The sequence below is a fragment of the Xenopus laevis genome, chromosome 5S (genome assembly GCF_017654675.1).
Source record: "Xenopus laevis strain J_2021 chromosome 5S, Xenopus_laevis_v10.1, whole genome shotgun sequence".
NCBI lineage: Eukaryota > Metazoa > Chordata > Amphibia > Anura > Pipidae > Xenopus > Xenopus laevis.
The window spans coordinates 31327917-31400005 of record NC_054380.1 but is presented as its reverse complement, the minus strand read 5'-3'; the positions used below and the strand labels follow the sequence as shown (position 1 = coordinate 31400005).

At 40.1% G+C, this 72089-nt stretch overlaps 3 protein-coding genes across 3 annotated transcripts in view; all 3 read right to left on the bottom strand.

The window, feature by feature from the left end:
- dstn.S (destrin, actin depolymerizing factor S homeolog) overlaps positions 1-4314 on the bottom strand; it is an 18537-nt gene extending 14223 nt beyond the window's left edge. The window contains 1 exon segment of the mRNA NM_001086126.1: positions 4237-4314. Within this exon segment, the coding sequence (NP_001079595.1) occupies positions 4237-4239 (3 nt within the window). The 5' untranslated portion in view covers positions 4240-4314.
- A 31601-nt stretch (positions 4315-35915) lies between these two features.
- LOC108717540 (cystatin) lies at positions 35916-41857 on the bottom strand. Its single transcript, XM_018264770.2, has 4 exons — positions 41755-41857; positions 39222-39442; positions 37237-37350; positions 35916-36242 (listed from the first exon to the last, which is right to left on the bottom strand). The coding sequence occupies exons 2-4, from the start codon at positions 39432-39434 to the stop codon at positions 36159-36161; spliced, it is 411 nt and encodes a 136-aa protein (XP_018120259.1). The 5' UTR covers positions 39435-39442; positions 41755-41857; the 3' UTR covers positions 35916-36158.
- A 7397-nt stretch (positions 41858-49254) lies between these two features.
- Positions 49255-53215, bottom strand: LOC108717539 (cystatin-C). The gene is made up of 3 exons (XM_018264769.2): positions 53004-53215; positions 50398-50511; positions 49255-49369 (listed from the first exon to the last, which is right to left on the bottom strand). Exons 1-3 carry the CDS (start codon positions 53211-53213, stop codon positions 49289-49291), a joined length of 405 nt encoding a protein of 134 aa, XP_018120258.1. The 5' UTR covers positions 53214-53215; the 3' UTR covers positions 49255-49288.
- Between the last annotated feature and the right edge of the window lie 18874 nt (positions 53216-72089).

Below are 72089 nucleotides of genomic sequence, written 5' to 3'. Positions count from 1 at the left end.
AAAAGCATTAAATAGCACTTTGCAAACTTCCCTCAAAGCTGCATTACATTCATTTTTTTTACTTTTTTGTAATATGCAGACTCTGTCCAATTTGTATTTCTAAAAGCAAGCTGTGGTAGGGTTGTATACAGAATATAATGCCCTAGGCCTTTTTAGGAAGTAACGCACATAGCATATATATATATATATATATATATATATATATATATATATATATATATATATATATATATACATTGAGAAAGGTCCCAGAGTGGACACATTGGCTGTAACTGCACATATCAAATACAATGTTTTATATATATATATATATTCTGCCCATTTTAGCCCTCAAGATATCTCCTGTTGCAGCCCCTCCCTGAATCGGTACCATTGCACTGAATAAGGTTTGCACATACAGAAAGAAAGGGCTGATACACTTGCTTTTATATATTTTTTGTTTCTTCCTTATTGATTACAACCATAATTTTTGCCAACCAGGCTGGTAATCTATGCCCAGGTAAAAAATTCAAACCAAAAACTGTGTTCAGTGTCAGACTGGAGCATTGGGGACTCTAAAGGCCCCCATGGCAGTCACCAGGGGCCCCCTCCCGATTTCCAAATGCAGACCCAAACCTCACTGATCAGGGGAGTAGGCCCAGTCCGACCCAGACTGTGTTAGATTCACTGACACTGTCTAAAATTTTGGAAAAAACAGTGAAAACCATATATATATATATATATATATTTTTTTTTTTTTAAATTAAATACAACTCCAATGGACAATGAAAATAAAAGGTGAGATATCCTGGATGTTCTAAAAAATCAAGTGGGTTTAATGGCAGGTAATGACATGATATAGCCAGTCATATTTCTGTGAAGAAAGATTCACTCTTATCATGTACTTAATTATAAATCACTGATTTTTGTTTCAAACTAAATTCTGAAAATGTGTTTGTCACAGGAGACATTTTTAAAGAAAAAATATGTGTCTACATCCTCTGGAGGCACAATTGTTTTCTTAGCCTTGCGAGACTGAACTGACATCTGAAGGGTTGTTTGTCTTTCTTCTATTCCACTCTTCCAACTTCTATTTCACTCCTATTCTACCCTTTCTCCTGTTCCACTTAATGGGTGTTTTGGAAAGTTGGAACTGGATGGGCTTGTGCCCTTTTCAGCCTCACTTACAGTATTTACGAATGAATTGCCAATAAGTTATGAATCATGTATCACTTTGCCAAATGAAATACCCTTGCTTCTTGTGTGAGTGTGAGCCGAACTGCATCCGAACCCTAAGGATTCAGCTGAATCCAAATACTGCAAAATCTGATTCCTGATTCCTACATCGTTATGTTAGAGTGGAGCTGTTGATGTTGCTTACAGTCTTGCTGGAGACATGTTTGCTTTGAACATTAAACCTAGTAGAGGACAAGGTAAGATTCTGACAATCAGCCAGATTCCCCAGCAGTATGAAACAGAGCTGACTTGTTTGTTCAGCTTTGCCCTAGGGATGGTTAGAAGTGTAGGTGTGCTGTATTAAATAGCATGATCCGATTGCCCAACCCTAAACTGTAATTTCCAGACAGCACACTTTCTTAATATAAAATGTGAAAAGAAGCAAGATTTGAGTTTATATAAAATTACCACACCCTCTTTAGAGTCTTACTTTTAATATTGTGCTATATGCAATTCTTGTTCAACACATGAGGGTGAGGGTATCCCTTGCAGGCAAATGCTATCTACATTTGTTTTGTGTAAGTTGATGAAGCCAGCTTATTAGTGGTATCTGGTGCGCATAGAGTCATAGACAAACCCTTTCCCCCTATTGCCACAAATAATTACCCCCACAGCCATGAATAATGCGTAGTGTGTATTGTATATGCCACCAAAGTCTGTGTTTGTATAAATATTATATGCCCCATGTAGGCTATAAACATAGGCTTGAATTGCCTGCTGCAGATGTATTTATTTTATGCATTCATCGTAGCTGTATAACCACCCCCTATCCCAAATAATGGTGTTAAGCATTGAAATAATAAGTCTGAGAAACTGCATGCCAAATCATATCATCAATGAAATAGTAAAAAATTGCTGTGGTATGGCAGACAAAAATAAAAATGTTATGAAATATGGACAGTGCTGTACAGCTCATTGGGATTTCCCCTTAAAAGGAGACTTTATCCCCCCCAAATAAAAATGTAATTTTTTTTTTATAATCAAATGAAATGCAATTCTATGCTAATTTCTAATATACATTAACCAACATGTTCTAATAAATGTACATTTTAATGTAACTGCAACTGAAACCAGTAAAATGTTGGAGAAGTCAGAGTTCCTCTAACTAAGACTCCAATTCCCAAAATGCCTTGCATGTGCTGCGATTACCAACAGACCTGTGAAAACGTGCGCAAGGCATTGTGGGAACTGGAGTCTCGACTGGAGGAGAGCTGGCATCATTTTTCAACAGTCAGAAGAAGCCTTGAAGAGCCAGACTGATACTGATTTAAAACAGCAACAAATAAACTGCAAATGCATTAATGCATATTGGAAAGATGCTTAGAAAAATGTTCATTATGCAGAATGTATTTATTTTAATTTTTTGGATGGAGTTCACCTTTTATAAAGGAATATTTAACAGAGTTGAAAGTATATATACAGTATATGCAGCAAAAGAATAAAATGACACAAATAAGAATCAGTCTTGAACCACACCCAGAACAAGACGTAGGTGCTGCACCCATGTTCTGTGTGTATGGACCATAGCACCAATATTTTGGAACTTAATAGTAAACCCCAAAGTGAATTGCAATAAATATATAATAAGCAAGATATACCCTTATCAAAGTAAAAAAACGGCAAAGGATAGAGGTTCCCCAAAAAGTTTACAGAATATTGCAGACCCCACCCTTTGTCAGGACCAACACTTTTTATTGTGACAATTTTCCGAGCGCACATCTTATTACAACTTCAACCCGATAACTTGCTTTACTTGATGCAAAAATATACTGTCAAACCATGATTCCACATTACCTCGTTTTCCTGGATTTTATGTTTTTTTCCCCATTTTTTACAGTCCCTATATGTTCTAACATGCTGGAAACAATTGTTGCATTTCAGCAATTTAAAACAACTTCTGGTGCGGTAACACTGAGAGAAATTCTAAATTCTGCTTTTAAGTGGCGTCCCATCCCATTTTCCCCTATAATGGTGTCTTTTAAACAATATGCTGCAAAGCGTTTCCGAGCACAAGATGGAGCGATCACATATGGCAGGCTAACATGTTCCTGAACATGCACCTTCATTTGCAAACGTGCCATAATCATAATGGGGACAATAAATCCCAATATTTCCCTTATATGCATGGGATCTGTTTCATAAAACGCCTTTGTCTGATTTCTGCGCTAAGCATGCACTGCTGCATAGTTTTTATCATTTACTATTTCCGTGTTTAAATACAGTAGATTGCTTACCCTCATATCTGAGCTTGGTTAGTTTATAAATACAGTATAAAAGAAATATGCAACCTGTTTGTCATGTTTGGTCCGTATTTAATAGAATATTGCACACATTTATATGCTTCAATGGAAAATCCATTGATACAGTCGCATTAGGGTGAATGCAAACAGCAGCAGCATTGTTAATATTTCACGTATGTCTGAGTGCAGCTTGCTATCAAGTTCAAATATTTATAACCCTTTAATGTCTCCTTGGTTTCTAAAAGTCCTTGGACTCAAATTTTCATAATTATTATGCCCCCCCACACAAAGTCACTTTGTGTGCTGCATTTTTGGCCCTTTTTAAACTCTACTACGTGGTCTTGAAAATCTGCCAGTTAAGCCCTTTCTGCTTTCATGGCAAAGATACTTCTGCATTTCTGAATATTCAACATACAGACTTTAAGGATACAGATGGATACTAAATGATTTTGATATAGTAGTTATATTGTCAAAGTTTTAGGGCTTAATTTAAAGAAAATGTTTAAAGATGTTTCTTGGGATAAGCATTCAGAAGACCCCATATTATATTCAACTACTGAAATAAAAATAAACCCTACATTAGCATGTCTACTAATGCAGGAGAACCTGAGAGCTCATTTGGAACAACCAGGCAAGGGCTACCTAATCGTTCTAATGTTCTTATAGTTCTAATGTGACTAAGCTTAAAAGATTAAGGTTATAATTATATACTAGTTTTCAAAGATATTTGAAGAGCATGAATAGGACTTTTTTCATTTCTGCCCTCATATGCATGACTTACCATTGTTGATGTTCACCTGTTTAAATCGAAGAGAAGAAGAGAGAAGTATCCAATAGCGGCAGTCAAACAAGTACTTGCTGTTCGGCTGCTTCCTCTAAAAGCACTCAAATGTCTTTTGACTGTCCTGTAGGCTTGAAGGGGGAGTGCTCTGCTGTGGCACAAATTTTAATGATCTCAGCCTTTCCGTATACCTGTTTCTCATGCTGTGCTGGCACTGGCTTACAGGCTATGACAAAGGAGGGGGCAGGATAATATAACTAACACAGACTCGCTTTGTACTTATTTGCAGTGGAAATTTTTTTTTATTTTCTTGCTATTGAAGACAGTAGGGAGGCCTGAGGCTGCACAAGCACCTGATGCCTTGGTCTCTAAGTAATTCTATCTATAGACACTAGGGGTTTTAGGTATTTGGCATTATTGTCTTCTGTTGCCTTGGCGAAGTTATTATGGCTTTGTGAACCATTAAATAATGTAGGATATACAGTACAGTATGTATTATCATTACAGGCCACTAATCCAGCATTTTTCAGTTTCCTCTTGTAGCTTACATTTAATAAAGGATGATAAACCTAAATGCCCAATACACAATGAAACTTTGTACTGAATCATTCGTATATTTGAGTTATATTAACCAATGATCGAAGTCATTGGGTTGCGTGAATAGATATCTCTAAAAGAGTAGCATCTGAACTTGAGCCATGTTTGCTTTCTTTTCAGTAGCGTAGGGATATTATATATATGCTATTAATTTGTTGGAGAATTTGACCTGATGGTCTCGCCACCCTGATACTGATAATTGCAATTACATGAAATAATATATCATTTATCAGTATATGAATTCTGTTTGAAAAGCTATGAACTTGCCTTCTCCTATACTATGTACCTATAGTATTATGCCTCTACTGTTGCTAGTAGTGGCATAACTAAGTGGCCAGACCCCCCCAAAAAAATCTTTAGAAGAGCCTGGAGCACACGGTTAATCCTACCCAGACCCACGCCTGTGCCCTACTTGTATTTTGTGTCCCCAGCTCCCTCCCTGCCATCAAGTATGAGAATGGCTAGGGAGGGGGAATTTTTATACTATAGAGCCCTGGCCCCCACCTGCTTATATGTATAGTGTAGTTATGCCACTGGTTGCCGACACAAACCCTAAACGTAAGGGTGAGAATCTCTTAGAGTTTTCTTGTAGAGATAGCTTAGCTCTCCTTCAGTCTATACAAATTAGCAAAAAATTGAGTTCTTGTGTAATTGTTGCTCTTGCAATGTGTAGGTAAAGAAAAAATTTAAAAAAAAAAAGACATTTTTTGCAGTTTTTCACATTGTCTTTCTCCTTTACCAAACCTCTGCAGGTCCCTGCTACTGCCCAAGTTTATACATTTCTGCATGCTTATAATGGTGCTGTATTCATAAAGGGTGGGAGAAGCTGCAATCATGAAATGGAAAAGAAGCAGGAACAGGCAGACTCGCTGCTTAGTGTTTTTATTAGCACAACATGTTTCGAGCACAAGGCTCTTTATCAAGTGTGGGAGAAGCATTTAGGCATTATTCAGACATGCAAGTTAGGGAGAAGCAGTGATTACTTGCAGGCCACAACGGGGGCCCTGCACTTAGATCCTGCCATTGGGCAAAAAAAAAGTACTACATGCAATGAACATTTACAGTGAAATAATAATAATATGACATTTTAAAGTACACACTTTTATTTTGAGAATTGTGAATTTTTATCACATTTGGAATTTTCTATTAAAAGCATAATTTCATTCTTTTTCTGCTGAAACACTTGCTGTTTCAGCTGCAACTTCTTCCTCCTTGCTGCCACTTCCCAAAGTGCCACCCGCTAATCAGGCTTAACTATAGAGGAAGCAGAACCAGCAGTCGCGGGGGGCCTGGGGAAAAGGGGGGCCTGGACTGCGGGGTCTTCTTCCTCTGTAGTCTATATTGCTAACAAGAACTCCCCTTCCCCAGCTGCTCTCTTACCTGTGGCAGGGAAGCAGAGCACATCGGCACAGGGTGGGGAGTGGGCGGAGTCTGGGTGGGGAGTGGGCAGGGTCTTTGTGGGGAGCGGGTTGAGTCAGGGTGGGAGAGGGCAGAGGTGGGCAGGAGGATGGGGATCGGAGTGTGCTGGGCCCCTCTGAAGATTTTTTTGCACTCTAGTTACGCCCCTGCCACTAATTCTCATGCACCAAATTTTTTCCCCTTCCTTGACCATGCAGAATACAAGTTAAAAAGAAAAAGAACGGGAAAATTCTTGGCTTGGAGATGCAATGCCTCGGGGCCGGTAGGATTAGTTAACAAACAGAAATGAGGAAACTTCAAACAAATGCTGAAGTCCCAAGAAGCTGGGTGATTGCAGACAAACTGAGAAGGCCAAAGCAGCTGTAAAGATGGTGAAGACTAAACCTGATGTCACACACATCATGTCCTCATTTTGAATATGCCTTCTCCTTTTAAAGTGTTACTGTAACTAACACTTTTAGTTTGGTTTCTGTCTCCTTTATTCACTGATTATGTAGCTGCAACCTTCTATAATTCTACTGTAGCATTATAAGCAGATGAATGTGTTTTGAGTGAGCTTGTTCCAGGGATATCTTTGGCAGCATTTAAACATTTTTCTTAGGTAAACACCTTATCTACTGTTTTGGGCCAAACTAATGGGGGTCAGTCCCCACTATTTGAGAGCCACTGCCTTAAAGGTACGCTTCCCCCTACTTTATATACAGTAATTCAGCATAATTGATAGCAGTGTTAATCAAATCTTGAGGCCAGCCTCAGATGACTTCTTGTACATGGCAATAGCTGTCTTTGCTTTAAAGGACGTCAACCGAAAAAAAAGATTTTTTGCCTAATAAAAGAAAACAAAATTCAAACCAACTTTGCGATATACATTCATTACAAATGTTGTATGGTTTTTAAGTTATTTGTATATGTATTGCTGTTGAAAGCAGTGTTTGTTCCTTTTCTATTCTCTGCCCTGGTGGCTCAGACTGTTGATACAATGTAACATAAGCCAATGGATTCACAGGACTGTCTTGCTGGCGGAGACTGGCTTTTGTAACACAGTTTCAAAAGTAACAACCAGGAGTAAAGCAAATGCTGCATTCAATAGCCATTACTTTACAAATAACTTTTAAAGCACGAACAATTTTTAATAAATTCAAGTTGCTTATAATTGTGTTTTCTTTTATTAGGCAAACATTTATTTTTGGGTTGCCATGTCCTTTAACATAAGAGTATATGAAAAGAAACACATTTTGCTGTTCCAGCAACATATACTACATTAATGTTAATCACGATACTGATGTTTCAGTGAGTGAAGCTTGAGTAAGAATAGGCATGGGAAGCCTACTGTATATAGTATGAAATAATGTTGACAATGATCTGGATTTCTTATCTACTCTTGGCTGCAGAAGCTTTCCTATGTGACAGACTTTTTTAAATTTCAGTTTGACTTGGCTGAGTGGTAGAATCCCTTAGGGCAGCAGTTTCAACTAAAGTAGATGTCTGTGTTCTAGAGATACAACAGATAAGAAAAGGAAGCATTGCCACAGTCTCAGTTCTCCATCTCAGAGTTGCCTAATTCCTTAAATGCAATCAATTTACAGTTTACAATTTAAGGTATGCAGTTTCAGACTTGTATCAGTTTGGTATATGAAAGCTAAGAAAGTTATGTAAGCATACAGTATAATGCTTCTTATTCTATCATTTATAGGCAAATACAGGCAGGTTCAGACAATACACACCCAGTGCTCCAGAAAAATGCTAGTGCTACTTCATTTCATGTATAAAATCTTCCAAAAACCTGTCTAACACCTTTTATTGCCAGCTTGATATCAGTATTAAAGGGCCTGGATACTTCTCTCCCTTTGCATTTTCCCATAGAGATGAACGTACAATTAATCTTTTTGATGAGATATGATTATTTCTTTAAAGGGGATTGTGGTTCTGCATTTGAGGAAATACCTACTGTCCCTTTTATGGTCTCCAGTGTATAAGCACCCGTGTAACAACCTGCTTGGAATTGAACCAGGGACCTGGTGTTTCTGTTTTGTCTGCCTTTTGCTGAGCTATGTGAGCAGACAGCTAAGGCCTTGGTTCACTCCTATTGCCTTCCATGTAATTACAAGTAGGCTTGGCTTGTTTCACCCATTGTTAATCTGGCCACAGGTGATCTGTGTAAGTCATTAAGCTGCCCATAAAACCCCCTACACTGCACTGACTCATTGCCCAACATAGGTCTATGTTCTATAGTTCCTGGGTGTGAGTCTTGATTTTCTGTCCCTGAACCTGCCTTGCCTGTTGCCTGAACTGACCCTTGCCTGTTTGACCATTCTTCTGGATCCTGACTTTGTGCCATGTTACTGATTGGTTTTGACTCCAGCCTGTTTATAAGGACTATGCTCCTGGCTCCTAATTCTGGACTGCACTGATCAGTGCACTGATTAGTACTGTCCCTGCCTGTTCCACGTCTGCACGTCAACTTTACGGTTCCCTTGTCTGCCCAGAACTTCCCCCTCACTTTAAGACCCAGTGGAGGGTTCCTCCCAAAGCAAAAAGGTGGTTGTTAGAGGCAGAAGCGTGAGCCAAGACCTTGTAGTTTGTTCCGGGTTCTGGGATACCATACGTGTCATTACCTTGAGCCAGACATGAATGTTGAAGGAGCAGCTGCTTCCCCTGCTAGCAAGAAAACAACCCTGGCAAATGTCCTCCAGCGTCTCGGGGGAACAAGAATCCCAGCAGGAGCAAGTTGTCCAATTCTCCAGCAATTGTCTGCAAGGCTGGGTGTTCTTCAGCAGCTACTGGCTGCTCCCACTCCCCGCCAGGCAGACCACTACCTGAATCCCTAGGTAATTATGCTGTGGAACCTAAGATTCCATTCCCTGAAAAGTTCACAGGGGATCGTAGCAAAGTTTTCACCTTTCAGGAGGCATGTAAACTACATTTTGGGTTCAATGCCCTGCTCCTTTCCCACTGAGGAGTCTAAGGGTTATTTTGTAATTACTCTGCTGATTCAGCCTGTCTCTCTCTAGACTCCTTTTTCAAGGCCATGGCTATTATCTATGACGACCCTGACCGTTCTGCCTTTGTAGATTCTGCTATCTGTAACCTTAGGCAGGGCAAACGGTGGGTTGAGGAGTATTGTACTGAATGCGCCGCAGGGTGGTAGAGACAGGCTGGAATGATACTGCCTTATACAGTAAATTTAGTGGGGCTCTTAGATGCTATCAAATATAGCCCAATTAACTTTCCTGCTCTGTCCTCCATTGATTCCCAAATGCACCTCACTATTCAAATTAATAGGAGGAATACGGAGAGGCACCAGGAGAGAACACGCTTTTCCTCCCCTCAAGATATCCCCTTGGAATTAGCACCCAAATCTGAGTCTCAGCCCATAGGACTTCAGAGGAGCCCATGAAACTGGGCTCTACCCATTTGTTCTCTGTAGAAAAGGGATAAAGGGCATTTTTGTGATACCTGTCTCTAGATGCCGGGAACATGGCAAAATCTAATCAGTTCTGGGGAGTTCTGTCTAGGTCATGCTGGTTCTACTTCCCAACAAATTTCCTCCAAAGCACTCTTCAAGGTCGTCTTAGAGTGGGATAAGGGTAACATATGCTGGGGCAGCAGGAAACTTTCTAGATTTTAATTTTTCTCAGAAACACAGCATACCCACACTACCCATCAGTCAAAGTATTGGGTATTGATGGAAGCTCCATAGGATATGGGTTAGTATCTTTCAAATCTAATATCTTACTATGTCCCTGGGTTTTAATCACTCAGAACAAATTTTCTTTTTCATTATTGATTGATACTCCTGTGATCCTAGGCCTTCCCTGGTTACAGAAATACAATCCCCAAATGGATTGGGTTACTAACAAGATACTTCAATGGGGAATCAGTTGTGAGGCTTCTTGTCTAAAACCTTCATCTGTAGAAGGGTTATCCTCCCCCTGGTTACCAAAACACAACCCTAAGGATCTAAAGTCACATGATTTTAAGGGTTCTGATCCAGTTTGGCCAGGCACTTGGATTTGTCCGAATCTGAATCCTGCCAAAAAAGGCTAGGCCTACTGCCATTGTCATCCAGATCTGAAACTTCATCATAATGTGAGTATATTTCTATTTCTACAATTTTAAAACAAAATGTCCTAGGTAGATAAAAAAAAAATTTCAAATGTATCTTAATATGCAGCATAATTTAATATATGTTCATATAGTCATTTTTTTATAGTAGAGTACCCATCAGTCCCCATTTCCCAGGGACAGGCCCCATTTCAGATTTTTGTATTCTGACCCAGCCTGTGACCTTGAGCCTTGACTACTCTCCCGTCCTTCTGTTATTGTGCTGCTCTGCCTGTATGTTGTTTTGACCTGTCCTGTGACCCCGACTACTCTCCTGTTATTGTACTGCTCTGCCCGTTTAGTGTTTTGACCCGGCCAGTGACTCCAACTAATCTCCTTGTCCTCCGTTCCTGTACGACGTGCTGTTCCCTTGCCTGCCCAGAACTCTTCCCCTGGTCCTCTCTCACTAAGACCTGGCGTCACCCGAGTAGCGGAGGGCTCCTCCCGAAGCAAAAGGTGGCTGGTAAAGTCAGAAGACTCAGCCTTGATCGGGACCTTGGGGTTTGTTCTGGGTTTGGAATACCAATCATAACAGGTATAATCTTTGCAGTGTGAAGATTAGCCATCACAAATCATGAAACTATACTACTTAGTAGGACCTTCATCAGCTGAATAGTCCACTGTTTGCCTGGCATACTAGGGCAGTAGGCTCTGACAAAATGGGGCCCAAACAATATGACTGCATATATAACAGGCCTGAACACGCCATCCAATAATTCCAGATGATGCCCCATAACAACCAATTGCACACACAATCCACTCAAACCAGTTGCATCTCCTGTACAAGCTCCACTCTTTTTTTGTTTTGCAAATCAGACTGTTGCAACTGTCTGGGCCACCTATTGACCTGATGCATGTTCCCCTATGATGACCCAACTGGTATGTCTCAAATTTGAAGCAGGGTTTCTTCACAGTGTAACATATCTGTGATAGTAGGAGCTCTGGCAAATGTTCTTCTGAGTTGTCAAGATCCTTATCCTATATAATAAAGTTAAAGTGTCTCTGCGTCCAGTCCCTGTGTCCATGGGATTGCGCTACTGAGAATGTGCCCCACGGACCGTCTCTGGAGAATAAAGTTGAAGTGTCTCTGCGTCCAGTCCCTGTGTCCGTGGGATTGCGCTACTGCGCATGTGCCCCACGGACCGTCTCTGGCGAATTTTTTTTAGACTAGAACAATTCTGTTTTTATAAATGTTTGACTACATATGTTCTAGCACCCGTTAATTTAACGGGCTTAATGTCTAGTGAATTATAAGTAGTAACAGAACTACGGAGAGGGCTACAAGTGTGATTGCATGAAGGCCAGTGCCCCATGGTGCGAGCCATGGATATCAAATGTTGTGCCCTGGCATGTAGGGCTATAGGTACTTTGCTGAATGTAAAGAAGTAACTGTGAACCTGTAGCAATTTCATTTCTACCTGTACCTGACAAAGCAAGACCTGCTGATGGGGAAGGTGCACGTCAGCTATCCATGGTGACTAACCTAATAGATCCTTCCGGATGAATAAAAAATGTTTGTTGATTTAACTTTAATAAATCTCAAACTATTCAAAGCTATTGCTTTCATAGGACATGTAGGAAGATAAAAAATGACTGGTCTGAAAGTCTTGTTTAAATATTTATTCCCTTCATAAAAGCACGGTTACGATAACTCTGCGACTAATCAAATGAACTTATTTGGGTGTGATTTGCAAATCTTGTAGGGGATTGAGAACTGTAGCTTGCTGCGCAGGACTGTAATGAAGAGAACATGTAAAGTGCACATCTGGATTATGGATGCACCCAATCCAGGATTCGGTTTGGTATTTGGCCAGGATTCAGATTCAGCCGAATCCTCAGGTCTGGCTGAACCCAAGCTTTAAAATCAAGTGACTTTTTGTCACAAGAATAGTGGTTCTCCTTTTCCCTTCCCATCCCAATTTGCATATGCAAATAAATATTTATACAGGGGCATTCTGTGGTACTTATATGATGGGTCGTGGGTCAGTTCAGGTAATGAGTCCAAGTCGCAAATCTGCAGTTTTCGGTCCTGGTTTGGTCATCCCAAGTAGATTTACAAAGGTCACCATCTGTGAGTAAATTCAATACTGTGCTTGGTAACATTTCTCTCTATGCTTTTGTGTCTTGAACTCTCTGTGGATGCCAATCTGTGTCTGTGTGCATCTCTGTATCTCTCACACTCTATTTACCCTTTTCTCCATCTCACTCTTTGTGTGCTCCTCTGTCTGTCCGTCTCCTTTTTCAGATTTCTGATTACCAGAGAACATTCACCCTGGGCCCACTCCCATAGCGATTCATTATCACGATTCCAAGTGCATCACGTCACCCGAAAGTGCCCCTGGGGTCCCATAAAAAATGTTTTACACTAACAACTGAGTTATTATATTGTTATTATCCTGTTATCTTATTGTTAATACAAAAACTGAGTTATCTTGTCATATAGGAATATCTGTAATAAGAAAACATTCCAGATAACGGATCTCTACAAAGTGGACTTTGCAGAAGTTTTAGGGACCAGAAGTTCAAGGTCCCTGTAATGCAAGACTAACTCCATTGTTTCAGTTTGCAATTTAACCTTTAATTTTCTAAAGGAGAGCTGAACATAAAGTACAGTTAATAGTAGGTATTTGAGTTCACAAAGCTGTTGTTTTTATTAGAGAAACAGACTTTTTCATAACCTTTAGTAAATGTTATCAGAAAGCATCACCAGTTTGTTTAGTTGACTGCAAGCCTTGATTATTTTGCAGTGCCTCTTATAAAGTGCTAAATTATCTGCTTCTGACTGGAGGGTGGGTGATTCAGCATCCTCTGCTCCCACGGCCTACCACCTTAGCACGCTCAGTTCCATTCTCTACCTGGTATATCATGGGTGCTAATCACTTTTGTAGTAAATGGGCTAATTATTACTTTAGGGAACACACCACTGATACAGGGAACGGGAGACTTGTAGTTGGATACTTAAAAGAGAATAAACTGGAAGTACACATGATCTTGCAGATGAACACAGTAACATGTCTCACAATCACTAGCACAGCTGCTCCAGTCTTAGTCCTTGACACAATTCCCAATAGTAATATAAATATAGAACAAGGATTCCCAGGCCACTTGGCCCTCGCCTGCAGCCTACCTTCCTGGTTCTCTTTCTCCAGACCAGGTATCTCTATGGTTTCCTGGTTTCTGACACAGACTACAGCTTGCAGAAGGGCTGACTTCAATGTAACAACATCACCTGTCAAGTCCTTGTTCCCTGTCTAGACCTGTGCATAAATTCATAGGTTTCGGGTCTGTAGGGGATCCACCCAAGATCCTGGCAAAAGGAAGGGGGTGTACTTCGTCTCAAAAGTAGTAAATACAGTACAGTACAGTAAAACGGAAACTAACAAGGCAGCTTAGACAATGTGGATGCAAGTGAAACAGGCTGCAGGCTGCAAATATAAACACCTGAGTACATTTTTGTTTTGCCATAGTGAAACCAGATTTGCTAAGCAAATACACAATCTGATAGGAAACAGGCAAGTGCAAATAGCATTGTGGCTATTATTGGTTTTGAGCTGCCCTGCTCCATGCTTCATGATCCAACCTATGCTGCCCCTGTTTATTGCCAATAGGTTAGCCACAACAGTGCAAGCTTGGAAGCCATTTTTATTCTTTAGAATGCTTTTCCATACCTGAGTAAACAGCTCTAGACACTGTCTCTGTTTGTTTAGGATAGAAGCTGCCATATCAGCTTGCTGTGACATCACTTCCGGCCTGAGTCTCTCCTTGCTCACTCATAGCTCTGAGCTCATATTACAGCAGGGAAGGGAGGAGGGAGGGGGAGAGGAGCAAACTGAGCATGCTCAAGCCCAAGCCCTGGAGGTTTAAGCTGAAAACAAGAAGTCTGATACAGAAGCCCATGTGTACACAATAGAAGGAAAGAAATGTGGTGTTTCTTTTGACAGAGGACTCAGAGCAGCATTACTATTGTATTCATATATAGACCTTTCTGATAAAGCTTACTTAGTTTTAACCTTTCCTTCTCCTTTAAACCCAGCCCTAGATCATTTCATTTGTTTCATTAACCCAGTTTACACTCTAGGGAGTCAAGCTGTTATTGTTCCTAGGTATAATTGTTCTTTCTCTTTCCAACAGTATTGCGAGGCCTGCCTCTACCAAGAGCTCCACACCCGTATCAAACAAGTTGCATGCTAATCTTAAAACTTCTGTTGCTCCAATCACTACTGAATTAGGAACATCGTAATCTCTGAAAAGCAAGGTTGCCTCCAACCTGCTTCACATATCAGATGGTTTATCACAGACACAGAGGAGTAATAATGATTTCCAAAGATATCCAAATCAACAGGGGCACTGGTCCCACCTGGGATGCCCATTCTGCTGGCAGCCCATATCCCACAGGTCAGAGAACAATGTTATGGAGCTGGGGGGCTGTCAAGTGACGGGAAAAAATAAGGGTGGGACAAGGTAGGGCTATCTAAACAGCTAGCCTTTTAAGATAAGAAAGATTGACCTGTTAAATAAAAGCCTGTGATCCTCCTAAACGTTGTCTTTAGTGATGGGCGAATTTATTCGCCAGGCGCGAATTCGCGGCAAATTTGCGCGATTCGCTGCCAGCGAATAAATTCGCGAAACGCCCGCGAAAATTTGCGGCAAAAATTCTCCGGCGTCAAAAAAATGTTTTTTGAAAAAACGGACGCCATCGCCAAAAACGGGTGCCGGCGTCAAAAACGGGCGCCGGCGTCGAAAAAACGGGCGCCGGCGTCAAAAACGAGACGCCGGTGCGATTTCGCGAATTTTTCGAAACGGCGCAAATTCGCCCATCACTAGTTGTCTTTGAGTCTTGTTTTAAATTGCATGGGCATACTCTGGGAGTAGGGGGAGATCCACCACCTAAAACAGTTATGCCAAACTACATTAGCAGGCTATACTGTTTACTTTAATTTGATATCATGTTGCTGTTTCAGTTAGGGTTGCCCGGTATTGATATCTGAACATTCTAGTGGTTGGCTACAGCTTCCGCACAGATAAATCTGATATTGTAATTTTCCATGTTCCACCATCAAAAATGTTCTTGGCCTCTAAATATCAGAAGGAAGTAAAAAAAAGTAATGTACAGTCTCAAAAGGGTATAACAACTGCTATGTTGGTTAAAAGACCTTAACCGAACCCATTTGAAGGCTCTGTAAAAAAACATGTTTCTTTTGGTTGCAATATTCTGCATGACAGTTACATGGCTGGGCCTTTGCACACTTGATGAAATTGCAGGGATATTACTACATATACAGGGGAATGTAATAAAAAACTATTCACAATGCAAAAAGAAATTTTGCTTTGCTCGAATTTAATATAGCTTTTGCGAACCCGGAAACTGTTTAGCGACCACTTCCGACAGTGGAAGACCATTATAGTTTGCGCCAATTCGCAGTCAATGTAATAAAACTTTTTACTGAAAAAGTCGTTATGTTTGCTCCAAAAGATTATGACACCTTCAAGCACTTCTAAAGAGTGCGCAATTAAAATTTGCGATGTAATGATAGTTTAAGGAACAATATTGCATTGCGAGATGTGGATTTTTATTCTTATTGGTGTGAATTGTTTTGCTCTTTGCGACTTTTATTACATTCCCCCGATAATCTTTAAAGATTTGAAGGTGATGACTATTCGAAATATGCTGCTTGGGTTACAGGCTTGTTTTGTGAATGTGTTACTAGGGATGACTAAGTTAGGCTTTTGTATTAAATATTTCATGTGCCATCGGAGAACGCGTTCATTCAGGTCAGTATAATAGTTTGTTGCCGAACCCAGAGAAAAGAGAACACAGATGTGCACAATGCACACAAAGAAAACACTTAAAAATTTACTTTTTTTGCCAAAACAACATGCCATTGACTACATATTCCTTATTTATCCTTTGATTAAATTTGTTTACGTCTCCACTCAGTGATCTGAGCACATCATAAATTCACTTCCTCAACTAATGGCTGATATATAAAAATACTTCAATGTAATTCATTTACTTCACAGACACTCACACACAAATGCACACGTACACTCTCACTCACCTGCTGTATAAATAAAGTTGTTGTAACTTCCCTTGTTTGTGTGTAAGATTTTATTCCAGTTTAATTTTGATCATGTTGAGATTCTTATTTGATCTGATCTTCTACTCTAAATGGCTCTGGACTCTCAGGGGGTTATTTATTAAAGTCCAGATACTAAAAACTCAAAAAATTCGAGATTTATTATACTCAGAGGCTGCAAAAAGTCAGAATCCAAAAAAGACCTGCCGAGGTTGTATATAAGTCAATGGGAGAGGTCCCTATCCTATTTGGAAGTTGTCTGTGGTCTTCACTGGAATTAACCAGAAAATCAGACTATTTTGGGCTTTCGCCGGGCGACTAATCTCCCTGAATTGCGGCGTGTGTCTCTGCCCTTAAAGGGCCAATAGGGTAGTGCATTCATTCCTAGTCAGTAGTTCCTAGTCAGATAGTGTCCTAGACATTGCCTTCATATATAGATCTAACAATAAATTGCCTTGTATGTTGTGTAATGTAAAATAATTTAGTATATTAAAAACAGAGGAGTCAGACTTGGAGGCACCATAAACTGAGGAGTCAAAGTCAGTGAAGGATTTATGTACCCACAGTGGTCTCAAAAGCTGAGCCAATAAATGCAGCTGTACCTGTTGGAATTAATATTCTAGAATCTACTGTACATGGGTTCTAGTATAGAAGGTATGGTGCCTGGTTTACTGTCCCAAAACAACCACTGAGCAGTTATCTTTTGCTGGCCTCATGCAATAAATAAAAGTAAATATTCAAAGAATGGCACACATTATTTATAACATTCCAAGTATTGCCCACTTACGTCCATGATTGACTATAGCTAGGAAGGGGTTGGGAGATCAAATGGGAGAAACAGAAATGCTTTTTATTTTTACCCAAAAAAAACCCACCTGGCTAAAGTACTGTCTAAAGCAGGGGTCCCCAACCTTTTTTAATCCCGTGAGCCACATTCAAATGCAAAAAGAGTTGGGGAGCAACACAAGCATAAAAAAAGTTCATGTAGATGACAAAAAGGGCTGTGATTGGTTATTTGGTAGCCCCTATGTGGACTGGCAGCCTATGAGAGGCTCTGTTTGGCAGTACACCTGTTTTTTATGCAACCAAAACTTGCCTAAAAACCAGGTATTCAAAAATAAACACCTGCTTTGAGGCCACTGAGAGCAACATCCAAGGAGTTCGGGATCACTGGCCTAAAGTAATGTTCTCAACTTAACAGATTCACGTTTGTACAACTTGCAGGGGGGCAGAAAATATTTTTTATGAAATATGAAAATAACATTTAGTTACAACAGATAGTAGCAAATGAATCATATGTCACCCAGAAAGGCAATCTTCCTTTTTTTGCCATCCATGAACACATCAAACCTCATTATATTCTGTGATCTAATATTTTATCCCTGCTGTACACATCATATAAGCATTAAAGCATAAAAAGAATACCAGCTTCCCTATATAGGTATCAAACCTGGTATTGAGAATTCTTGGGACTTGGGACATTCCAGATAAGGTATCTTTCTGTAATCTAGATCTCCATACCTTAAGTCTACTAAAAAGAATTTCCTTATTAATTAAATCCAATATGTTTGTCTCCAATAAGGATTAATGTAAAGTACAAAGTGCTGTTTTAATATAACAGGAAACTAAGGAAATCATTTAAAAAAATTTAATTATTTGATTAAAATGTAGTCTATGGGGGATTAATTTCCCGTAATTCGGAGCTATCTGGATAATTGATCCCATATCTGTAAAGGCTTAAGTAACCTTTACTGACTGTAAAAGTCTGCTCGAGTCCAGGGAACTGTTCTTGTCGTCAAATTCCTCTTTGGCTGTTTATCAGGCTATCCATTCATTCAGTTAGGGATTACTTCCTGAAGATCACAAAAAAGATACCATTCCATATGTTGAGGGAGGATTGGATGACACCCGAGGGTGGGGATGTCTAACTATGACAGGCATAAATAATACAGCACAGTGATGCTGAACAGGTGCTATAATAGATAGCCTCCAGGGAACTAACTAACATGTAGGGATGCAAAGGAAGGATTTACTGCATGCATATACTAGACTATACTTATAGGGGATGGATATTTGCCCACTAAGCTCTGTATTTAAAGAACCACAAACGTGTAACTGGTAAGTTGTGCTTAGTAGAGAGGAATACCAACACTGTAGTCATATTTCATATGAGGGCTGATTTATGAACAAAGTTGCTGACTTGCCTATAACAACCAATCAGGTCTATGCTTTATTTTTCCAGCTTGCAGTAGACTGTTCTAAGCTTATTTCTGATCGGTTGATATTGGCAAATGCACGTGCGCAATTAAGCACTCATGCTTTTAAATCTGCTCCTGTCTGTATCTTGTATCTTTTCTGCACTTTGCATAAATCTTTATTTATTATGTAAATCATTTTGAGTTATTTGTGATGAATACTACAGTTTCACGGTGACCCAATATTACACGTGCTGATGTGACAACTTGCTTCAACTAGTGGTTACCAAATGGTGGCCCAAAACTGTGTCTGACGGTTACATTGATGCAGTTCAGCAAGTTAAAAAAAAGAGTTAAAAGGTTGGACTTGATGGACATGTGTCTTTTTTTTTTTTTTTCAACTTTCTGTTTATTTAAGTTAACACAAAACACAGATTGCAATATTACGTTTTGCTCATACATACAACAATGAAGGTCTTTACTGAAATACAATCTCGTCAATCTCATTATATCACGTGTATAAACCTTTTTGTGTGTTAACCATTTTTTTCTTTATTGTATAAAAGGGGAAAAAGAGGGGGGAAAGGGTGGGGGGGAGGGACTTACTATGTTATTATGTTCTGGGGCAATAGAGGTGCTACTGCCACCTAAGGCAGTGAACCCAATGTGCATATCCTTCCCCCCATAATTACTCTCTTGTCTGTGTTGTACTCATACTGGGGCAAAAAGGGGGAAGCAGTGGCATAGTAGATATTACTGGGCCCCACAGAAAATAATTTTTCAGGCCCCCAAAATGTTTAGAGGTTGACTTGTTTAACCAATATTTATTGAAACCACATATGAATTGGGGCCTCATGGGCCCCTATACCTCCTGGGCTCCTTATATTCCAAGAAACATTGTACCAAAGTGAGTAATGTGAATTAATGTTTTCATTCTTACATTACCAACACCTGCACTACTAAGAGCAGCTATTGTTGACTCTTCTAGTATTACACTTGAATTGACTGTGGTCGGTGTTCCTTAGTTGAAATATTTATGCACATTGACTGCCACAATACAATCTATTGTACATGAAATAGCCACACAACAAAGCAGTACATTTTGGGCTTAAATTTTCAGGGGGAGTTTGAAAAAATGTTTTGAAATAATAAAAATGTATATATGTATATTTTTATTTATACATTGCTACTTGAGAGCGAAGCACTCTACAGCAGAACAATCAATTAGTAGAACAAACAGGGGGTCATTACAACAATAAATATAAATAAGTACAACGTATATTTACAGTATGGAATAACAGATTAAGTCAAGGAGACAAGAGAATGGAGGTCCCTGCCCTATAGAGTTTACAATCTACAGGTTTACACCTGTACGACTAACAAACAAGTGAAATATGCAACAAGGACAAGGAAGAAGCATTTCTGTTAAAAAGTTATCCCATTAATTATCAGTAATAACTACAGTGTTATTTTTGGCATTTTCGTGAAATAAATAATTCATATTTTCACTCAAGGGATACAAAAAACCTGGGACATTGTGTGCTTATAGCTGCAGAGAGGAATGGTGTATGGGGAGACTTTTCACTAGGTCTTGAAATGGGGCTTGATGGGAGCCCTAATCCATGGCAACCAATCCTATTTTTGCTTTCACTGTTCTGCCTGCAGTTAGCTGATCAAAAAAAATATGAAATATTGGTTGCTATGGGTTACTGCCTAGGTGCAAATTTGCCCAGTATTCATAATTGCGTTTAAAGATCCTGCATTTTTCCAAGTATGATATGGGATCTGTTACCAGGAAACCTATTCAAGGAATTGCCAGCACTTCCAATTATAATATAAAACCGCCTTTATTCTTTCATATATGGCAGCAGCAATGTTTCGGACCTACAATGGTCCTTTTTCAAGCTGACAAAGCACAATGATTATTATTAACAACTTCCTAATATGTAGCAAAAATACAATGACCTCTAGTGGTCATAACATATTATTTAAAATACATATTTCAGGGTTACATCAAAGCTTATATAAATACCATAATCATTTTACATTTCTTGAGCATGTATATATATTAAGATGGAGCTCACTTAGCTCTTTAGCTTATAAGCTCCACTTGCTGATTCTTGATCACCACTGAGAATTAAAAACAAACAAAGGCATTCATTAAAACCAGTTAAAAACAATTATTTTCATACACAGATATCATACAGTTATATCAGGGAAATTAACTCATATTCCTTATTTAAACCTCCCAGTGTTAGAGTTCCCAGCCTTTTAAACCATCCTGCTCCACATCTAAGGAGCTGTTTCACTCTATCTCCACCTCTGGATAACCTATGGATATGTTGCAAAATTTGGAATCTTAGTTGTGCCACCTTATGACCCAAATCCACAAAGTGACTTGCCACTGGATTTTGTCTCACATTTCTTTTGATATCTGATTTATGTTCCCCAATTCTGTCTTTTATTTGCCTGGTCGTCTGGCCTACATACATCAGCCCACAGGGGCTTTCTGATAAGAAAAGGAATCACTGAGGAGCTGGGCCAACAAAGAAATTGTATGCTACCAGGAAACCTATTATCAAGAAAGCTGCAAATTATGGGAAGTCCATCTCCCATAGACACCATTGTAACCAAATAATTCAATTTTTTTTCAATTGTTTTCCTTTTTTCCTGTAATGATAAAATAGTGCCTTGTACTTGATCCCAACTAAGCACAATCCTGTTGGGTTTCATGAATGTTTAAATAATTTATAGAAGGCTTGAAGCTCCAAATTACAGAAAGATCCCTTATCTAAAAAAAACCCTGTGCCGAACATTCTGAATAATAGATCCCATATCTGTATACCTTTCTGGGAAAGTTGGAGGGAATTGATTAAATGAGCTTCACGTTTTTGTCTTTTCAAAGCTTGTGTCAGTAGTTTCATTGCACAACGACATCAGGGGAAGTGACCAGACATAAATGCCAAACCCAACATTGCTGGTTGCGGATGAATTTTGTGTAGTTCGCTCATTTGAACTGTTTAGTAAAATGACTGTTATCTGTCCTTTATACTATGAATATGATTGGTGGAACTTCATGATGAATATACCCTCTATATTTTTAAGATGACAATTTCTGTATATCTCTTTCAATAAAGCAAATGTTCCTGTTTTAGATACTATATAGAAAGCACTTTTGATTTTCCTTGGTTCAGTGATGTCAGTGACTAATGAATATTATTATATTGCTGTGTATTATAGGGGCCAAATAAGAAAGAAATATTGCCCAACATTACCACCCCTTCACTTCTGTTGCATGGAAAACACACAGGGGCAGATTTACTAAAGGGTGAAGTGACAAACGCTGGCGCCAATTCACCAGCATTACGCCCACAGGGACTTCACAAATTTACTAACGGGCGCAGGCACTAATTCGCTAGCGAAAGAGATAGGCGCTAGCGCTCATTCGCACTTTATCGGACGTAAATTCACTAAAATGTGGCTTTTACTGAACGTTACCTGTTTCACCAGACTTGCCTTTGCCAGCTCAGACCAGGCAAAGTGCATTTTAGTGAATTAGCATTGTTTGAGTGAATTTTCGCCTGGCGAAGTGTGGCAATGGGTGCGAATCGGTCACTGGCACCTTGTCTGTTGTACAGTTGCCAGCGACCTCCCCTGTCTCTCCCTCGCCCAATTGTGGCAAAAGTAAGTATAAGGAAAGTGCGTTCACAGTAGGGAAGGACTAGCAGGTGGTGAAAGGACAGGTGTTGGGGCCCCAGAGAGGGTGTGGGGCCCCTGGGATTGGCAGCCCCCGGTGGGCCATGCACAACCCAAGCTGACCCTGGAAACGCATTACAGCTGGCGATCCCTGGTCATCACATGAAAATACAGAAAAGAAGCATTTTTTGGCAATTCCCTGGCATTGTAGCATGCAATATGTTTTTCATGCAGAGATTCAAATGTAAATGAAGTAGCAGGTGTGGTTGTGCCCATTAATCGCCTATGGGAGAGGAGATTTCCCGCCAGGTAATGAAGCACCCTAGGGGTATTCAAGACTTTACTGATTTTACCTGGCTACATCATACATCCTAAACCTAATACAGTATTCTTGACTAGAAAATGAAGATTATCTGCCCATTGCCCAATTTTCTGCCCATTGCATGCAGTCATGCCCCTAGTCCACTACCAAACTTGACCTGTTTTATATTCATGTAACATTTAAAATCTATCCATCAAGCATTCACAATTAAAACTGAACTGGTCCGTCGCATAATAACACTAACTTTAGGTGTTTAATAAAAAGGAACCATTTGTGTGAAATGTCAGAGTGTTTTTCGCAATCACCTTCAAAACATTTATATTCAGAGATCATTTCCTCTTTTCAGTGAGAACAAAGAGCTTTTTCATAACTAGAATAACTGACATATTTGATATGCAACTCCCCATGTTCTCTATTGTGTAATGTAGTGAAGGTTTAGGATTGTGGGGAGGTACATGCAGGCCCCTTAAAACTAATTTACCTCTCATACTACTGCAATAGCTCAGCCCTAACCTTATAACCCCTCCATGGGTGGTGGCTCAGTAAATAAAGAATGAAGACCAAAGTGGGGGAGGAACGCCAGCTTCCTGAATCTTGCCCAAAGTGAACATAAAAGACCAGCTTACTCTATAGTTACGGCCCTGCATTATAGCTTTAGCTGCTGGATATCCAACTCTTTTCCCATTTATGGACACAGTGGACCCAGGTTTATACATCTCTTGTCTATCCCAGGATCCCACTAACAACTAAAGTGTTTGAAGTTAGAACTATCCAGGTTTAACAGAAAGATTCTAAGGGAGCAGTACAACACCCTACCCCTACCCTACATAGACCCCCTCCCTGCTCCCCGCAGCCTAGGTGGTACCTTTAGTAAATGCCCCTAACTCTTTACTTACCCCTCGGTGCAGATTCAGGGCATCGGAGTTCACGGGCGCCATTTTAATCTCTTCAGTAATCTTCGGGTCTTCTTCCGGCACTTTGGCAATTTCCTTGACTTTCGGCACATGCGCAGTTGTCGCGAAACAGAAGATTGCTCCAACTGCGCATGCGCCATTACACCGCTCTATTCCCAAAGATGGCAGGGGGGTAGCAGGGAGAGGGGACTATGTAGGGTAGGGGGGTAGGATTTTTTTATTAGCAAGGGTTTGGTTCTCCTTTGAGTTAAGTTGCCACACCACCAGCAATGTGTAACTACAGAGGAAGCAGACCCTGTGGTTGCAAGGGGGGTCAGTAAGGCCCAAATTAATGAGCTATTTCAAAATAACATAGTAGAATAGGTCAACTTACCAATGTTTTGGGGCCTACATTCATTTTGTTGTGGAGCCCTGTCTAGTTACAGCTCTGCTGATGTGACATATTGAATTTAACAATTTTTCTTAGAATTCTAGGGTCATTGCCCCCACCACAATCAGGCACAACATGCTATGCTGAATGCACAAAGAAACAGAACAGAAGTCTTGTTTGCAGTAGGTGCATTTGGTGAAAATTTGTGAAAATATCTCCGGTGTGTTGTACTGCTTCCTTAGAATCTTTCTGTTAAGCTGGGATAGTTTCTAACTTCAAACACTTTAGTTACCTGGTTCCACTGTGTCCATAAACAAGAATTGGAAACTTCCTGACCCATGCAGCCAGAGCAGCCATTGTATGCGTGAAATCAGGGTGCCCAGATGTCCAAGTCCTCCTTTAACTGTTTTGTTAATGAGATGAAATGGCTACTTCTCTTGTGGTTTAGTGAAGGGGTGTAACTACAGAGTAAGCAGACCTTGCAGATACATGGGGGCACAGGAGGTATAGGGCCCTAATTCATATACAATTCTAATAACTATTGGAATAAATTAAACAGGTCAACCTCTAGACATTTTGGGGACCTGATAAATAATTTGCTGTGGGGCCCAGCAAAATCTTTTTACACCACTGCTATATTGTAGCCGAGTAGTGGTACCCTATTCCGTGGCAATAGATGGCATTGCTCTTCTCCCTGTTTTGTAGCACAAGAAGACTGTTTTGCTGTGGAACCGAGATGTCTGGCCCTTCTATTTAAACATCTACCTTCAAAGAACCTGCAGAGAACAAGAATAAGCCGCATGTCAGTGATTAAGAGCAGCCCTTTATTTCTGTCCAGTGCTGCCCTAGGCACCAGACCAGACCACTGATTGCTGACCCCTTTGAACACCAATATATGCATAGGGCAGTTTATATACACCGCATGTGTCAATTTGCGTAAAAAAGAGGTGGTGGCATAATTTATAGCCTTTTCCTTTTTATTCATAGGCTGACCCTGTCTATATATAAACACAGCTCTGATTAAAAGGCAGTTGATATGGCAGGAATCTCCCCCAGTCTGGGGCACCCTTTTGCCTGTTAGGGTAGAACTCCACCGGCGATTTTGTCTCGATCCGACGCGCTGCGCAAAACCGCAGGCGTCAAGTTGGATGCGACAGAAATACGGTGAGAGATGGAAATGTCAGATGAAGTCACATCATTCATCCGGCGCGATACGACTGTCGGATGCAGACACAGCGTGCAGCGTGTGCATCCGACAGTCGTGTCGCGACAGACGAATACTGCAACACCATCCGACGTTCCTGTTGCTAACCTTATTTGCGTCGAATCCGACTTGACACCTGCATTTTTGTGCAGCACGTCAGATCACCCGTGGAGTTCCTCCCTTATTACTTCTGGTTCTGCTACCTTGTTCCAAATGTAATGCTCTGATATTTTGGGTTTTGTAGTCACAAAATCATTCACAAGCTTTGATATGCCAAGACTTGCTGAGTGAAAATTATTCTTAGGCTGTGAACTGCTGAAATGTAAGAAAAGGAATGATTCACAAGCTCTGTAACGCTGAAACCAGCCAAATCTTATGCTCCGCTCTAGGGTATAGGTATCCAGCCATCTAGTCCCAACCTACTGCCTCTAAAAGGAGTAACTTGCAATGACTTGAATAGCATGAAACTCATGATGCACCAGCCTTGCTAGAGTTAATCACCCCCCCCTTTTTTCCACTTCTTATATAGCTATAAAAGAAAAGACCTGATCATATCAAACTGCATGCTACTGCAAGTTCTTAGGGCATGTTAGCCCTTTAAAAAGTAAAGAGATTAGTGATATATTAAAAAAAAAAAACATTATTTGTTGGCTAGGTAACAGTAACCTGCTGCCCACTATGCCTTCGGGATGCACCGAATCCAGGCTTTTTTTTGGGGGATTCAGCCAGGATTCAGCCTTTTTCAGCAGGATTCGGATTCGGTCAAATCCATCTGACCGTGCGAACCAAATCCGAAACAAATGCATATGCAAATTAGGGGTGGAGAGGGAAATGCCGTGACTTTTTGTCACAAAACAAGGAAGTAAAAAACATTTTCTCCTTCCCATCCCTAATTTGCATATGCAAATTAGGATTTGGTTTGGTTCGGTATTCGGCCGAATCTTTCGTGAAGGATTCGGGGGTTCGGCTGAATCCAAAATTGTGGATTCGGTGCATCCCTACTATGCCTACATACATTAAATATTTAACCCACATGTACTTGGCTGGTCGATTGCACAACCTGGTTCTTTCCTAGAAATAAATGATGATGATTCATTTTAAAATAGTACAGTAGGAAACTCATTTACAATCAGCAAATGCAAAACCCTAAATGGAAGTGTAGTGTAAAGTGCAAAGGACATGAGGGTCTGTTTACAAGCACAAGTGCAGTGTGCAAAGTGACATTTCAGACTGTAACAAAGTGAAATTTCAGACTCTAATTGCTAAGTATTTTAGCCCAGTGCAGTGGTTTTCCCTATAAGTCTAGTCTCAGTACATCTGCCAAAAGGAGTTGCATTTGATGCTTTTGATGCATTAAAACTAGAGCCTTTTGCTTGCACATCAAAATCAGGTCTGTACGTCTGTATTCATCTGAAGGTGGCAGTAGCTGCAGGGTTCCCAACATCAATAGGCACACTTTGTGAATTATCTGAACAGACTTAGGGGGGGGGCGCATTGGTGGGCAAACATGCAAACTCAAAGAGCAGCTTGTCAGTTTATACAACGACTGCACAACTGAAACTACCCTTGTGGGTCGTAATAAGAACCATGGCATTTGGGTCCATTGCACCACTTTGCAAATTGTCCTCTTTTTTTTGCTGAGGCCTAGGATGTCAAATGAACTATTGACAATGCACTATTATCATCCAGATAAACAAGCAATTAACGGCGATGACCAGAGTGGTAGAACTTTGCTAAATGAATATTTTTCTAAATATAAGCATTAAAAAAAATGGCTCCTTTGTAATTTAAAATTTAGTTCTTACCCAATTCCGGGTTGAGCTAAAACACAGAGATTGGCACTATGCACTACCGATGAGAGCTAATTGGCACTAGAGTCCTGTATGTCTGGCATAATGCAGTACCTGGGCACTCTGCTGTATCTACTGGCACAATACTTTACCCAGACACCCTGCTGTCTCTTCTGGAACAATGCAGTACCTGAGTACTCTTTTTACAGTATTTCACTGACTGCTATGTAATTATATGATTAATGTCTGAACATGTTGCTGCATTCTTGGCAATAGCAAATAGACCACATTGCCACTGTAAAATTTCTTCCTTTTATGGATGTAGTGCCTTCTTATGAATTGTCTCTGAGCTTGATGGGTGTCAGGACTGCGCCCTTTAGTGACATAAATAAATATTGCAAGCAAGACTATATTTGTGGATAGCAAACGGCGCAGTTCTTTGGTTTCTACATCATTGATAATGTGTGTAGAACTTGCTTTGTATATGATTAAGACAATTTGATTGCAGCGTCACCCATAGGAACTAGACAGATTATAAAATGCATAACTAGAATTACAGCAAAATGTTTTGGGCCTCTGTTTTGCTTACATGGAGTATATTGCAATTTACTTAGGGCCCTGGGGCTGATATTGTCAGGGCCTATTTTCTGCAATCTCAACATCTGCTCTTTCTGCCTAGGACCTAATGCAGCTGACCAGTTGGTGTATCAAAGTAAAATAATGATAGTTTTGTGTTTTACACCCGCCCTGCTTTTGGTAAGGTTTAAGGCAGAAACCTGTGGCAGGTTGGTTACCCACGGAATACCCGCAAAGCAGTCACGTTTTGGGTAGAAATCACCCGATTCACAGGTGGTCAGTCCACAGGTACACTGACTGGGTATCCAGTTCAGCTACAGGTCTTTGTCCTCCCTCCCACCTTTGTCAATTTAGGAATTTTTTGTCCATTATCTGGTTGATCTGCCTCTGCGGTGACATCACTGCCAGTCCGAGATGACGGCACTTCCGATCTTAAGGATCCCGGGTCGGGTGTTGTGTAAACTCTTGTGGGTGTAGGTAGGGTAGCAGGTCTGAATTGGGGGTATAGTGGGGTGGTGGGTGTGGGTCAGGTTGCAGGTCAGTGGGTCCAGGTCTGCCCAACCGAACCCATCCAGTACTCTAGGTTAAGGTACCACAAAGCGTAAACTGAATAAAAACTGGATAAAAATGGTAACATATTCTATTAAAAAACTTTCATAGCAGCAGTTAAATATTAAAATTCATTACAAAGTATCAATGCAACCCAAAATAAAATGGGTCATAGTTCCTTACAACCTACCTCACCATACAAGAGAATGGGTGCTCCTGCCATCAGGGCCGGATTTGCATAGTAGAGTCTCTAGGCCTGCAGTCGTTCATCGCTCCCCATCCCCTCCCTTTTGTTCATTCAAATTTTCATCATCGGGACTGGAACAATGGGGATTAGCACACAGGAAATTAAAAAAATGATTGTATCTCCTAGTGTTTCTGAACCCTAGGCCCAGGCCTTGGTGGCCTCTCCACAAATCCGGGCCTGTCTGCCATGAGACAGACCTGCCCTGCGGTTTATTAGTGGCACAATAATTTAAACCTGGTAACTTTATGTGCCAATATTCAGCTTTTAAAGGGCATGTAAAGGCAAAAAAATAAATTCCCATTTTCACTTTCTTTAATGAAAAAGAAACCTATATGCAATATACTTTAATTAAAATTCTCCCTTCATTTACTGCTGTGGATAGGAATTGTCAGGCGGTCCCTAACTGCTCTGCAGGGAAACAATCATACTTATGAACAGCAGGGGGAGCCCCTGCCTTACTTCCCAGCCATGTAGAACTGAAGCATCTTTGTTTGTTTCCCTGTAGAGCAGTAGGCAACTGTGTAGAGATTTGCATTGGATTTTATTTTGGCTTTACATCCCCTTTACTGTTTCCCAGTGCAGTCTGTATATTGCGTCTTGCTGTATTTGCTTCTGGCAGATATTATTTGTGCTGTTTTGATAATTTATGATGATCCCTAATCAGCCCAGACCACACTGAGCATGTACACAGTCTTGGTCTTGCAAACATGTTTCTTCTCCTCTACAAATGGTAATGGCAAAACAAGTTGCAAAACATGGAACTATGACTTATTTTATACTGGGCCACATTACATTTATGAGGCTTGAAACTTTTGGAAAGTGTTCTTATTTTGCCACTAGTGCATCAATCTTTATTCAGGGAAATTATTCACTTGAGAAAGGGCACGTAAGGCCCGAAACATGTTGTGTGAATTGTAGTCCACAATTAAAATCTAACCACAGCAGTATTGCTTTGAGTGCTCTCCTTAAATCACTATATTAAATTTATGAGGCTTTTGCCCCTGTAAACTGGAACTTGTTTTATTTCAAACCAGTTTGTTATTGGTTTTTACTTTATTCTTGTTGGTAAAATAAATATATTTGTATCATTTGTTATTATTTTCTCCTTTGGAGTATTTGCAGTAAATAATGCAGACCCTAGCAGCCAGGGGTTGTGAATTATTTGAAGGTTTTGGGAAAGGGGGTGAAAAATATATTAATTCAAATATCAAGTAAAGCCTGCACGATCAAGTGGACAGGCACATGCAACATATTGAGTTAGGTGATTGTGATTTTTCACTTTGATACGGAGTGCTGGCTTCTCTACACAGTGGATTTTTTATTATCGTAGGCTACACGCCATAGTTTGTTGCTCGATGCTGCAACATGTGGTCACCCCTTCACTGCTCCCTGGCTTTGAATAAATACATCTACATCTACTTCAGCTTCTGCCAACAGAATCATTTGCACAGAAGGAGTGCCCAGCTCCTTGTACTCCCGCTCCCCTCCCTGCCCCGCTTATGCCAGCTGTTCCCTGCGGGGTCCATTAACCAGCGTCACAGCCCCAGGGAGTTTTAATGTGATTAAATGAAGATACAGAACTGAAATGCTTTGTACAAAGAACAGCAACACATGCCTTAGAATTCTGAATGAATTAAACAAATGGAATCAGCAATGACTGATAATGTACAGCAGTAGAACTACATTACAGTCAATAGAAAACCAATCCCAACAGGGGTCATTCACTTTGGGGTCATACTGTGCAGCACCAAGTACAATAAACGTTTACATACATTTAACACTAGAACAGGGACCTATTATCCGGAAAACTTTCGACTTCAGGCTTCTGAATTGCACTGCCCCCAACATGGATTTATGTCGTTTAGATACAATCAGGTCCAAGGTACTAGAGGTAATTTACAACACCCCTGGGTGCAAGAGCACTAACCAGCAAAAGAGCACGCTCCTAAGTGTTCACTTGTGCCCAGGGGTCGCTTGCTCTCTGCAGTGAAAAATCCAGGGGCAGGAGGCGGAGCCAAGCCCAGTACCTCCCACCTGCCTTGGCCCTGCTGCAGGCTGCACCTACTACCACTCCCTACCCTGCACCTCTGATTGACATGCTAGATAGGGAGCAGAAGAGGGAATACCTACGTGCCAACCCATGCCCACCACTGGGAACACAAAGGCCTGTTGTGTTCTGCAAACCTCTCCTAATAGCAGAAGCTTTTGAGAGAATCAGTTACCCATTCCGATTAGAAGAAAGTGTCTGCGACACTCACAGGCTCAGTGGGCTCTGAGCAGCTCTTGAGAAGCTAAGCTTAGGGCTCGTCACTAATTATCAAACTAGAAAATGAGGTTGGCCTGTAATATAAGCTGATGCTACAGGGCTAATTATTAAATTCTGATGTTAATTGAACAGGTTTCTCTGCTGTCATGTAGTAATTATCTGTATTAATTACAGCCTTAATCAGCCTTATATTGTGACATTTCTATTCTATGTGTACTGTATATTGTGAGTGGGTCCCTAAGCTCAGTAAGCGACAGCAGCACAGAGCATGTGCAGTGAATCAGCAGAAAAGAAGATGGGGAGCTACTGGGGCATCTTTGGAGACACATATCTTCCCTGCTAAAGGGCTGTGGTTACCTTGGGCTGGTACAGAAGCCCAAAACATAATGTACAACATTTGTAGCTACTTCTGTAGTTAAGCTTTGGTTCTCCTTTAATAAGGGGTTGGATGGCGTTTTAGCAACGAGGGAATATAGAGTTATGGAAGATAACTCATAGTACAAGATGATCCAGGGACTAGTCCGATTCGAGTCAGGAAGGAATTTTCCCGTCTCTGAGGTAAATTGGAGAGGTTTCAAATGGGGTTTTTGCCTTCTTCTTGAACAACTAGCAGTTAGGCAGGTTATATATAGATTTAAAAGATTGAACTTGATGAACCTGTGTCTTTTTTCAGCCTAATTTACTATGTTACTATGTTTTGTGCTCCAAAACGCTTAATCCTACATTAGAGACAGCTGGTAAACTGGGCAGCCAGAAGTCCCAGCAAGGAATGTTGGTGTATATGGAGGCCCACTGGAAGGGGACCCAGTGACCCGTAGCACAGCGTAGGGAAGCTTGATAGGCATAGAAGGGCACCCCTCCCCATTACTATATTTGTGGGGGCTTGGGGTTGGCAAGTTTAAATTACCCAGGCATTGTCTAGGGGGGAAGGGTTGTTCGGGGTGATGGGGGCCTACCTGTTTAGTCGGTGATTGACAGCGAGAGGAACAGCAGTTCACAGTGACCCAGTCTCACTCCATATGAGACGGGGGGGGGGGGTTTGTTATCACAGTTGATGGAGGGCACCTTTACTGGGAGCCCCAGGGGAAGTTTAATGGGGTATTTGACGAGAAGTGCAAGTAGCTTGACAGGCCTGGGGTCCTGACGGGAAGGTAGGCAGCCCACTTTGGGGTTCGGGAGAAAGGAGGCAGGAACCAGGCGTTACATGTGGAAGCAGGTTCTGTCCTCTAGGGGCGACTAAGTTGGTTATGGAAAATGTTTGTTATACAAATGGTTTGGTTACAGTTTGCTAATGTTATACATGTTAATTTATGTTTAGTGTTATGGTTTAAAAATAAACAACTGTGGCCTTCTCTTCCTAATTAATGTGTCATGGAGTTTTTATTGGGTTGGATAAGGTGGTACGGTGTTGGGTCAAATGGGGAGGAAGAAGGATGTAGTCTTGAAGCTGCTTCTGTCATGGACCTGAGAGTTAGGTGCAGGGTTAGTGAGAAGTCTCCTGGTGGTACAGTTGATCTCTCTCAGACTGGCTATTTCTGTTACAGGCCATTTATTTGTTGGCAAGTTTATAACACCACCTGCTCATCTCTTTTGTGCTACTGTCCTTCACTCTCTGCTCCTACTCCAGGTTCCCAAGGTGTGTTGTTACACTTCCACCATTATTCAGTCAAGTACAGCTGCCAGGGGAAGATAAAATCAATGGGTCTCTCCTGAATGAAATCAGAAACCTCTATTTAACTGCTTTATAGCTTTCAGCCCATGTACAGCTGTGCCCCCCTGCTTATTGCACTGCAGCAGTGACCACAGGATGTCAAATTTTAGGCTCATGGCACACAAAATATATTCTCTGCATTTATTTTTTGAGTTTTTCATGTAGAGAAAATCATGAACATGAAGGTGCAGTCAGTCATTATGATATATGTCTGACATTAGTGGTGATAGCAGTTTCATTTGTAATGCACCAGCCACCTGAGGCAGCCCCTGCAATATGGGTTGGGGGGGACATCTACAGTATAGTGCAGAGTGCAGATCGCAATTGTACTCTTCTGCACTAGAATGGCGAATTCCCTTTTTAAAAACCGGAAAGGCGTCTCTTATTGGTATCAGGAGCGGCTTTTTTTGCCACCCATGGTACTTTGCTCAGCGACCCTCGGTGACATACTCAATGCTTAAAATACTTAAATGCCCATTTCTGCCCATAATTCACCTATTACTGTTTGGACTTTGTGCCAAGGGCCTAGGGGCATACCTCCCAACTGTCCCGTTTTTCCCAGGACATTACCGATTTTGACAGCTCGACCTGCAGTCCCCGCTTGTTACTGAAATGTCCTGACTTTCTATTTAAACTCCTGCACTGAACAGCAAAAGACACAAGTTTCTACCTTAATTGGCTTTTGGCAGAGAGCCCAGAATAGATACTTAGATACTTGTAACAATTTAAGATAAGCAGGTCTCTTGGGGAAACTGTGACTTGCATCTTAAAGGGCAATTCACCTTCATTAGCAAAACTGTAATAACACATAAATGTGTTTAAACTTTCATAACCTGCCAAATTTATAAAACTGTAATTAGGGGGTGTGGCCACAAAAAATGGGCATGGTCAAAAAAATTTTGCCCTGCTGGGCGCAACAAATCTTTTTGTCCCTTGTTCTACTTCCAAAATGTTGGGAGGTATGCCTAAGGGATGCATATCATTGTTCATCCTATTTCTTTGATAGTGTCACTTGCCCTATCCTAGCTAACATACTGATATCCAATGATGTATATTTATCTCCAGTACAAAGACTCTTTACCTCTGGCTCATACTCTGCTCTTATATCTCCTAATATATAGCACTATGTTGTGCTCTATAAATATATTCATGCAATGATAATGTGGGTATCCAAAAATTCATAAATTAAAAATTGCAGCCTGGGAGACACACTTGCATAGTTGCATAGTAGAAGATTCACACACTCAGTCAGACATACTGTCAGGGTCAGACTGGGCTGGCGAAAAAGCCCCAAACTATGCTCTGCTCCCTTACCTCCCCCACCCTGAGAGCTAAGAAAGTACTCACTGAGAGATGAGACAGAGGGGAGGGAGGGTGAAAGATGGAGAGGAGGGATGGGGAGGGAGGGGAGAGCAATGGAGGGAGGGGTGAGTGATGGAGGGAAGGGACAGTACCGGAGGGGAGGGTGACAGGCGGGAGGGGAGAACGATAGAGGGTGGGTGACAGAGGAAAGGAAGGGGCATAAGGTAGCTGCCCACCCCCTATCATTGCACGCTCCTATCATTGCACCCTGAAATCATTGTACTCTCTTATCTTTGCACCCAAGCAGCTGCCTCTTCTGCCTACCCCTAGTTCCAGCCCTGCCAGAAGATTATTGTTTGTTTTCACAGTTGCTACAGTTTAAGGCAAAATTTGACATTTGAAATGAATAGAAAACTTGATAATTACTATGTTTTTTACAGAGGGGATGCAATGTGTGGTGTATTTGACCACAGAATTCTAACACTGTTTGATAAATAGTTCCCACTGTGTACAATTTCTATCTTCTGTTATGAAAATAATAATGAATGGTAATTGGAGACTCATTAGAAGAAGTGTTGAGACTTCACCAGCAGAGGGAGTGTTAGCTACTTGATTAGCTAAACATGATTAAATAAGTTTAAAGCAACTGCACTTGCTGAGTAATCTTGAAAGCTTTCCACCTCTCATTTAATCAGAAGAATTCACTTGGATGAGCAGCGAGATGACTTTACGATCACTCATAAAGCCAGATTTGTCATTATTAAACCATGGTTAATACTCATTATTTTGATGCTTTGTTTTTACACAGCATGCAGGGACGACCATGGGTGCGCCTTGCAAAAATAAAACCATTTGCAATATATGATTAAACTGTGGGGTGTGAAGAGGTTTCCTTTGAACTGATAATTTTACTTTTTTCCCCAGATGATTCCTGCTGTTGTGTTTTTCTGCAGGATATCAACAGAATGCAAAACATTTCACACATTTCCTAAAGAACATATTTTTTTTCCCCACAAATGTTTTTATTTAAAGTCCATCATATCCATAAAATATTTGTTACAGTCATTTTGTAGTTATATGTAACACATTTGTACAGAAAGAAATATCAAATAAAGGCATTCTGAATAATAAAAACTTGAATGTGCCGGTTTCCAACATGTCTAATATTTAAACAAAGTTAACATGGTGTGGATTGAATGAGATCTGAAGTCATTTGAGAAATGATAGCAGCATTCACATTTTCAAATTAGCCGCTATATCTGAACGAGATAGTAATGAGGGACTTTTTCTATTCCAAACAAAAACAAAACAAAAACATCAAAACATTCAAATAATCCAAATGAGGTTAAATAGGTGTTTGAAATATCCCTTGCTCCCTATATATTTAGTGAACTCTGGGAGTTAGCTGATTACGAGGTATATCTAAATGTGGAGACTGTAAGTTGTCAGGGGCAAGACTTAAGATGTAGGTGGTCCATGTGTCAAAAAACTTAGTCTGGATAGTCTTGTTTAAGGATGCCTCTAGCCAGTCCATGTGGGATAAAAAGTGTAATTTATTTTTTACTAGGTTCATAGTTGGTGGGTTGGGAGAGATAAAGAACATATTTAACAGTGTTACATGTCATTTTTCCATGGCTGCTACAAAGCAAAATCTGTATGGTTGCAATGTATGTCTGCTATGCTACATGTTCAGATGTTACTATACCAGAGACAATGCGAGAGCTAGTTAAATGGGCAGTATACAGTGGCCTAACTACCGGGGGAGCAGGGGGTGCGGTTGGGCCAGGGCCCCCTGGCAGTTCACGCGCCGCTTATTCTGGCCAGTTCTGGCCGTACGGAGAGGGGCAGGGGCCCCGGCTGCGCGTCCTGCGCCAGGGCCCGCCCCCCTCTAGTTACGTTGCTGGCATTATAGCACCTTTTGTTCAAAATAAGTGCAAGGTAATTTTGCCCGGTCATGTGCTTTTAGAAAGAGAAAACACTTTAGGATGGAACATCTTTCAGGCAGGCTATTGTTTCTCCTACTCAATGTAACTGAGGGAGTTGCAGTGGGACATGGATTTTTACTATTGAGTGTTGTTCTTATATTTACCAGGGAGCTGTTATCTGGTTACCTTTCCATTGTTCTGCTCATGGGCTGCTGGGGGGGGAGAAGAGAGGGGATGATACCACTCCAATTTGCAGTGCAGCAGTAAAGAGTGACTTAAGTTCATCAGAGCACAAGTCATATGACTGTGGGCACCTGAGAAACTGACAATATGTCTAGCCCCATGTCAGATTTCAAAATTAAATATAAAAAAAAAAATCAGTTTGCTCTTTTGAAAAACTGATTTTGGTGAAAAAGCTGATGGAGCAGCACTAACAACTGATGCATTTGGGAAAAAACATGTTTTCCCATGACAGTATCCCTTTAATAAGGCATGCAACCACTGTACTGGAATGTGTCCACGTCAGTTCTACTACATATTGGTCCTAGTGTGATGTCTAAAGTAAAGTGTTATTACAGTGCAGTTTAATGAATACAATCCAATTCTACAGATAAGCATGGAATATTTTGTTCATAGTTTCTGTGCAGTTGTTTGGTTTTTACGCTGCCACGCAGTCACTGTGCGAAAGAGACATAATATTTTCCCATGCCACCACATAAACTATAAATGTGCAGATCAGCATCTGTAATAGTACAATAAAACGAAGTGACTGTTAATATAATGATTTCTACATAAAATGTATATTTAATCCCTGATGGTATAATGCTTAAAAAATAACATGAGAGTTGGTCTGGCTGCTCACACTGGTAACTCCTATGGAACCCTTGCACTGATTAGGACTAGGGAAACTGCCTTATGATTATTTTCAGATTTGTAACATAAAAACCAGGTCAACTAAACTACTGTCAGTTTGCACAATTATTGGAACTTATTTTTGAGTATCATATATATAAAAATGCTATCATTAATTATCAAATCATGAGAACTTAGCAAATGGCAAAGAAAAATAATAAAGAAAATGAAGTGCAGCAGTTCATGTACAGTTTAAAAGATTGGGGGCCCTCGTGCGCATGGGTCTGGAGATAAGCACCCCCCACTTCAACTATGGCGAGGGGTTGGAATGCATAAAGCCAAGGGCACATGGAGCGTTGGCACTGCTGCTCTCAGCCTGCATATTTTATTCAGCTGAGAGAAGTGGATCTGCAACATGCTCTAGGTCCATACAACTGAACTACTCTTGTCTGCAGTCTTATGAAAGCAGAAGCAGTTCAGATGAATGGAGATAATAATATTTGGTGAGAAAATAATATTTGGTGAGCTCAACACGTTTCGACCCTTAAGGTCGAAACGCGTTGGGCTCACCAAATATTATTTTGTAATTTTTGTTATATATTTTTCCCTTTTTATTTGTGATACATTAATTTTTTTCTAACTGGGTGTGCTATCCGTTTTTGATTATATTATGGTTTAGCCACCACTGGTAACTTGAAGAGCTAAATTTCTGGGGGGGTCCAACTGTATATGTGTTTCTTTTGTTATGACAGGAATAATATCACCCTCTACAGTAGTGACAGTAAGGACAAAAGTCCCCCTGCAAATATTGCACATTGTTTTCGGACACAAGCACTTTTTATCAAGTTTTAGGTAATCAAGTAAAAGTTTCACCAGTTTTGTACCTCTGCATAATCTCCTCGAGCCAGCTCACAGGCCTCTAGGTTAGGTTTAGCATTTTTCCGGCAAGTTGTTACACCAATTTTCATTGTCAAAAAGTAGTAAATTCCAGCAACAACCTGCAAATGAGTTATATTCCTTAATAAATGAGTAGATAAAGATGCTAAATGAAGTATTTAATGTAAACATACATAGGTGCCAAATTATAGTCACAGTTAATCCATCTGATGTGTGGTAAATTGATATTTGTGCTTCTTAAGCTTTGATCACAAACATCAAGCAGCAGATTAAGGTTAGAAGTAATGGATCTTGGTCTGCAGTTAAATGCATGTAATAGGGTAAAATGTCAATGGTTTAATATAAATGTTTAAAGGAACAGTAACACCAAAAATGCAAGTGTTTTAAAATAGTGACAATATAACGTACTGTTGCACGCCACTGACAGAACTGGTGTGTTTGTTTCAGAAACTTTATTATAGTTTTTATAAACAAGCTGCTGTGTAGCCATGGGGAGCAGTTATTCAAGCACAGGATACACAGTAGATAGATAAATTCTGCAGAATCTCATTGTACACTACAGAGCTTATCTGTTATGTACCCTGTGCCTTTTCTCCTATTTAGACTGAATGGCTGCAACCATGGCTACACAACAGCTTGCTTATATAATCTACAATGGAGTTTCTGAAGCAAATACGAAAGTTTTACCAGTGCAGCGCAACAGTACATTATATTTTTATTGCATTAAACCACTTTAATTTTTAGCTGTTCCTGTTCCTTTAATTAATGGTTAATACATATGTTTAGATGTGCCACTAGGGGGAGCTAGAGGATAACAGTTGTAAGGGAAAGGACCCCAGTGGGTGGAGAATAGGAGGTTATATAAGGGAAGGTTTCAGGAAGTGATTTTGAGAGATGTGTCATGGGACGCAAGAAGAGCAGCGGACACTGCAGCCGTAGAGTGATCTCCTGGAAGAGCTACTGATCCTAGGTAGTGTGAGACTTAGTGGTGAAATAGTATGCTCTAGAAAGTTCAAGAGAGCAAGGTAACTAGCATAGGCAGCTGTGGCACCAACTAGGAGTTAGTGGGCACAGTGTTCCCAGTGGGAATCCCACCAGCCAGGGCTCAAGAGAAAGGGCTAGGACTGATTAGTGAGCTGGCCAGGACTCAAGAGGGGTGCCTGCCAGGGTGTGTCCCCCCAGGCAGTGTGCAGTTATGGGAAGTGTTAAATGTGGAAAGCTTGGAGATTGTGCCATGTGAATGTGCTGCTGAAGGCTGTGACAATAAAGAATAAGTGTTTGAACTGCAAATCTCTGCCACGTGTGCTTTACTGGAGGTTATATCCCACATGGAAAGTTGGTTATCCCTTTTATACACACGTCGAGAATCTGCTCCTACGCTTCTTGTTGTGTCTGTACCAGGATACGTTGCTTAGGGACAGGTGCAGACACATGCAACAGATTTCTGCGCCAAAATGCAAACTTTCATATTTTGGCGACAACATTTACATAGTGTACATAATTTACACGGTGCCTGACTCAATGTATCTTGGTACAGCACATAGGAGTGTTTTCTGCTTCTTCTGAAATTAGACTTGGCACAAAGGACATTTAGGTTACCCCAGTCCATTTAGGCAAAGCCACCTCGGATGGACTGGGGGACCCAGAGCCCATTATGACTTCTGTCTCAGGGGCCCCTGCTGCAAAGCTCCTTCTGGACCAGTCAGTGAGTGGGTCAGGGCCAGTCTGACCCTGAAAGCCACAATAATCAATGTGCTTTAATCCCTTGACTTGAATTTAAAATGTGCGCTCTTTATTTTAATTTATATTTATTTTAATATCTTAATCTTCAATATCTTACAGTAGGGAGTTCATTATTCCCTATATTATGTTGAAACAACAGAACACATACGGTACATAAAATCATTACATTTCTAAAACACACAGCATCAACACCATTCTGAAAGACCTATAGATCACCTTTGACAATTACCTGGCTTTTAACTGATATCATTTTTATTAGTTTGTAGGGTCGTGCATCATTTGACCTGCGATTAAATTCTTTCAGGGCAAAGTTGGTAGCATTCCGAACCTCGTCTGTATTAGGATAAGTAGTTACTGGAGCACCCACCAACATTGAACTGGTTACCACTGTTACCAACAATGCAAATGAGAGCACAAGGCCAAGGTACAAACTTGAAGCCATGATGCAACCTATATAACAAGAATAGGGAGAAATATATTAAAGGAGATATCTACTTCTTGTTGTTATTTTAAACTTTAACATATTTGTCATTAACCCCATAAAGTGTTAGTGGTTTGGTAGCTGTACAGCTCTAATTTGCCCATGATATTCAAACATTTACATCAATGTGTTTGCTCTGACTGTTGCCTGAGTACATTCATCATATTATAAAAGTACTGAAATTAAAAATAATTTATATTCAAAAACAGGCTACAGGAGCAGGAGCTAAAACTACAGTTGCACTTAATAGGGGTCAAACCAGATTGAAAAGGGTTTAGCCATTTACAAAATAATCTTGTTTTTTTTACTATAAAATCCAAATTTTTACTGGAAAAAAAAAGAATCGAAAAAGTCATAATCCGAAAATCAAGAATCTCAGACCTGCCAAGGTTGCATATAAGTCAATGGAAGAAGTCCCAAAGATATTTTGATCTGCAGTGGGTTTTGTGTAATAATACGAAGATTTCGTGGTTTTCAGGAGTTTTTGGGTGGATAATCCGAAAAATTTGTACGATTCATTTTTTTAACAATTTATACGGGTTTTTTCTAGCAATTTTTTTTTTGGGGAAAGTGTATTAAGATATAAAGAGAAAAAAACCTGTGCAGATTTGGTCTGAGTTGTTTTCAGAAAATACAGATTTAAATACAGACTTTGATAAATGTAGCTCTTCATTTGGACGTTTTGTCACCTAACAATCCAGTATCTCCTATAATCTACATTCCAATCAATTTTTTTAGTAAAGTTAAGGTATGGAGATCCAAATTATGGAAATAACCCTTATTGAGAAAACCCCAGGTCCCAAGAATTTTGGATAACAGGTCCCAAACCTGTATTACATTTTCATTTTAGTTGCCTTTAAGTTTCCTGTTCGACATGTTGCCATTACAGTGGAAGTTGGCTTTTCTGTTGCCCCAACAATTTAGGATGAGTATGTCATATTGTTTAGTAATGATTAAATTATTTGTTTTCAGTACAAATACTTCAGTAAGCTGGCATTTCTCCATTATGGAATGGTCATTTTTTTCTGCAGCTGTTGTGCCTGCAGATGCTGGTGCCTGTTCTTCATCCGATTTCCTTTGCATTTGGAAATAAAAATTAGTGATGGGCGAATTTGTGCCGAAAAATTTGCGAATATCCCGCAAAATTCGTGAAACGGCGAAAAATTCATGAAACGGCAACGGCCTGTTGCGGCACTTACTCATAGGCTATGAGTAAGTGCCCCAACAGGCACGAAACGCGTTAGGTCTTATCATGTCCTAATAAAAAAAATTCAATTTTTTTAACTGATCGTTTCTTACTATTGGAGGTCCTCACATCTCTCTTTTGAAATATTGTTCTGGACTTGCACCTTGGGACTGAGGTGAACTGTGAGTAAAACCTCTTAGGTTTATTCAATATTTGATTATCAACCTTTTTTGATTTTTGATTTATTTTTGAGTTGTACCGTATATATGCTTTTGTATGGCATTGGCACAAACCCTGCCATTGCCAGTGCTACGCAATACGTTGGCGCTATAGAAATACATGTCAATAATAATAATAATAATTACACATAGAGTACTAAAGGACATAAAATTGGGAGTTTTCCTTCAGCAAGGACTTGCACTTGACACTTCTCAATGGATTTAAAAGCCTGAAAAATAACATGCATGTTAGGAGGTGGGATGGGGAACACTTGCATGCTTCCCCTACCCCCCCCCCCATGAATACAAAGCTGCTGAACACAAGCAGAGCTGTATTCATGGTGGATATGCAAGAACTTTTGCTTCATTGAAGACCGCAAACACCTATGCTTTTGGCGCTCACCCTTGGTGTACGGTGATTGTTCCAATTTTGTGTTCTTTTAGCTTTGGGATAAAGACACCTTAAATGTTTTTTTCCTACAGTAGAATCAACTGCTCTCACCTGTGCAGACTGCTATTGACTTGAGGCAGCCACCTGACACTGTGAGTATGGGCAATAAAAGTCAAAATCACGCTGCACAGGTACTTTCAGCATATTTCTGTCAGCATATAAAACACATATGCAGTAATCCAATCCGAATAATTTGCTTCTGTTTGAGAATGTTGTCTGCCAGTGCCCTTAGTGGCATTGAGATCACTGTATATCAGGAAGCAGCAGCAAAATACATCTGCCTCAGATGATCAGATCTAGAAGCCAGACCTGGTACATTCATGGGCACCGCTCTGCAAAGGCTGCTCTCTCCCTCCCAAGCTCACGGCACAAGCTCCATTCTAAGCTCAAAGCTCTATAGGAAGTAAAAAAAAAAAGTAAAATTACCTGGATCAGCTGAATTCCCCCACTTGCTCTGATCAAAACAATGTTTCTCAATACCTGGGAAATTGACTAAACTTGTGATCCGGCTGAACTGGGAGTTTTAAGAGATAAAACAGGTTACAGCACCGCCTAGTCCTTCCCACAAAACAATTTTACCCTTTAGCAATCACTAACACAAATAAGGATGCTAGTAGGAAAAGAAGTGCAGTTTTGCCTAAAGGGCAAGTCAACCACAAAATAAAAAATTGCCTAATAAAAGAAAACATAATTCTAAGCAACTTTCCAATATCCATTTATTAAAACATTTTCAGTGCATTTAAAATTATTTGTAAACACAATTGAAAGCAGCATTTGCTTAACTAGTGGTTGTTACTTATTAAACCAAATGTTGCAAACGTTTGAATGTATATTGCAAAGTTGCTTAGAATTGTGTTTTCCTTTAGTAGGTAAAATATTATTTTTTTGGTTGACGTTCCCTTTAACAAACACAATATATTTCACCACGGGCATAACTATAGAGGAAGCAGACTGTGTGGCTGCAGGGGGGCCCAGAAGGTATAGGGGGCCCCATGAGACCCTAATAAATGAGCATTTTAAATATATACTGGTAATACAGGACAACCTCTAGATATGTTGGGAACCCTAAAATTTATTTGCTGTGAGGCCCAGTAACATATAGTTACACCACTGTATTTCATGCAGTGCAAGACTGGCCTTAAAGGGAAATGTATGTGCTTTTTATGTAGCATTTATTGTAAAAGTTTTTTTTTCTGTTTAGAAACACTCAATAATATGGCACGTATTATTGAGTAGAGCTTTTTTCAGTTCATTTGCGTTTGTAATGATTGGAAATAGGCATACAGTATGTTTTAAACACGTAAACAATGCTGCGAGGCTCCGTTCTTTGTACAAAAATCATAGTTAAAAATTGAAAAAGAAAAAAGGAAATAAGTTATATGGTAGTCTCTCCCCAGGAAAACTCCCAGACCATGGGTTGTCAATTGTTTTGTAGAGTATACAGAAAGGGAAATCAATAGCCCGAGTATCAATACAGTTAAAAATACTTTATTAGGACAAATATAAGCCTAACGCGTTTTGTACCTAAGTGAGCACTTACTCATAGGCTGTTGGTCTCGGGACAATCCCTTGGGACAATCTTTTTATAGAGGTATTGACCAATAAAATTTACATACATTACATGACACAGAGCCTTAGCCAATCAGTGATAAGCTCATCACAGAGTCATAGACCAATATAAATATATAACACAAATTCCCATGAACCAAATCCAAATTCATTATAAAAATCTAATTTTTTAAACTCTGGTGAATAGGATCGACCGGAAAACTTGAATCAATTTCGAAACGAATTTGATTCAAATTTTAAGAACTCGATTTGAGGTTTTTTTTCTCAATACCTGGGAAATTGAGGGCTCCACCCTGCAGTAACATAGTAACATAGTAAGTAAGGTTGAAAAATAACACATGTCCATCAAGTTCAACCTTTTTTTTTTTTTTTTATATCTGCCTCACTGCCAGTTGATCCAGAGGAAGGCAAAAAAAACCCCATCTGAAGCCTTACCAATTTGCCTCAGAGGGGGAAAAAATTCCTTCCTGACTCCAAAATGGCAATCGGACTAGTCCCTTGATCAACTTGTACTATGAGCTATTTCCCATAACCCTGTATTCCCTCACTTGCTAAAAAGCCATCCAACCCCTTCTTAAAGCTATCTAATGTATCAGCCTGTACAACTGATTCAGGGAGAGAATTCCACATCTTCACAGCTCTCACTGTAAAAAACCCCTTCCCAATATTTAGGCGGAACCTCTTTTTCTTGACCAGACCGTCACTATAGGGAGTCGGGACACAAGGGGTTGAGCTCAGGGACACAGTGAGTGAAATTCATAGAGATTCAATAGACCACAGTGGGGATTGGTATTAAGGCGGGCACTGCCTCCTCCAGAGGGTATCACATATAAGTGTGAGTCCAACTGAGTGAGTTACCACTGACTAAGAAGTTACTTTATTCTTTATTGTGATAATTTGTCATATGAGCAATTAATGCTATCTCCAGAAGAAACATGCCTGGAGTTCTAAATAAATCCATGTTGCTCAAATTATTTACAGCATGTGCTGGGTAACCTATACGCAAGGTTGTAGATTCCCTTTCTAGTGGTGTGGTAATCATTCACCTGAATGCTTCGCTGGGCGTTGTCCCCTAACTACTGGTTTCAGAAGGCACACTGTAAGCAGTACACACTTCTATCGCACACCCATGGATGGGCTACAAGTGATTAGAAAATAAATATATTGTAGCAGGAAGTGCGGAAAGATAGAATAGTCTGATAGGATAGGGCTGAATGGCACAGCTATCCTTATGGCAGCTACTTAAGATTGCTTCACTCTTGCATGAATTACTGCAATCAGCTATGTAACTACGGAGGAAGCAGACTGTGGGTTAAGGCAGGGGAAACTGGGGGTACAGGCTGTCTGGCGAGGGGGGTAGCTGTCACCCCCAATTTTGCTCTCCTTGCAGGTCACTCAAGTTATTGTGCAGGGGTAGTTGGATTTATTTTTTTCGCACAGGTCACATGAAGTTATGCACCTGACTGCATTGCTTTTTACATGTGTTAACAGGGCAATTGCAAATGCAACATCAGATTGATGTGTAGATCTACATGTGTGTCCTGTGTTTTAAATGGTTTTGGCTTTGTAGGTCTATGGAAAGGTGCAATTTTAGAGGAGGATTAAGTCCACAATTTTAAGGTTAATAGCATATATATATATATATATATATATATATATATATATATATATATATATATATATATATATATATATATATCACGTGCTGTAATTTGACCTGTTAAGCAAGGGTTTCAAAGTAATAAAATGTCTGCTACTTATTTAATATTTAGAATACACCCAGTCTGTGCTTCTTATAGTTACAACCTACAGGTTTCCCAGGTCAAAAGACACTCGTCTAAAAAAGTTATATTCTTATAAAGGCAAACTGATTTGTAAGCGTGTTGGGCAAAATGGTGGATTATGGGAAAAACAGTACTTTACACAAATATGCAGAATGTCATTTCATAATACTGTAATGCTAACTTGGGCATAGGACTGGCCAGATATGGGATGACTTTGACGTAGTTGGCCAGCTTAAATATATTGCAATATATGGACAAACAATCCCTGTTTTGTTTAAAGGGTAAGGCATTTTTCAGTAGCAGTATGCACAAAATGTCTCAATGTCTTAAATATATTGATAATGGGTTGAGTGCAGAGGAATCTTGTATTTGACTATATGTATTTTGTGGTCACAGCCTCATTGCACCCCCACCTAATGGTTTTAAAAATTAGTGGTGAGCACAACTTTCCCTTGTTTGTTATAGTTATACAGGAGCAGTGACCAGCTCCATGTTGTAGCTCCCACCCTTCCCAACTATAGTCAGGTGATCCCACTGGTGTCTAATAAAAGGGCAGCCAAGTTTGGGAGTTTTACTTTGAAAGCAGCAAGTAAGTTGCAGGTAAAACTTAGTCCCTTTGTAAAATATATAATGAAGCAATAGAATTCTTAATGAATCAGATGAAAATTGAGTGTAGGACTGGCCAGATATGGGATGACTTTGATGTAGTTGGTCATCTTAAATATATTGCAATATATGGACAAACAATCCCTGTTTTGTTTAAAGGGTAAGGCATTTTTCAGTAGCAGTATACACAAAATGTCTCAATGTCTTAAATATGTTGATAATGGGTTAAGTGCAGAGGTCCTCTTGTATTTGTCTATTAACTTGGGCTATACAGACCACAAGGAGTTCATGTCCAGCTAGTGATAAGAGCATGGGTTACATGTGACTCAACACTTCAGGCTAGGGCCTTCCCTAATTGGAAGATTTCAGCAGGTGATATAGTAGAACTACAACTCTCAGGCTACTGTGCAGTACAAATAGGCATAATGACTCCAGGAGCTTCTTAGGGTGAAACAAACAAGTAACAAAGTTTATTTGTTCAAGACAAATATCCTCTGGTTTACTTATAGGCATTAAGAGGTATTGGCACATGTAACATCACATGCTAGAAGAGGTAGATGAGACAGCTGAGGAATGTGACTCCCAAAGGCATTGTAATCAAGCAGTAATGGAATTCCTTTAGGCAGATATACCTTGAAGTGGTCCGGATCCCACCCAGTGGAGTGGTCAGGGAGAAGGAGTCTAAGCCTATCCAATGTGGTCCCTTCACTTAAAGGACAAGGAAAGTCTAAAATAAAATAAGGCTAGAAATGCTGTATTTTGTATACTAAACATAAGCACGAATTTACTGCACCACAAAGCCTAATAAATCAAATGATTTATGCTTTCAAAGTTGGCCACAGGCGGCTGTCATCTTGTAACTTTGTTAAACATCTTTGAAAGATCAAGACTGTGCACATGCTCAGTGTGGTCTGGGCTGCTGTTTAGGGATCCTCATATATTATTAAAACAGCACAAGTCAAATAATATCTACAGACTGCACTGGGTCTTGTGTTGTCATGTAATCTAATGTGGATTTTATAGTTTTTCTACTGTTTAAAGAAGTCAGTGAACGGCCTTTTTGAAATCTTTAGATAACTGCCACTATGGTTGTTAAAAGTTTAACAGTAAGGATGTATCACTCACTCATGCATAATCCCGCTCACCCGTGCATAATCCCACCCACTCATAATTCCACTCACTCCCACATGCATAATCCCACTCACTCATGCATAATCCTGCTCACTCATGCATACTCCTGATCACTCATATGCATAATTCCACTCACTCATGCATAATACAGCTCACTCATATGCATAATCCCACTCACGCATAATCCCACTCATATGCATAATCCCACTCATATGCATAATCCCACGCATACATGTATGAGTGAGTCTGATTACAGGTATGAGTGGGATTATGCATACGAGTGGGATTATGCATATGAGTGAGTGGGATTACATGTATCAGTGGTATTATGCATATGAGTGAGTGGGAGTATGCATGAGTGAGCAGGATTACGCATGACTGAGCGGGATTATGCATGAGTAAGTGGTGGAATTATGCATGAGTGAGTGGGATAATGCATGAGTAAATGGTGGAATTATGCATGAGTGAGCGGGATTATGCATGAGTAAGTGGTGGAATTATGCATGAGTGAGTGGGATAATGCATGAGTAAATGGTGGAATTATGCATGAGTGAGCGGGATTATGCATGAGTGAGTGGGATTATGCACGAGTGAGCGGGTTTATGCACGAGTGAGCGGGTTTATGCACGAGTGAGCGGGATTATGCATGAGTGAGTGATACATCCTTACTGTTAACCTTTTAACAACCAGAGTGGCAATTATCTAAAGATTTCAAAGAGGCCGTTCACTGATTACATTTTTATGGGGGGGTTTACAAGTCCTTTAAACAATACAAAAACTATAAAATCCACATTAGATTACATGACAACACAGGACCCTGTCAGATATTATTTAACCCAGCCCAGACCACACTGAGCATGTGCACAGTCTTGATCTTGCAAAGATGTTTAACAAAGTTACAAGATGACAGCCCCCTGTGGCCAACTTTGAAAGCATAAATCATTTGTTTTATTAGGCTTTGTGGTAAATTCATGCTTATGAGGTCACAGGGGGCATCTTTATGTTGCGTTTTTAATGAAAAGACAATAAAAGCACATTTGCATGATAATGTGAGTTTTAGTAACCTGTAGTTCTCTTTTTCCAACATGCATTTTTTTTCTCGTTCCCCACAATTCCGCTCTGATGGATTTTTTTTAAACTTTTTTGAAAAAAAGGCAAGTGGGAAAGCAATTTACATGCAAAATGTAGCTGGACTGATCAGAGCTGATAGAGCCAAGTTTCCTTGGCGTGTTGTCGTTTCTGTTAAAAAATGCAAATACTGGTGCCTCCTGGCGGATGTTGTCTTGCAAACACTCAGTGGGAATTGCTATTGGGCATATTACATTATTTTCAGTATGGCTTAATTTTGAGCGTATTTACGCACAACCTCAAGTGTGCAGTGATGCAGAAGGAGCGATTCAGAAGGACCACTGTGATATTTGCCACTATTACTAACATTCACTTCAGTAACAGTTTTCGGTCAGTAACAGTTTTCAGGAAACTACATATACCCAATATGGAAATGAATTGTATGAATTTTGCGTAAAAGGAAGGTAGTTTAGAATAAAAGCAGTGCTACATGAAATGTATTTAAACAAGTTGGTTTCCTCTGTGACTAAAATTAGGAATTAGCTTGATGTGTAGTGAACATTTTAGTGTATTTTGTGTATGTCCAGAATTAATTCCCAGAACTTTACTAACCATTGGGAAATTCCATCTTAGGATAACAAGAATTAACTGCCAATCATATTATGAAGACACACTTCTGGCTGTCCCTTTACTGAAGGACTGGCTTTGTAACAATTCAAAATGTATCTCGTTAAAAGGTATACGTCATCCCAACCAAATACATAAAAGAAGAATCCTCTAAAAATAGAGAGTTGACAATCAAAGGAAACAAACAATCCCCTAATTAATTGTGATTAATGGCTTGGAAAATTCTCATTAGATGGTAACCAACCGTAATCCATACAAATTATATAATGCTTCAATTTCAAAGTTTTTTTTCCATATTTGTTGCCAATGGTTTACAAAAAGACAAGAAAAGTGATAATCACTAAAGGTGTCCATTTATCTGGCACATCAGAGTCATAATGATAGCTAACATTGGATGGAACTTCTCTTTACAAAAAGGCACCAGCCCAGGCTTTGTGTTTATTAGTACCAATATGCCATGTTCAGCTGCTCTGCAGGGTTTCTATTCAGCTGCCCAATGCACGTGCAGCATAGGGCCAAACAATCAGATCAAATTGCAATGACAGGGGAAAAAAAAGCCATTGCATCGAGGACCACATCAATGAGCCAAAGTTGTCCTCAATCCAACAGGAAAAATCAAACCTGCCCAATCGATATCTCCCAGGTAAGTTGCAAAACTGATCTGAAAGTCCCGTGTTAATGAACACTTATTTCCTGCCCTAGATATTGTTGGTAACATTTCAAGGCTCATATAACCATATTATATCTATAAACTTGTTATTAGACAAGGGGCCCTGAACAAACATTGGGCATGGCTGGGAACTTGAATCAAAACCGTTCAGATAAATACCTCCCTCCACTGAATCACTCGGAAACAAGGACGCTATGAGAATTTCCTTGAGTTTAAGTAACAGGAATTTCCACTGTTTAGTCCATTACCCATGAATCCTAATTATGCCTCCAATGCCAGGTCAATGACTTTGATCCAAGACTCCTTCCATGCCTATTTTGGTTATTTCTGTATACTCTGCATTCATTATAGAGAACCAACCCGTGGATTTCCAGGGAGGTTTTGCTTTTTAAATAAGCAAGAAAACACTGTTCTGGAATTTCTTATTGCGGTGCAGTTTAATGAATTTGAATCAAATTCTACAGACACGCAAGCAATATTTAGTTCATAGCTCTGTAGTTGGGTTTCATGCTCTTTTACAGGTACTTTTGGACAGAGACATCACATTTTGCAACGAACCATAAACTTCAAAACTGCAAATCTGCGTCTGTAACCGCAAAATAAAAATAAATGTTTTTTAGTGCACAGATTCATACAATTTATATATAAGCTCTGTTGGTGTAATCATATGTCTGTTCATACTGGCAACTCCTTTGTAACACATGCACTGACTTATCTTTCCTCATGCATCTATACATCATAGAGGGGGAATTGCTGGTACAGTAATCCCTTTTAGGTCTCTAATACTTTCATCCAGGTAAACATCACTGAATGGTATTAAAAATACAACTTGACTAGTGAATCTAATATTTAATTTGGTGGAGGTTGACCAGTGCATAAAAATTTGTGATAATCACTTGAATATTAATGTATATGATGAAATAAGATGCCAAAATTACCTGAGCTTTAATCTCAGTATGGGAAAAATACCCCTAAATCTCCACTTAAAGTAATACCTTGTTTAAAGTGCCAGGGCATTTAAATTAAAGGAATTGTTCAGTGTTAAAATAAAAACTGGGTAAATAGATAGGCTGTGCAAATAAAAAAGGTTTTCAATATAAAGGTTTTCGATATAGTTAGTCAAAAATGTAATGTATAAAGGCTGGATTGACTGGATGTCTAACATAATAGCCAGAACACTACTTCCTGCTTTGCAGCTACCTTGATTTCCACTGATTGGCAGTAACCAATCAGTGACTTGAGGAGTGGCCACATGGGTCATAACGGTTTGCTTTTGAATCTGTCCCATGTAGCCCCCCTTTAAAGTCGCTGACTACCTCAGAGGTAGAGAGCTGACATGTTCTGTTATGTTAGACATCCAGTCACTCCAGCCTTTATACATTGCATTTTTGGCTTGCTAACTATATTAGAAACATTTTTTATTTGCACAGCCTATTTACACAGTTTTTATTTGTACACTGAACTGCTCTTTTAATATGACTTGTGCATAAGTTCATCCTGGTCTACATTCATAAATTGAAAAATAAATTTGATTTTAAAGAACTGAAACTTTTAGGAAAAACATTTGGATTTCAATAATTGGAATCGTTCTTTTAAAGGTCCCCAGCTTTGTACCTCAGCATTTCCGCCTTGTGCCAATTTACAGGCCTGTAGATTATGGTGAGTATGTTTCTGGCAATTTGTCGCGCCAATTCTGGTTTCCAAAAAGTAGTTCATTCCAGCAACAACCTGCAAATGAATCATATGCTTCAATTAACTTTTTATAGAGAGATACTTAAAGGAATTGTTCAGTGTAAAAATAAAAACTGGGTAAATAAATAGGCTGTGCAAAATAAAAAATGTTTCTAATATAGTTAGTTAGCCAAAAATGCAATGTATAAAGGCTGGAGTGATTTGATGTATAACATGTCAGTCTGAACACTACTTCCTGCTTTTCAGCTCTCTTGGTTTACACTGACCGGTTACCCTGGTTACCAGGCAGTAACCAATCAGAGACTTGAGGGGGGGCCATATGGGTCATATCTGTTGCTTTTGAATCTGAGCTAAATGCTGAGGATCAAGTGCAAACTCACTGAACAGAAATGTACCATGTGGCCCCCCTTCAAGTCGCTGACTAGCTCAGAGTTATAGAGCTGAAAAGCAGGAAGTTGGATTCTGGCTGTTTAATTAGACATCTGTTCACTCCAGTCTTTATATATTACATTTTTGGCTAACTAACTATATTAGAAACATTTTTTATTTTGCACAGCCTATCTATTTACCCAGTTTTTATTTTCACACTGAACTATTCCTTTAAATAAAAACAGATTCATTTGGTGTATGCACCTTTCCTGCAGTTTTAGATTCATATGGGAATATACCTGTATGTACTGTAGGTAGCAATTATATACTGTATGTAACTACAGACCTGACTACAGATCTGATGAGCAGTAAATGTGGTATTTGCATATCATAATGTTACTGCTATTTTGGAGGTCCATGTAAAGTCATTCACATTGAGAGGCATATTAAGGTTCTTGATACAAAGGAAGTTTTAGTTTCCAGTCAACCGAGTCACAGAACCTACAAACTTGATACCTGGCAGACGGCAGTACAATGTATCTGCTTAACAGAACTATGTGTCACATCAAATGTGTATCTTGAGGTGGTCTGGCCACCTACCAACACCAGTGTCAATTATATGTGAGGATGCAAAATGCGAATTGTTAATGTATAAATAGCTTGGCCACTAGGTGGCAGTGCTTTCTAAATTGAACGGTGAAAGTTGTTGGTACTGAACAGGAAATAAAGCAAACAGGAAATCCAATGGCCATTCTGGTCTTCGTTAGGAAGAGGTGAGGCAAAAAGGTTGTGCCGCCGTCTACTTGTTATGAAGGAATCACAGCAATAAACTTAAACTGTTTAAGAGAAAGTCTTCAATACCTTGTGTCTTAAGTTTACATATATATCAATATGTATCATTACAATCAAGCAAGTTCCCATGACATTGAATTGTTTCTGCTGTCTCTTAGGGGCAGATTTACTAAAGGGCGAATTGTCGGCAGCGACCGCATCACACCACTTCGCCAGACATGATATGAATACACTAATTCGTTTGGCCCCAGGCGCCGAACACAGACGACCTTTCGCTAGTGTTACTTTGGCAGTGCGAGCATTTCATAGTGAAGATGCGCAAGTGATCTTGCGCTTAGGCCAAATTGCATACGGCGAGTAATTTATAGTTGTATGGAGGTCTTTATTATAAATGTTGGTGCAAATGCTTAAAGTTACCACTTTTTCTTATCCATGTCCAGGGAACCTTAATAAAGACAAGAGAGTTAATATAATGCCCTACACAGGAGCCCACTGTAAAGTGAATGTTCCATATGTTATGAAATGTGAGGAGAAAACCAGTTACCCAAAAAAGTTTGTCAGCCAAAAAAAATATTTTAAGTCAGGACTTTTGCAGGCCTCAATAAAGGAAAAGTCGCCAGCATTTTTTGAACTTTAATGCATTTTAGGCTCACAGAATATGATGCAAGTGACAGAAGATTGAGGAAGATCTAGCTTCTTTATAACACTTTGGTCTGAAGTGGCAAAGACAACTCTGGCGAAAGAGGTAAGGTTCAGTAAAATTCGCATTTCAGTGAATTTGCAGATTAACGTCCGTTTGCCAGAGCGAAAAGTCACCTTGTGATAGAGTGCGAAAGACTGCTAGCAACGTTCCCATTCGCTAGCGATTTGGCTCCTGCGGCTGTTAGTAAATTGGCTATGTCCCTGCGGGTGGCAACACTGGCAAAAAATCGCTAGCATTAGCCACTTTGCTCTAAATCTACCCCTTAGAGTGTTGGCAAAAATAGATTTTTTTTTTTTTTATAAAAACTGTTTTTATAAATCATGAAAAAGAGCAAGATCCTCCCCATAGTGCTCACTTAGGAAACACTTGTAGCCTGCACTCTGCTTCTTGTGCTGTAATAAAAATCTGCCACAGGACAGGTGTAAGGACAGGACCCATTTTCAGGCTGCATCTCCTGCCGCTCCCTATCAAGGGTAACAAGGACGGTATGCCTTCCATATAACTCCTTTGGTTTTGGGTAACTGGCCTTGGAATGCCCATGTGATTTGTAATAGCTTTATATGTTACAGTAGTGAGTACATTAGCCTGTATAAATATGTTTAAGCAACTGAAAGCAACACATTCTTATAAAGCTTTAGATGGACTGATATTTCTGATAAAATACCTGTTTTTTTACAGATATCACTTTTATTAGTTTGTAGAGGCCTGCATTTTTGGACAGAGAATTGAAGCTTTCCAGGGCAAAGTTGGCAGCATTCTGAACGTCTTTGGAACCAGGATCAGTAGCTTGTGGAGCACCCACCAGACCAGTGGAAACCAGGGTCGCCAAGAATGACAACGCCACCACAAGGACTAGATACCAACTTGAAGCCATGATATAACCTATGCACCAAGAATAAAGAGAAATAGATTGAAGAATATGGTCTAGTTTTTTTTTGTTACTTTAAAATATTTTTTAACACATATTAACAATGAAGTGATAAAGTATGGTTAATTTCAAACACATTAAAATTCACAAAAATCTAAATATAAAATATGAATTCATATGAAGTGTGAGATGTCAAATTTGGTGTTTTAAACCATGTGGACTGCTTGTGTGTAGGGTTAATAGCCAAAAAGCCTCACGGGTATTTAAAATATGTAATGGGTCCCCTCTCCTAAAGGGAGTGTGTACTCGCTCAATAATTTTGAACCCTAGATCCAGGGCACCCCGCTTACTATATGTTATAATAAAGTTGAAGTGTCTCTGCGTCCAGTCCCTGTGTCCGTGGGATTGCACTACTGCACATGTGCCCCACGGACCTCTAGCGCCCGTTAATTTAACGGGCTTAATGTCTAGTATGTTATAAAGTGTTTACCAATTGGGGATTTTGTATCACCTTTATCTATGGAATTCAGATGTTCCAGTATCCTTTCTTTTAGGGGGCGGGTTGTGTGTCCAACATACTGTTGCAATTGTTTTCTCAACCTCACATGACTATGCTGCATTACAGTCTCTAAGACAATGCATGATCAGGGTCATAGCTGCATCACAGCTGAAAGCTTAAGTAGATGTATGATAACATACAATGTGTTGCTTCTCTGATGATGCTTTCAGATGTGTTGCCTATATTGTCGGAAGGTTTAAATTATGACAGTAAACGGTCAAGGTTGAGGTTGTTCTCTCTGGTTCTCTCTTACCGTGAATTCACACCAGGGCAGTGACGTCTCAGAGACCAGTCACACATTTGGAGTTTTATGCTTTATTGGCAGAACAGGAGAATATTGCAAAAAATCTTGTAGATAAAGGGTGTATTCTCATCAGTAGCCACAGGAGGGCAGTCTCAGCAAGCAGGTCTACACACAAGAGCCAATCCAGTCTATAATCACAGTTATAAACCTACTCCACAGAACAGGCCAGGGAAGGTAGCAAAGTAATCTGTGTATCCCAGGCTTGTCACAGTCACTGACCTTCATAACAGCTGTCAGACTGCCATATGTCTTCTCATGGTGTGAGACCGATACAATCCGTGCCTTTCAGACTTTTTACTTACAGCATCCACAACACCCACTTCCCTTTTCCCTTGTTAAATCACTTCCAAGTTGCACTTCCCCCTCACTGGGATTGGCCAGTTCAGAAATTAATTGAGCAGCTCTTCATAAATAATAGTTATTGTAAATTCACAAGTGATATTGTGGCTGTGTGGGGATGGTGGGATTAAATTGTCAAGGGGCAACTCCACATTGCTCCCCCTAATGAATGCTACCCGCTGCCCCACTGTTGGGAGGATCTGAGGGGTGTTTGGGTAACTTGCTAAATCTGGGTGATTTTTCAGAAAAGGAGGGCAATTGCTTTGATAGTCCCCTGACTCGTCTAGGTTTCGGCATCCCTTGTATGCAGGGGTGCTTCGCCAATGAGGCAAGTTGAGGCTGTCGCCTCAGGCGGCAGCACCCCACTAGGTACCAGGGGCAGCAAAAATGCTGCTCCTGGTACTTTAAGAGCGAATTTCCGGGGGAGGGGGGGCAGCAGCAACTGCTGCTGCCTCAGGCAGCGGATGGGCCAGGATCGCCCCTGCTTGTATGTGCAGCAAAAACAAATAGTGTCCTGGGGGCCACCATGCTGATGATGATAGTCATTTTTCTGCCTGTGTTGGGTGCACTTTACTCCTAGACTATTGACCTGGCAGATTTCATGGCCTGACTGTAAATGTTTTTGGGGAACTGACCCTTCCAAGAGATTTGGAGAACTTCCCCATGGAGTTGAAGGACCAAAGCTTGATGGAAAACCTGATATGCTGCTATGGATGTCGCCTGCATCATTCCCTGCCACAACTGGGATAGGTAATTGATCCAAGATCCCGACAGTGTGTTGAAAAGGCCTATTACCTACATCTAGAATCAGCTGGACAATGTGAATTTCCCTCTGGTTGCCACCAGGCAAGATTATGTGAGCCGAGCCCCCAGGCAATACATCTTCAGCCGAAAGAATATTTGGTTGTACCAAGGAGAGTCCACAAATAGTGATGTGCGAATTTGGGGCGTTTCGCATCACCGAAAAATGTCGTCTCATTTTTCACGCCGGCATCTGTTTTTTTGACACCGGCGCAAATTTGCTGGCGAATTTATATGGCAATTTTGCAAATTTATTCGCATGCGGCAAATCGAGGGAATTCACCGCGAATTCGCACCTGTCGACTTGCTTTAACTCCAGTTCGCTTGGTGCAAGCGTCATCTTTGAGGTCTCTTTGGGCAGCAGAGAGACTCGTTTTGCAACTAAACACCTGGAGGACAATCTGTTATCAATTAAAAAGTATTCATCTGTAGTGATGGGCGAATTTATTTGCCAGGCGCGAATTCACGGCGAATTTGCGCAATTCGCTGCCAGCGAATAAATTCGTGAAACGCCCGCGAAAATTCGTGGGAAAAAATTTGCTGGCGTCAAAAATGGGCGCCGGCATCAAAAACAAGACGCCGGTGCCGTTTCGCAAATTTTTCGCCGTTTCGCAAATTTCGCGGCGCAAATTCGCCCATCACTATTCATCTTGAATTCAGATTGAAGAATATGGTCTAGTTTTTTTTTGTTACTTTAAAATATTTTTTAACACATATTAACAATGAAGTGATAAAGTATGGTTAATTTCAAACACATTAAAATTCACAAAAATCTAAATATAAAATATGAATTCATATGAAGTGTGAGATGTCAAATTTGGTGTTTTAAACCATGTGGACTGCTTGTGTGTAGGGTTAATAGCCAAAAAGCCTCACGGGTATTTAAAATATGTAATGGGTCCCCTCTCCTAAAGGGAGTGTGTACTCGCTCAATAATTTTGAACCCTAGATCCAGGGCACCCCGCTTACTATATGTTATAATAAAGTTGAAGTGTCTCTGCGTCCAGTCCCTGTGTCCGTGGGATTGCACTACTGCACATGTGCCCCACGGACCTCTAGCGCCCGTTAATTTAACGGGCTTAATGTCTAGTATGTTATAAAGTGTTTACCAATTGGGGATTTTGTATCACCTTTATCTATGGAATTCAGATGTTCCAGTATCCTTTCTTTTAGGGGGCGGGTTGTGTGTCCAACATACTGTTGCAATTGTTTTCTCAACCTCACATGACTATGCTGCATTACAGTCTCTAAGACAATGCATGATCAGGGTCATAGCTGCATCACAGCTGAAAGCTTAAGTAGATGTATGATAACATACAATGTGTTGCTTCTCTGATGATGCTTTCAGATGTGTTGCCTATATTGTCGGAAGGTTTAAATTATGACAGTAAACGGTCAAGGTTGAGGTTGTTCTCTCTGGTTCTCTCTTACCGTGAATTCACACCAGGGCAGTGACGTCTCAGAGACCAGTCACACATTTGGAGTTTTATGCTTTATTGGCAGAACAGGAGAATATTGCAAAAAATCTTGTAGATAAAGGGTGTATTCTCATCAGTAGCCACAGGAGGGCAGTCTCAGCAAGCAGGTCTACACACAAGAGCCAATCCAGTCTATAATCACAGTTATAAACCTACTCCACAGAACAGGCCAGGGAAGGTAGCAAAGTAATCTGTGTATCCCAGGCTTGTCACAGTCACTGACCTTCATAACAGCTGTCAGACTGCCATATGTCTTCTCATGGTGTGAGACCGATACAATCCGTGCCTTTCAGACTTTTTACTTACAGCATCCACAACACCCACTTCCCTTTTCCCTTGTTAAATCACTTCCAAGTTGCACTTCCCCCTCACTGGGATTGGCCAGTTCAGAAATTAATTGAGCAGCTCTTCATAAATAATAGTTATTGTAAATTCACAAGTGATATTGTGGCTGTGTGGGGATGGTGGGATTAAATTGTCAAGGGGCAACTCCACATTGCTCCCCCTAATGAATGCTACCCGCTGCCCCACTGTTGGGAGGATCTGAGGGGTGTTTGGGTAACTTGCTAAATCTGGGTGATTTTTCAGAAAAGGAGGGCAATTGCTTTGATAGTCCCCTGACTCGTCTAGGTTTCGGCATCCCTTGTATGCAGGGGTGCTTCGCCAATGAGGCAAGTTGAGGCTGTCGCCTCAGGCGGCAGCACCCCACTAGGTACCAGGGGCAGCAAAAATGCTGCTCCTGGTACTTTAAGAGCGAATTTCCGGGGGAGGGGGGGCAGCAGCAACTGCTGCTGCCTCAGGCAGCGGATGGGCCAGGATCGCCCCTGCTTGTATGTGCAGCAATAACAAATAGTGTCCTGGGGGCCACCATGCTGATGATGATAGTCATTTTTCTGCCTGTGTTGGGTGCACTTTACTCCTAGACTATTGACCTGGCAGATTTCATGGCCTGACTGTAAATGTTTTTGGGGAACTGACCCTTCCAAGAGATTTGGAGAACTTCCCCATGGAGTTGAAGGACCAAAGCTTGATGGAAAACCTGATATGCTGCTATGGATGTCGCCTGCATCATTCCCTGCCACAACTGGGATAGGTAATTGATCCAAGATCCCGACAGTGTGTTGAAAAGGCCTATTACCTACATCTAGAATCAGCTGGACAATGTGAATTTCCCTCTGGTTGCCACCAGGCAAGATTATGTGAGCCGAGCCCCCAGGCAATACATCTTCAGCCGAAAGAATATTTGGTTGTACCAAGGAGAGTCCACAAATAGTGATGTGCGAATTTGGGGCGTTTCGCATCACCGAAAAATGTCGTCTCATTTTTCACGCCGGCATCTGTTTTTTTGACACCGGCGCAAATTTGCTGGCGAATTTATATGGCAATTTTGCAAATTTATTCGCATGCGGCAAATCGAGGGAATTCACCGCGAATTCGCACCTGTCGACTTGCTTTAACTCCAGTTCGCTTGGTGCAAGCGTCATCTTTGAGGTCTCTTTGGGCAGCAGAGAGACTCGTTTTGCAACTAAACACCTGGAGGACAATCTGTTATCAATTAAAAAGTATTCATCTGTAGTGATGGGCGAATTTATTTGCCAGGCGCGAATTCACGGCGAATTTGCGCAATTCGCTGCCAGCGAATAAATTCGTGAAACGCCCGCGAAAATTCGTGGGAAAAAATTTGCTGGCGTCAAAAATGGGCGCCGGCATCAAAAACAAGACGCCGGTGCCGTTTCGCAAATTTTTCGCCGTTTCGCAAATTTCGCGGCGCAAATTCGCCCATCACTATTCATCTGCTAATGCAGTCGAACAATAAGAACAGTTAATGGCCATATTGGAGTATACAAAGTATTAGGCAAGCTTCTATAGTGCATTCAGGAAGAATGACTTATTTATCATTTATGTGTTGCAGATTGTAGAATTAATAGCAGTTACTATGGCTTTTATGCTGATGGCACTGTGTTTTAATTTATTCGCCAGGCGCGAATTCGCGGCGAATTTGCGCGATTCGCCGCCAGCGAATAAATAAGCAAAACGCCCGCGAAAATTCGTGCGTGATTCGCCGCCAGCGAATAAATTCGCGAAACGCCCGCGAAAATTCGTGGCAAAAATTCGCCGGCGTCAAAATTTTTTTTTCCAAAAACCGTTGCCGGCGTCAAAAACGGGCGCCGACGTCGAAAAAACGGGCGCCGGCGTCAAAAACAAGGCGCCGGCGTGATTTCGCAAATTTTTCGCCGTTTCGTGAATTTCGCAAATTTTTCGGCGAAGCGAAACGGCGCAAATTCGCCCATCACTAGCGGAGATAGAAAAAAGGCTATATGGCACAGGTTAAATAGTGGATAACAGATAACATTATGTACTACAGATCTTATCTGCTGAGTAACCTGAGCCTTTTCTCCATTGAATAGCTGCCCCCATGGCTACACAGCAGCTTGTTTATATAAACTATAGTAGTGTTTCTGAAGCAAACACAGCAGTTTTACCAGAACAGGGCAACACTGCATTATATTTTTATTAATTTAAAATGCTTTTTTTTATGTTAAATCACACCACAAGTTCATCAGTGAATACAATGGGATCACAATTGTTATAGGGACACATGGTGGGGGGGGGGGGTACCTTGACGTAAAAGAGGTAAATAAAGCAGGAAAGCATGGAGAGCTGAAAGAGGTTGCAGGAGAGATCACAAAAACTGCTGGTGGCAAGTGGAAAGGGTTTTAAGATGCTGTAAAATACAAGGTTTGAGGTGATATTTGACTATTTGTCTGAATCTGTTTTTATATATATGTTCAGGGCCGGATTTCGAGAACCGGTGCCGCCGCATGGTCCTAGCGCCGGTCCCATGTATGCGAGCGAGCACACTTTCAAGCACCGGCGCACGGGGAGCTTTGAGCCCCCAGTGCTCCTTAGGGATGTGGCTGGGCGGCATGCCGTCCCTAAAATTTTGGTGCCCTAGGCCCGGGCCTGTGTGGCCTCGCCACAAATCCGGACCTGTATATGTTTCTAAATGTTGTCTTACTTTTTTGTGGTTTTACCACACATAACAGAGGCAGTATGTTTATCATAAACCAAACGTATCGGAGTCTCTTTCAGCTGATTTGTCACCCGTATGTAGCACAGCATACAGGCAAAAAAGGGAGGATTATTGAAGGGGTCCTTCTCCCAAACATTGTTTTCTGCCTCTTAATGAAAGACAATATAATTTTCTATTGTACATCAACAGTTACAATATTTTTATAGTTATTTGTCAATTCAATCACTAATGGTATGTGTACAGAGTATTGTCAACTTCCATGAAGCTTCCATTACCCTACTAATGAAAGTGCAATCCCCAAATGGTATTGTTTGTTAATGTACACAGTCATCAGTCAAAACTGCAAAGTCGATGGAAATCCATACGAGTAATATTACAAAAAAGTGGTTATAACAAAGCAGGTTTCATTTTATACAATGTTTCCATTTTTGAGCAAATTTTTCACCATCGCAAAACATTACAGTAAGGGGCACATTTACTTAGCGTGAGTGAAGCATTAGAAGGAAAAAAACATCGAAATTCGAATTTTTTTTTTGGCTACTTCGACCTTCGACTACGAATCGAACGATTCGAACTAAAAATCGTTCGACTATTCGATCATTCGATAGTCGAAGTACTGTCTCTTTAAAAAAACTTCGACCACCGACTACGCCACCTAAAACCTACCGAGCACCAATGTTAGCCTATGGGGAAGGTCCCCATAGGCTTTCCTAGCACTTTGTGATTGAAGGAAAATCGTTTGATCGATGAATTAAAATCCTTTGAATCGTTCGATTTTTCCTTCTATTGATTGATCGAACGAATTGCGGTAAATCCTTCAACTTCAATATTCGAAGTTGAAGGATTTAACTTCGATGGTCGAATATCGAGGGTTAATTAACCCTCAATATTCGACCCATAGTAAATGTGCCCCTAACTGTAGTTTTATAAATAACTCTTTATTTACACAAGAATTAACCTATCAATTTAGATTAATGTAAATTAAATTTATTTTATAATGTTTTCTACCGCTTAAAGGAAATCTATACCACCAGAATGAATAGTTCACCAACAGATAGTTACATAGTTACATAGTTAAATTGGGTTGAAAAAAGACAAAGTCCATTAAGTTCAATCCCTCCAAATGAAAACCCAGCATCCATACATACACACCCCTCCCTACTTTTAATTAAATTCTATATACCCATATCTATACTAACTATAGAATTTACTATCACAATAGCCTTTGATATTATGTCTGTCCAAAAAATCATCCAAGCCATTCTTAAAGGCATTAACTGAATCAGCATCACAACATCACCCGGCAGTGCATTCCACAACCTCACTGTCCTGACTGTGAAGAACCCCCTACGTTGCTTCAAATGAAAGTTCTTTTCTTCTAGTCTAAAGGGGTGGCCTCTGGTACGGTGATCCACTTAATGGGTAAAAAGGTCCCCTGCTATTTGTCTATAATGTCCTCTACAGTAGATACAGTAGTTTATATTTTATTAAGTGACCTTTTAAAGAATCTTATCAAACTGGAATATATTTATATATAATACACAAAACCTATGAATATCCTGTAAATTATATCCTTATAATACACAAAAGCCGTGAATATCTTGTAAATTATATCCTTATAAACGGTGAGTAGTGATGTCATCAGTTATAAACGGTGAGTAGTGATGTAACTTCTGTCACATGACTCACTAAAATTTGTGTATTATAATTAATAAAGTATCCCCAGTTGTAAAATATGAGGAAATTATAAGTTACCTCGGAGTTCCATGACCTGTATAAAAACACTCGGCCTTCGGCCTCGTGTTTTTATATGGTCATGAAACTCCTCGGTAACTTATAATATCCTTATATTTTACAAGAGGGTGTACTTTATTCACTATATAAACGTTGAGTTCTGATGTCATCAGTTATAAACGGTGAGTTCTGATGTAATTTCTGTCACATGACTCATTGAAACTTTTATATTATAATAAATAAAGTACCCCCAGTTGCAAAATATGAGGATATTAGAAGTTAACTCGGAGTTCCATGACCTGTATAAAATTTTATATGGTCATGAAACTCCTCGATAATATCCTTATATTATACAAGAGGGGGTACTTTATTCGCTCCATGGTATTGGGCAAGGTCACATTTTTACGTTGCTTTTTTAAAAACGACCAGTCAAGTGTAAATACGCCAATGAAACTGCACATGCATGATAATATGCGTTTTTCAGCCTGTAGTTTTCTTTTCCCAACATACATTTCTGTTTTTTCTCGTTCCCCACAATTCCACTTTCCATTATTTATTTTTTACTGTTTTTCCAAAATCTAAGTTTAAAGTTGAATGTTCCTGTCTCTGGTGTTTGAGTCTGGCAGCTCATTAATTCAGGTGCAGACTCTAAACTGCTACAATTGGATTTTTTCAACTTTCTTTAAATTGTTTTGTTTATTTTTCTCTTTGTTATATGTCTTGTGTGTCTGTATTTGTCAACCAGGGCCCTGGTCCCTGGTAATGTGGCCCCATCCTATGCCAACCTTTTAATGGCACAATATGAAGATCAGTATATCTATAAATCTGAATTTTGGCAGTATATTTTGGGATATTATTGTTATATAGACAATCTCTTCTTTCTCTGTCAGGGAGATGAATCAACTCTGATCTCCTTTATTGATTACTTAAATAACATTCCATCCACAATCCGTTTCACGGCATCTTGGAGCGTGACCGCAGTTTCATTTCTTGACATAATCAATCAGGTAAATTTAAAACTAGCATTTTTCGGAAATCTACAGATCGCAATAATCTTTTACATGCCACTAGTTTTTCATTCACCGGCATTAATTAAAGCTTTACCATATTCACAAATGCTTAGGGTTAAACACATTACATCTGAATCAGAAGAATTGGGGAACTCGCTATCAGTAATGGCCGACAGATTTCGTGAGCGAGGCTATACTCAAGAAGTGGTGGATCAAGCTATAATACACAAAAGCCATGAATATCCTGTAAATTATATCCTTAGAAATGGTGAGTAGTGATGTCATCAGTTATAAACGGTGAGTAGTGATGTCATTTCTGTCACATGACTTACTAAAATTTGTGTATTATAATAAATAAAGTACCCCCAGTTGTAAAATATGAGGATATTAGAAGTTACCTCGGAGTTCCATGACCTGTATAAAAACACTCGGCCTTCGGCCTCGTGTTTTTATATGGTCATGAAACTCCTCAAGAGGGGGTACTTTATTCACTATATATCTAAGGTAAATACAGAGGTGCAGAGAACAGGTACCAGTCACTACATTAAACACATTGTGCAAACACATTGGCATCATTTACAAACAGATGCAATTTTGTGGCCCCTCTGTCATGCTACCCCAATGTTTGCTTACAAACGGGTAAAAATTTAAAAAATGTACTTGTCAGGGCTAACAACAAAGCCCATTATTCGGCACAATATTTTTTGGCCAATCCGCAGCCGGGTAACTAAAGATGCTATAATTGCTCAGTATGCAATAGCATGATACAAGGGACATCTTTTTCACATCCACGACATTATAAAAGGTTTCAGATCAAACATAGAATTACTTGTCAGTCCACACATGTGATTTACATGATTGTCTGCCCATGTGGTCTTCACTATATAGACAAAACAATACAGAAACTTAAAGATAGATTTTTGAAACATAAAAGTGTCATTAAAATTGGGAAAGACACTACTCCTGTGTTCACACATTCAGGGGCAGATTTACTAAGGGTCGAATATCGAGGGTTAATTAACCCTCGATATTCGACTAGGAACTAAAATCGTTCGACTTCGAATATCGAAGTCGAACGATTTAGCGCTAATCCTACGATCAAAGGATTATTCGTTCGATCGAACTATTAAATCCTTCGAATCGATTTTAATACAAAGATCGAAGGAATATCCTTCGATCAAAAAATCACAGGCAAGCCTATGGGGACCTTCCCCATAGGCTAACATTGTCTTCGGTAGCTTTTAGCTGCCGAAGTAGGGGGTCGAAGTTTTTCTTAAAGAGACAGTACTTCGACTATCGAATGGTCGAATAGTCGAACGATTTTTAGTTCGAATCGTTCGATTCGTAGTCGAAGTCGTAGTCGAAGGTCGAAGTAGCCCATTCGATGGTCGAAGTAGCCCAAAAAACACTTCGAAATTCGAAGTTTTTTTAATTCGAATCCTTCACTCGAGCTTTGTAAATGTGCCCCTCAGTGTCAGACTGGCCCACCGGGATACCAGGTGGGCCAAGGTGTCAGTGGGCCCTCATGCTGCTAAACTTTAGGCATATTTCATGGTCATTCCCTATTTCTATGAGAACAAAGAGGCTAAATAGATGGAATAATTGATTATAGTATGTAAAGAAAACAGACCAGGAGAATAGAGTTTGATTGAGGAGATGAAAAATAATAGTACTGAGAGTGGCCCCTGGTCTAAGGTTTTATGGTGGGCACCTGGTCTAAGGTTTTTGGGTGGGCCCCTGGTGTTCCAGTCCAACACTGCACACATTGTAAGGAACAAAATCACAACATATCATCCCTGCGATTAATGGGGATTGATCAAATAATTTCTTCTGGGGGTGGTATTGATAAGAATACCTTGCTTTTGAGGAGAGAGGCGGAATGGATCTTCCGCCTTGACACTGTAACCCCTATGGGATTGAATGATGTATTGAATCTATCCTGCTTTTTGCAGACAAGATCATTTCGATATAGTGGCCTATGCTTAGCTTTTGGAAACGCTATAAGACTCCGGTACACCCCCCTGGTATGTATGACTGCCCTTAATGGTTGTGGTACATAGTGTTATATTCTTTTGAGTAATACATTGCTCTTTTTGCTTTAGGGGATATTCTTTTCCCTGAAATGCACTATATATTCTCTGGAATTTTCTGTTCAAGATGATGGACCAAATGGGCAATATATGTAGTTTTTCTTTGTATTGATAGTACATATACAATGTTTTTCATATTCGATACTCATTGAATGTGTTATTATGGCCCTGTAGCTCTAATTATATGTGTACTTCCGCATTGTGGAACACATTTGCGTTCCAGATCATATCCCAGATCATATCCCAGATCATATCCCATAATGCTTTTTGATGCCCTAACCTTTTTTGGAGCAGAAGTGATGTCACATGTGTTGGAGCGATCGTGATGTGATCGTTAATGAACACAATATATCAGCAGAATTCCAGGTCAACACACTGTATCGATGACCTGTCACACCCTTGGGAGCCGCCCAGATTAGGATCCAGAGATCTCCGGGGGACAAACGCAAGAATACACAAGAGTTGTGATGCAAATGCTTGTCCGCTTTATTACTGTGCGGGGCTCGTTTATATATCCCTGTACGCCCCTTCTGCCGCATACAAGGAGAAACATACAGCCCCATGTAAGGATAAGACATACAGCATACATCATTTGTCAAGGTTACAGAAATAACACATGTGTTACATTAGGCGCGGCAAAGAAGATAATGTCACGGTTACAGGAATAACTCTAGCAAAACATATGTGGTTACATATATTCCAGTAATTTGTGAGCTAGCCTGCATCTTTATATAGACAGTGTCAGACAATGTTTTGCAGCGAGCGTAGTTATTTAGCCTGAAGTATCATTTTGTCTTGCAATAGCAGTTACGAGCATTTAGCAATATAAAATAGGAATTCATTGATAAAGACATATTGGGCATAGGTTTGGCCATAATCCTACACACACTAGCAACTTGCTATTACAGCCTCATATCTATTTTGATGATTTTTCCCCCCTTGTGATGGCCTTGTAGCCTTTAAGAAACATTCACTTCTGTTTGTTGGAACACATTTGCGTTCCGGAAGTGTTCCCACAATGCACGTCGCTCATACTGAGCATTGTGGAGAGCGGAAGTGACATCACATGCGCTGATGCGCGCCTGTTCCTTAATGATGCGAACATTACATTACACAAGGTATTTAACCAAGATGAATGTATAATTCTTTCTGCCTTTTTTTTATTATTTTTGTGCCCCTGATGAAGACCTTTTGAGGTCGAAACACGTAGGGCGACATGCTGTTGCCATGTGGTGTAACTAGCATGAAATACATTTTCTTTTTTGATGTAATAGAGTGTGCGATCCTGATTTTGTCTTTCATGCATCATTTCTGGTGATCTCTCTGAAAACAACTAGTTGTTTGAAGATGAACAATCCCTTTAATGAATCATATGCAAGTTGAGTGTAGGATTGGCCAGACCAGGGAAGAATTTGACGTAGTTGATCAGCTTAAATATATTGTGATATAAGGACAAACAATCACTGCTTTGTTTAAAGGGGAGGGCATTTTTAGTAGCTTAAGGCAGAAAATGTCTCAGTGTCTTAAATATCAGTAAATATCACCCTTTTAATTTTGTTCCCTTGAGCCCCCATTATGTGATGGTCTATGTACTCCCTCAATAGAAATAAAGCATTTCTGACTGTAACAGGAAGAAGTGTGGGAGTAAAAGACTTTGTCCATTAATTGTCTCATGTGATCTAACATTTATGTGTGCCCTTGGTTTGTTGTGTGCTTTAAGTACCTTTGAAAGATCTAAATGGTAATTTCCCAATAAGTACAAATTCCAGTGCAATTGTGATCCGTTTAAATATAACATCTGTTTCTATGCACGATTTATCAATGATATTATACTGATTTGGACATCCAGGGACAATATTTTTGATGGTTTTTTTGCATACATAAATAACAATGATTTAAAACTCAAATTTACATGTAGTAAGAATGATACCTCGATTCCTTATCTTGATTTAGTTCTCAATGCACATGAACATACCATCACAACTTCTTTATATAGGAAAGAATGCAATGGTAATACAATCCTAAGAGCAACATCAGCTCATCCAACTCATCTCATTCGTAATATACCGACAGGGCAATTCCTGAGACTAAGGCGTTTATGCTCGGATCAGGAGGACTTTGTTAAAAAGTCATGTGAACTTAGAGATCGCCCTATAGCTCGAGGTTATAAAATGCCCACTTTATTGAAAGCATTTAAAAGAGCATTGTTTACCCATTGCAATACTTTGTTTAATAAATACAAAATGAGCCCAGGAACATCTAAAAACAAACCAGGGGTTTTGGACACTACTACGTGCATTCTCACCTATAGCTCTCAATATCAGGAAGTTGTCAATGTAATTAGAAGAAATCTAGCGATTTTGAAAACAGATCCTATACTAGATGAAATAGTAAAAAGAGGCTGTAGGTTTGTTTCTAGAAGACCTAGGACTTTAAGAAACGCATTAGCCCCCAGTAGAATTGACAATGTGCAGAAACATACTTGGTTAGAATATAAAGGCTCCTTTAAATGTGGGGCAAACAGATGTATAACATGCAATTTTGTTACCATTAGTAATACTTTCACATCTCATACTACAGGAAAGAGATATGATATGTATCAATATATTAATTGCAATACCCACCATGTCATCTATCTTATTACATGTAAGAAATGTGGCATTCAATATGTCGCCCAGACCAGTAGAAATTTAAAGGAACGAGCTAGAGAACACATCAACAACATCAAAAATAGAATAGAAACTAGGGTAGCCACCCATTTTTTGAGCTGCACCAATGGCAATTTAGACCACTTCTCGATTCAGGGCATTCAAAACTACTACCTGATCAGAGAGGAGGGGATCTCATCAAAAAATTGCTATATTTGGAAACAAAGTGGATTTTTGTTTTAGCCACTAGGTCTCCAATGGGTTAAAATAGTGAATATGATGTATCCTGCTACTTCTGAAGCAAGGTATTAGAGGGGTCATGTGCATATTTCCTCTTTAATGTTCCCTTGCTTGTCCATTAATCTATTTATCTTCTTAGTCTTTCTATTATAGACTGCGGTATGTTATTCCATTTACTTATTGATTCTTTATTAAGTATCTTACTTTTTGAACCTAAATATTATGTTTTTTCTACCAACTTTTTCTACCAATTTTACCTAATTTATAAAACGGTCTAAATAATAATATACTTTTTCAGTACATGTATTTGTATATAATATACTATCTATATATTTATAATGTATTGCTCACTGTTTTTCCTGCACAAAATCAGGTTTTTGTAATGCTTTTAAAATTTTGTATGGCACTAGCACTTTAAACCGACCTAGGGTGTACCAACATGTTAATCCATTCAGTTAGGGATGTACAAATATGGCCACTGAAGTTCCTCTATGGCCTTTAACCTTTGACCTTTATTTCGACCCCCTTTCAATTTTACTGAATTGGAGCTCTGATTGTTACACCTTAGTAAAGTTTGTTTGGATTGGATGGGTTTGTTATTGGTATGAGTATCTGATTGGTTCATTGGTGTATAAATATTTGAGGTATGGCTCTGCGAGTTTAGCCTATGATTAAGTGTTGATGACACGAAACGCGTCAGGCTGAGGAAACAATAAATTTTGTTCACTATGACTTGTTGCCTGGTGGAAGTTTGCCTTAAGGTGGCCATACACGGGCCATACACGGGCCGATAAAAGCTGCCGACAGACTGTGTCGGCAGCTTATTGGCCCGTGTACGGGGGCCCCCGACGGGCTTCCCCGATCGAGATCTGGCCGAAAGTCGGCCAGATCTCGATCGGATTGGTTTAAAAATCCCGTCGAATCGCGGCCGCATCTATTCGTTGATGCGGTCCCGTGATCCGACCGCCCGTTGAGAATGCTAGGATCCGATCGTTGGGCCCTAGGGCCCACGATCGGATCTGCCCGATATTGCCCACCTCAAGGTGGGCATATCGGAGGGAGATCCGCTCGTTTGGCGACATCGCCAAACGAGCGGATCTATCCATGTATGGGGACCTTTATTTGAGTGTCTGCTCCATATTGGTTTGTCATGTGATTGCAAAGAGTTGCACTTGTGGTTTCAAAACAAATGCAGTTGAGTCAGCATTGCTTATCATGAAAATGGAAGTAGCACATGATTCATTTATTGAAAAACTGCTTCATCTGTTGATACAGCCCACTGTAGGAACCCTGCATTGTTGAGGGTTAGGGATGTAGCGAACTGCCGAGTATGTGTTCGCGAACGCCGTTCGCGAACACCGGCAAAAAATGCGAACAGTTCGCGAACAGTTTGCGAACTTCGAACATCCGAAAATCGTTCGATTCGAACGATCGAAGGATTTTAATCGTTCGATCGAACGATTTTCGTTCGAATCGAACGATCGAAGCCATTCGATCGAATGATTTCATTCAATCCAATGGCTTCGATCGTTCGATTCGAACGAAAATCGTTCGATTTTAGCGATCGAATGGTCGAATGGTCGAACGATTTTGACGCGAACGCCTATTGGCGAACATCGCGCGGCGTTCGCGAACTTGCGGCGGACGCGAACAGTCGAAGTTCGCGCGAACTAGTTCGCCGGCGAACAGTTCGCTACATCCCTATTGAGGGTGGTGATAATCCAGAGTACCATGGCATCCACACATACTGTTGTGCACAATTCAGCAAAAGAGGCACATCTATATTGAAATATAGGAAACGTTTTAACACTATTAATGAGTATTGTCAAGTAGTAGAAGTTTTGTATCCATTTTAGCGAGACTGCACTTGTGCCACCATTCATAAATGACCCTTATAATGTATTCTCTAGTCTAGTCAGATTGCAAGGTCAGATTCTATGATGTCCTGTACAAATGATAAGAGTTCTGTAATTAAAGGCTGTTAAAGTTTAAAGATTAATAAATGGTCAGACATCTCAGCTCACAAAAGCTTACAGTCGAAGGGGTTAAGGAACATTTGAAACATAGGGAAGATGAAAACAATTGGTGACTTTGAATATGCTTCTTTAAACAAGTGGGCTTTTAGGTAATATTTAAAGGTTTGAAAGGACAAGGAGAAGAAAGGGGACAGTCTAACAGGTTTTACTGAACAATGCACCAATCATGTACATTCACCACACAGTTAAACATAAGATGTTTTGCCATTGTATTAAGACAGGTCTTCCCAAGTTTGCATCCCCTTCAAGTAAATAATGTTTTCTAAAAGAAGCAATTTTTTGGCCATGCTTGGTGCATTCTACAACTGATTTAGGGCCTGCAGTATTATTAGTGTGGCCAGTGGATACACAGCAGCACTATAAAAACACACGCTGCGGTGTGGCAAAGATAGCTGTAAGCTAGGAAACAACATTTTGTTTTTTTAAAGTCATAATCTGGCTAAATTGTATTCAAGTAGGTGTAAGGTTGAAAAAACCCCAGCTGCTAGGCAAGGTTTGGGATAGGCAACTGATATACTGATATACCATTGTTTGCTCCAGTCAAAGTCAACTACTTGGGTGGCAGACAAGGCTACTGGGGGAGATTAGTTGCCCAGCACCAAATCGACTCTTCTTTAGATGACTAATCTCCCTGAAATGGCTTCCCCCCAGCTAGAATGTAAATCGTCGGCGGGATGGCACTCGGAACATTTTTTTTCCCGAAATTGCCCGAAGTTTCCTCATGAGGAGGCATGAAAAAATTGGAACGCATCCGGTCCCAACCTTTTTGTATGATAGAATAACAGCAGGATTTTTAGTATCTGCCAGTTCCATATCAAAGTACAGTATACTGTAAGAACCCATAATTCCTCATTCTCATTTGGACAATGGCCATTTTTGGTCATTCAGTTTGTCTCTTATTTAACAAGGGAAACATGTGGTTCAGTCCTTGTTAGGGGTTTCTTTATATAAGAGTTTTGTTTTCTGATGTATAGAACTGCTTTAAGTTAATAGGGACAAAGAGCACCGCAAGATCCAAACAAGTGAACAAGAAGCTCTCACTCTTTAAATTAATATGTTCCAACCAAGTTGACTCTCTCTTTAGGAAGAATGCAAAAGTTGAGTAAAGTGATACAATGCTCACAGTGAACCACCTATGGGGCAAATTCACTAACCTCCGAAACTTCGCCAGCGACGGCTTCGCTCACTTCAAAACACTTCCCCAGGTGAAAATTTCGCCAAGACAACTGTAATTCACTAAAATGCGAAGTTGCGCAAATTTTCACTAACGTTTATTTGGCACGCAAAGCGAAGTTGCGCTAGCGTTGGCTAATTTGCATATGGCAGGAAGTTAAAGTTGAATGGACGTATATGTTGCAGCAAATACATTACATTACACAAGCCGGGGAAACCTTCATGAAAGAAAATAGAGTTGTTACATTGCCCTACACATGAGCCCAGTGTTTTAGCTTATGCCATATGGTAGGAAATGTATGGGGGAGCCCAAGTCCCCAAAAAAATTTTACGCTCTTTTGCAGCCTATCACCCTGAAAAACTGAAAAGTCGCAAGCGTTTTTTGGGACTTTTTTTGAGGAATTCCTATCTAGTGCATTGCACTTCGCTTGGTCTGAGGTGGCGAAGGCAAGTCTGGCACAAAAGGTAACGTTCAGGGAAATCTTAGTGAATTTGCGTAGTTATGTCCATTCGCCAGAGCGAGAATTCGCTTGGCGTTAGAGTGCTAAGCAGCACTAGAGTCTATCTCCTTCGCTAGCGAATTTACGCCAGCGCCTTTTAGTAAATCGGCAAAGTACCGAAATGATGTAACACTGGCGAATTTTCGCCAGCTTTAGTCACTTCGCCCCTTTAGTGAATTTGCCCCTATATATTGTTAACCATGTAACCTGTTCTAAATCATTGATAGAAGAGTTCATGAAGGCAGGCAAATGCAGAATAAAATCATGCTATATTGGGATAGACCCTTACTGTGACATTCTATCCCTCCCACTATGTGTGGATCTCTCATTTACCCAAGTAATTTGCCCACTGTAGGATAAACATGGAATAACACCTCCATATATTGCAATAATATGGAATAATATCTTATCCAGACATTCCCACAGTGCTGTTCCCATATAGTCCACTGTGCTTTGACATACTGTTATCAAAGCACAACAAGTCTCCAGTTTCTGTTATCCAGAAAGCTCAGAATTACGGAATGCCTGTCTCCCATAGACTAAATCTGAAATTTTAAAAATGATTTCCTTTTTCTCTGTAATAAGAAAACAGTACATTGCAATTGATCAAAACTAAGATATAATTAATCCTTATTGGAAGCAAAACCTACTTATTGGGTTTATTAAATGTTTACATGATTTTCTAGTAGACTTAAAGTATGAAGATCCAAATTACAGAAAGACCTGTTATCCGGAAACCCCCAGGTCCCGATCATTCTGGATAATAGGTCTCATAACTGTACAATGCTTTTACAGAGCTACTACTGCCCAGTGTCCCCAGTATTCTGTCTCTAAAAGTCCATTGTTCCACCAGCAGTAAGAACTACAGTAGCTCCAATACAAGAGCTTAAATGAACAGCAACACCTTAGCTACCAAGTAATCCACATTTAGCCTTT

What these genes read in the sequence shown, in the direction of transcription:
- LOC108717540 (XM_018264770.2), bottom strand. Translation starts at nt 39,434, where the DNA reads ATGGCTTCAAGTTTGTACCTTGGCCTTGTGCTCTCATTTGCATTGTTG. An exon ending in TGATATCAGTTAAAAGCCAG is followed by an intron (nt 37,351 to 39,221) that starts GTAATTGTCAAA and finishes ACTCATTTGCAG; the next exon opens with GTTGTTGCTGGAATTTACTA. An exon ending in CTCGAGGAGATTATGCAGAG is followed by an intron (nt 36,243 to 37,236) that starts GTACAAAACTGG and finishes GTACTATTACAG; the next exon opens with ATGCTGATCTGCACATTTAT.
- LOC108717539 (XM_018264769.2), bottom strand. Translation starts at nt 53,213, where the DNA reads ATGGCTTCAAGTTGGTATCTAGTCCTTGTGGTGGCGTTGTCATTCTTG. An exon ending in TGATATCTGTAAAAAAACAG is followed by an intron (nt 50,512 to 53,003) that starts GTATTTTATCAG and finishes ATTCATTTGCAG; the next exon opens with GTTGTTGCTGGAATGAACTA. An exon ending in CACAAGGCGGAAATGCTGAG is followed by an intron (nt 49,370 to 50,397) that starts GTACAAAGCTGG and finishes TTGCGGTTACAG; the next exon opens with ACGCAGATTTGCAGTTTTGA.